The sequence below is a fragment of the Nipponia nippon genome, unplaced genomic scaffold (genome assembly GCF_047370975.1).
Source record: "Nipponia nippon isolate SJK-2023a ecotype South Korea unplaced genomic scaffold, ASM4737097v1 scaffold_6, whole genome shotgun sequence".
Lineage (NCBI taxonomy): Eukaryota > Metazoa > Chordata > Aves > Pelecaniformes > Threskiornithidae > Nipponia > Nipponia nippon.
The window spans coordinates 63,221,979-63,294,067 of NW_028262380.1; positions in this window are offsets into that span (position 1 = coordinate 63,221,979).

The window sequence follows — 72,089 nt, forward strand, 5'->3', positions numbered from 1 at the left end:
GTCCAATCAGATTAACTTTTCACCGTGTCAAGGAAAATTATGCTGATAAACTATGATGTTAAATGAAAGCTTGAAGAAATCTAGGCTCTCTAATCTTGACACTCTGCAGAATAGCATCTGAACTTTAGCAAGTAACATGGAGAAAAAGAAGGTCTAGTTGTGAAAAACTATTAAACTAAGGGTGATGTGAAACAAATCTGAGATGCTTCAGCCAGTTCTTCTGGAAACTGGAGGGTGGCATAACTCAGCAAATGCCTTTTAGTGAACATGAACTTGGAACAAAACCATTCTATATGGATTCTGCATATAGTAGAGGCAGTGTGAACAACGGCAGTGTTAGGTTTAGGGAAGAGATGCCTCCACCCCAGCTATTTATTTTTCTTTTGGATCTATTCAGATGCAGATAGATTTATTGGCATTTATCTGGGGTTTATGTATTTAGTTCTCAGGGTCAACGTTACAAATAGCAAAGGACAACTTATTTTCAGCTATTGTTGATTCATCTGCATCCTAAGCTTAATTTCTCTACTCCACTGATTACATTTTGCTTTTGTCAGGGCCAAAACACAGTGAACCCTCATCTCACTTTTAGGTAGTTCAAGCTTCTCTGCTTATAGTTTTCTGTTCTGGAAGGTCAATAATGATCCAAAAAACAAGCCGCTGATAACTTCAGTGAGTGAGAAGAGAAAGAAAAGGACATCTCAAAGATAATAAAAAGATCAGATTATAGAATAAATATCCTAAATTGTACTAGAGGGGATGATAATTTTTGTATACCTGTTTGCTGCTCAGTTATTGTTGTCATCTACTACATTTAGGAACCAAGCCTGGGACAGTATTGTTCCAGGTATTGTGAAAACATAGACTAAAAGACAGTTGCTACACAGAGATTTGTCAGGCTGCAAAGCTGGAGCAATCTTCTTGCCCAACAAGCTCCATTTCCCACAGAGAACTTGCAGAACTAAATCCTCTTCCACAGAGACCTTGGAACAGGCAGTGAGCATGTTTTTTTGCCAGAGATGCTTGTGTAGCTGTCACTGGAGATGTCAGAAGGGAAGAAGTGCTTTCAATAGAAACATATGACAATAGCATCTGGAAGTGAGATATGTTTTTTTCTGCCTGCGAATTCTCTAATCCTGCTAGAGGAAGGATGGTTGGATGGACTCTATGGCAAGGGAGCAGCCTCCTCCCACTTGACATTAAGGGATGTTATAAGGTCACCACCTCTGGTAGGCTCCAGGACTCGAGGATTCCTCTTGCCCAGCTGCTGGAGGCCAGCCCAGTGTGCCTGGAGACCCAGGGGTTTTTCTGTCACAGGTTGATGGATATGGCTGGTGTTTTCCTGTTTGCAAGTTCCACCAATAGCAAGGCTGAGCATGTATCCCAGAGATACACACACAGCCAGAGAGGGCACTGATGTGCCCCCCCCCCCCCCCAGTATAAAAAATCCTCAAGTTCATCTTGTTTCCCCCTTCTTAACAGTTACAAAGTCCATGTAGTTTCTTAATGGTCCATCAATTAGTGACCTGAGAGTTTGGGCCTTCACCATTGTCTCTGTTATCACTTATCCAACATGTATGTGTCTCTGTGTGCTTTGTTTATCACTTTCCCTGTTACTTATGACTCCCTTTGAACTGAAAAGTTTTTTCATGTGATAACATCAATGAAGCAGAAGCTCTTACATTTCACACACCCTTACAGTCATGGTACGAGTGTTGTCCGAACCCAGTGGGAAGATCCAAGACAGGAAAGGCAAGACGCATGCCTGCATCCAGGCACAGGCTGTGTGCAACTCCTGGGGTCAAGTATCTCTGGGTTTAGTTGTTGACAAAGCACCGCTCCACACTAACAGCTCATCCCTGTAGCAGGCCAGACTCTGACCAAGTTTGATATTTCTGTCTTTCTTGGATTGCTTTAGGAAGAGGTTCCTGCCAAATTTTCATGTTTGAAGGAACCTGAGGACAAAACATGCCATACAGGCAACTGATGCTAAAACTGTTTCACAAGTGATGGCATGAAAATGTCCTTCTTTGCAGGTGTGTTTTACTGAGGCACAAGATCCTATACCTAGCTCTTGTTCATTCTCCCACTGCTAATTAGCTTGAAACACTTCAAATTCTTACTTTTCCTACTGCAGTTTGAGTAGGATACTGTTAAACTAAGCAATTCATCCTCCACAAAAGAACAGTGTTTAAGCTGGTTCCTGTCTCTGTCCTAGCTGGGGCCAGAATCTCATCTTACCTTTACACTAAGATAAAAAAACATTACCACTGTTGACTTCCCTACCAATTATTCCAGTTACACTATAGTATAAGCTGAAGGAGATTGCTTTTTGACCATTCCAGATTTACGGATGCCAAGTAAATATTTTCCCTGCTTTTATTTATTAATTGCATTTCCTAATAGCAATTCCACACCCTAGACATGTAATATGCAACACTAAGTACGTATTACATTTCCAAGGTTATTAAATCCCTCAGCTTTGCTTTTTTAATACCACAACCCAAAGCACAGCAAGGCCTACTTTCCTACCAAGTGTCATTGCTGAGACATATATTCTAGTAAAATGCTGAAGTGCCCCTCTTAAACATCTTGCAGAATCTCTAATGTCTGGTTGTTGGAACTTTTCTGTGACTTAAGGACAGGTGCAGCCAAAGCACCATTCAGACTATCAAGTGTGACACAGAGAAGAGCTTTCACCATTCATTCACAGTTGTTATTAGAGGTTTGCAGCGGAATGTGAATGCAGGATGTGGGGGGCAACATCTTGATCAATCCTACCAGGCAAGAGCCAAGAATCCCTCTGGCTCCTAGGGAGGTAGTCTGGATGTACACCAGAATAGAAAAGAAAGCGGGGAATATTTTTTCTCAATAATTCTGCTTACAAAACATTATTCTATGCTACAGTTCATCCTCATTCCCCGTTTTCAAGGGCAGAATCATTGTTTCTTAAGGGTTCATCTGCTCCTGCTGTTTATTTCCCTACTTGAAGTCAATTTGCAAAATTGCAGTTAGTTGCGGTGGAAATAATTATGATGTCAAAAATACAGTATTATGACTTCAGTTATAGGCATAGGTAGCTGAAGCAGATGAACCCTTACGAATTAAAGACAGCCTTTTAATGCAAGCAGCCTAGAAAATATAAAGCAGGGGAAGAAGGAAGGAAGATAGAGAAGCAGAAGTGTTTAAAAATAAATGGATTTTAAAAGTTCAGTATGCAGCTATCATTTATCCTTTCATGCCTGACATTTTTGCTTCCAAGGAATAAAGATGCTTTTACAATGCAGACAAGCCTTATACCGTTCATTTCTATCCAACATTAAAACAACAGGGAGGAAATGAAAGATAAACAATAATAATTACTGTAGAATTGTTAAGCAATTGTAGCTGTTATGACATCCTCAGGTCTTTATTCTTTCACTCAATTTCCAGAGGAGAATGAATCCAAGGCCAAAATGTCTTAATCTGACCCAGGTGAGTACCATCTCTGTGCTGGATGTAGCTACTCACCTGAGAAAGGTAAACAGGATTAGAACGTTTCTCACTGGTAGCTCCCTGGGCGTTGCCACTCTGCTAATACTGTATTCCTGCTGATAACTCATAAAATTAAATCTCTGAGAATTTTACAGTACGTGGGGTGTGTAACTAGCCCTTACATGTTATTAAGCCTGACTCTGATAGCCTAATAAGCATTAGGGATAGCATATTTTAGCAATGAACTATCCCATTATTTATACAAGAAGATATTAATTCCGTGTACAGCATGGTAATAGCATTGAAATGTAAATCTTTATATAGTACTGACTATTTAACATTGTATATTGATTATACTCTAAAAGATACATTTCAGTTTCAAATTTTTTCTAGAGTGCCTGTAATAGGTTGCAACAACTTCATAGCACTTTCTGTTACTTACAACTGACTCTCGCTTCTCTAACTAATCATTAAAACAACAATCCATTTTTCAACTCATAGCCCACACTAACCATCTCATTGTTCTCCTCTTTTCAGGTAAGCTGTCAATTTAATATGACATTGCAATTCATGCATTGCCTGAAGGATCAGTGGCCTTCCCCAATACACTTGCTTTCTGCTCTTGTCCGCTACTTGAAACACTGCAAAGGTGGGACCTGGAGGAGGAGTGAAAGAACTGAGGCTTCTCTCGTAGCAGACTGCTGTGTCATCCAGTGGGATCCACTAGCAGCAGGTGTCAAGGAGTAGCCTTCATGCTGCCGTCCAAGGGAAAGATCCCACTGACAGCAGTAGTAACTGGTAAACCAAGTCACCCAGAGAATAACTATGTAATTAAAGGAATAAAGGAGATATGGTCTCCTCTGACTTTTGGAATGGCCTTAGATGAGTCATTTAAAGTTACCAGGTGAAACCTTGGTTCTGTTGAGTTAATATAAGTATCTTTGGCAACCTGAATAGCTCTTCTCTCCTCTGCAATACAGGAAATAATAACATTTCTCTGCCTGAGTTATCTGTTTAGTTCACAGGCCTTTTCAAAAAGGAATTATCAACCAAAGTACCTCACGGCACTTGCCTGGGGCCATCAGTGCTTTCGCAGCACATATAGCAGTAGTAGATGCAATAAATAATGAGGTCCTAGAAGAAAATCATAGTCCAACTAAACAGCCTTAGCACTCAGGGCATCTTCAAGGGCTTCTTGAGGCCATTTGACTGCAGATACAGGGTAGGTTTCTAATTACAGTGTTTTTCTGTATGCTCCAGAAGGGCACTGGGTGAACTTAAAAGTTGTCCCAGCAACACATTCCCTTGTCTTTCCAAAAATCCACTTTCTCAACACTGAGCATGAAGCTGCTTTTGTCACTTCTTGTGCTGTTTCTTGTCAATGCCATCCAAAAACATCTGAACATCTCCTCTTGCTCTCCTGACTGATCTACAGTGCTTGCCCACTCTAAAGGTAAATGTACATTAAAGGAACAGCTGGAACTCAATCTGTCCCTTCTTTAATATTTCATGTAGATTTATTATCTTCCAACCCATTAATTTGTCACTTCAATAAGTACCCGAGAAGTTAATTCATTAATAGGAGCGGCTTCTTCATTTATAAGCCAAGCAGCGACTCTAATTCAGGTAGCAATAAGGGACTGATGAAGAAAGAGTAAATGCCTGAATGGTACAGTAAATGTTATTGAACTAATTTCATCTATGAGTTTGAAGATAATTAATCTTGCGTTGTTAATAGCTGGAGATGGACTGATCAAGCCTTGTGTTCTTTGGACATTTCAACATGAGGCTATTTATACTTTGTCAATGTGTAAGGGCAATGCAAAGTTAGAATAATAAAAGTTTGTGAGGAAAATGAAAATGAATTGGGGATATTCAATCTATCAAAAAAACCCATAACCTACTTTTCTCCTTTCTGTCTCTCTTTCTTTTTAAGCAAAAACATGTAGTTCAGATGACAGGAAGAATCTCTGTGCGCTCTCTGTTCTTTAGTTAGAAAAAACTCATGGAAGAAGTCAAGATTTGAATTGGGTTTTGCACTTGAAACAAGGTATAGAACTCAAATACATGCTGAATTACACTGTGCTTCAAGGCAGGGGCAGGAGAGAGAGGAGAAAAAAAAAATACGTGTTTGGAAAAATGCTGTGAGTTCAAAAAGACCCTTGCAGGGACCCAGTCTCCTGTCATCCTACCTTCTCCTCTCCTGAAGTCAGACTGAGAGCTCCCTTTTCCTAAGTCCTTAGCATCTGCAGTCCAGAGATGACTTTTCAGAGCAGCTCAGCTACGAGGCAGTGCTCCTCTGAAGAGCCTTTCTCAGGACACCCTGGCTGCATGGACTCTCCTGGCTCAAGTTGGTGACCGAAGTAGTCTCTGTTTTCCCACCACTGCTTCCATCCTGCATCCTGCCCACCTGTGCCTTTAGCCCATGGGGCCTACAGCATCTGCTCTCCTCCTCACAGAGGCTGAAAAAACTCAAGCCTTCACAGTCCAGTCAAACCTTTGACTTTCACAAAGGCCTTCTTGGGGTCTGTTTTGATGTCTTGTTGTGGTTTAACCTGGCAGGCAGCTAAACACCACATAGCTGTTCACTCACTCCCCCCGCAGTGGGATGGGGAGAAAATCTGCACCTGGCAGAGCATGGGAAGCTGAAAAGTCCTTGACTAGTATAAACATTACTTAGCAACAACCAAAACATCAGTGTGTTATCAACATTATTCTCATCCTAAATGGAAAACACAGCACTATACCAGCTACTAGGAAGAAAATTAGCTCTATCTCAGCTGAAACCAGGACAGTATCCATCCCTTATTCCATACCAGCTACGTCATGTCCAGGTCCTACCCTTTCCAGTACATTCCAATTAATCACCACCACTTTTCCTGTCTTTTGATATATACACAGAGATATCATTCCCTAAGTCTATGGGCCATCCCTCTAAAATGTCCATTGAGTTCATTCAGTTCATGACTTTGGGCTCCATCTGTCATAACAGTCCTTCAGGGCAGGAGAGATGGGGTGTGTGGTGTTGGATTGTTGCATGCTGAAGCCAGTTCTGGTTCCATCACCGCTGCACTTTGCTTGGTTTCATCAAAATTCATTCTTCATTAGTTTGGGTGATTCTTAATGTAATACTGTTGATATGGCATATTGCAACCATAGTAGTGATGATATATAGTATTATATAGCAAGCAACACCATACAATTCAAATCATTGGCTATTCTCTCCCAAAATCAAATGCCCTTGAGGTACACGTAGGACTTCCCCATCCTTCCACATTATCCACCAAGTGCACCCAGGTCCTTCAGCAAAAGCAATCCCACAGATGGGTTTGCCTTTGCCCAAGGCCAGAATAACCCAGACTGTCTTCCCCAGCATGTTTTTTATGTGCACTACAGGGACTTCATCTGTTTCTACACTATGTAAAAATTTTGACTGGGCAGGGCCAGCTCGATTGGCAGATCCCCTAGTGTTAATTAACCAGGTGGCTTTTGCTAAATGTGTGTCCCAATGTTTGAATGTCCCACCACCCACTGCTCTCAGTGTAGTCTTTCAAAAAGACTCTTGTAGGGACCCAGTCTCCTGTCATCCTACCTTCTCTTCTCCTGAAGTCTTGGACTGAGAACTCCCTTTTCCTAAGTCCTTAGCATCTGCAGTCCAGAGATGACTTTTCAGAGCAGCTCAGCTCCTAGGCAGTGCGCCTCTGAAGAGTCTTTCTCAGAACACCCTGGCTAGTTCATTGTATCGTTCCATTTTCCAAAGTTTGGTGCATGATAGGGGATGTGATATACCCACTCAATACCATGCTTTTTGGCCCAGGTGTCTAGGAGGTTGTTTCAGAAATGAGTCCCGTTGTCTGACTCAGTTCTTTCTGGGGTGCCATGCTGCCATAAGACTTGCTTTTCAAGGCCCACCTTGGGGGGTTTGTGGGAGTGTGATATAATCAATCTGCCAGGCCTCCCCTTATTTGTATTTCAGTCATTGTTCCCCATACCAGAGAGGCTTTAACTGCTTGGCTTTCTTGATTGCAGCGCATGTTTTGCATTCATGGATAACCTGCACAATAGTGTCCATAGTCAAGTCCACCCCTTGATCGCAAGCACATCTATATGTTGCTCCTCTTCCCTGATGGCCTGAGGTGTCATTGGCCCACCGAGCTATAAATAATTCACCCTTATGTTGCCAGTCCAGATCCACCTGAGCCACTTCAGTCTTAGCAGCCTGATCCACCTGCTGGTTGTTTTGATGTTCATTCAGTGGCCCGACTCGGGCATGTGAGCATCTACGTGACGTACTTTTACAACCAGGTTCTCTCTCCAGACAGCAATCTTGTCACAATGCCGCAACCCAGATGGGTTTGCTTCTGCACTGCCAGTTGCTCTGCTTCCATTGCTGCAACCACTCCCACAGGGCATTTGCCACCATCCATGAGTCAGTACAGAGATAGAGCACTGGCCACTTTTCTCGGTCAGCAATGTCTAAAGCTAGCTGGATGGCCTTCACTTCTGCAAATTGGCTTGATTTAACTTCTCATTCAGCAGTTTCTGTGACTTGTATAGGACACCATGCAGCAACTTTCCACCTCCAATGCTTTCCTACAATACAACAGGACCCAGCAGTGAACAGGGCATATTGCTTCTCATTTTCTGGTAGTTTATTATACAGTAGGGCCTCTTCAGCATGTGTCACCTCCTCCTCTGTCAATATTCTGAAATCTTTGCCTTCTGGCCAGTCCATGATCACTTCCAAGATTCCTGGGCAACTGGGGTTTCCTATTCAAGCCCTTTGTGTGATTAGTGCGGACCCACTTCTTACTCCACGTAGCATCTGTTACATGGGGGGGGGAACCCTCCCTTTGAACATGCAGCCCAGCACCAGCAGTCAGGGTGCCAAGAGGAGCTGTGCTTCAGCACCAACCACTTCTAAGCAGCTCAAACCCCTTCATATGCTGCCAATATCTCTTTTTCAGTTGGAGTATAGCGGGCCTCGGATCCTCTGTATCCCCGACTCCAAAACCCCAGGGGTCGACCTCGAGTCTCCCCCGGTGCTTTCTGCCAGAGGCTCCAGGTAGGGCCCTTCTCCCTGGCTGCGGTGTAGAGCACATTTTTTACATCTTGTCCTGCCCGGACTGGCCCAAGGGCGACTGCATGAATTATCTCCCGTTTAATTTGTTCAAAGGCTTATCATTGCTCAGGGCGCCATTTGAAATCGTTTTCTTCTGGGTCACTTGATAGAGAGGGCTTCAAATCAGACTGTAATTTGGCATATGTATTCTCCAAAAACCCACAATGCCTAAGAAAGCTTGTGTTTCCTTTTTGCTAGTTGGTGGGGACATAGCTGTTATTTTGTTGATCACATCCATTGGTGTCTGACGATGTCCATCTTGCCATTTTATTCGTAAAAGCTGGATCTCCTGTGCCAGTCCCTTGACTTTACTTTATGGCAAAACTGGCTTTCAGAAGTATTTGGACTGTTTTCTTCCCTTTCTGAAAAAAACTCTTTTGCTGTTTTGCCCCATACAACAATGTCATCAAAGTATTGCAGGTGTTCCGGAGCCTCACCCTGTTCCAGTGCAGTCTGGATCAGTCCATGACAAATGGTTGGAATGTGTTTCCACCCCTGGGGCAGTTGATTCCAGGTGTACTGAATGCCCCTACAAGTGCAAGCAAACTGTGGCCTGCACTCCGCTGACAAAGGGATTGAGAAAAACTCATTAGCAATATCAGTCGTGGTATACCACTTGGCTGCCTTTGACTCCAGTTCATACTGACGTTCTAGCATGTCCGGCACAGCAGCACTCAGCGGCAGCCTAACTTCATTCAGGCCACAATAGTCTACTGTTAGCCTCTGCTCTCCATTAGACTTTTGCACTGGACATATAGGACCGTTAAAGGGTGAGCGAGTTGCTGATCACTCCTTGGCTCTCCAGTCAACGAATCAGCTTATGGATGGGAATCAGGGAGTCTCAGTTGGTGTGATATTGCCACTGGTGCAACTGTTGTGGTAGCGATTGGCACCTGTTCTTCAACGCTCAGCAACCCCACAACAGAAGGGTCCTTCAAAAGACTGAGCAAGGTGGACAGATGTTTAATTTCTTCCGTCTCCATGGCAGCTATACCAAAAGCCCACCGGTACCCTTTAGGGTCCTTCAAATGCCCTCTCCTGAGGTAGCATGGAGCCTCTGGGCCAGTCACAATGGGGTGCTTTTGCCACTGATTCCCAGCTAGGCTCGCTTCGGCCTCCAATAGACTTAGCTGTTGGGATCCCCCCGTCACTCCAGAAGTACAGATAGGTTCTGCCCCTTTATAGCTTGATGGCATTAAGGTACACTGTGCACTGGTGTCCACTAGAGCCTTTATACTCCTGTAGGTCTGATGTGCCAGGCCATCAAATCCACACACTCCAATAAACCTGGTTGTCTCCCTCCTCCACCTGGCTGGAGGCAGGGCCTCTCTAGTCCTGGTCATAGCATTTGTTACTCACTTCTTGTAAATATGAATCAGAAGTCCCTTTATTAAGATCAGAAGTAGGATCATCTCTTCTGCTCTGTCTGGGGAACTGCCCACTGGAGCATCGATTTTCCTGGAAGAACCCTCTTTTTTATTGTTTTTCCTTGTAACTCACACACCCGCACCTCTAGAGTCGAGGTAGGTTTTTCCATCCCACTTCCTCATGTCCTTGCCATGGTCACACAGGTAAAACCACAGGGTGGCTTGTGGTGTGTACCCACTATATGCTCTCAGAAGCAGAGGAATGCTTACTCCTAATAACTGAGATACTGTTCTGTACAGGTGGGGAGTACAGCATATCCTCTTTGAATTGCTGGAACTTCCTAGACAGTTTCTCCACAGCTAAGATGCAGGCTCAAATGGAGGAAGAGAGACCTCGTATTGCCGGAGTTGGCCAGCCAATTCATCCACCGTTTGTCCCTCTCCATCTTTCCAGGTCATTACTGCCAATGAGTTGGCATATGAAGATGGCATGCCCTGTACAAGCTTCTGCCACATGGGTTGTGTGCACTTGACTTCATCTGGATCTTTGGATAACTGCATGTTGTCCAGGTCATCATAAATCATCTCCAGCATGGCTAATTCCCTCAGGTACTGGATACCTCTCTCCATGGTGGTGCACTTGCCTGGGTGACATGTAACATCTTCCTTGAAGGGATACCTTTCCTTCACACCTGACTGTGGTGTGGTGTGAAGGCTGAGGGCTTGTGCGCCTTTTCCAATCACTTTGTCAATGCCCCCTTCCCTAGAAAGGGATCCCAGCCGCTTGGCTTCCCCATCCTTTAATTCCAGGCTACTGGCCCTGTTATCCCAGCATCAGAGCCTCCAGGTGACAACATTCTTGCCTGGACGATGACTGAAATCTTTTTGCATATCTTGCAGCTCACTCAGGGATAGGGATTGGGTGGTTACCGCCTTGTTTATGAGTTCTGCCTCTTCCTCCTCCTCTTCTCGTGGTGGCCCTGCTTTGGAGTAGCCTGCCTCATCCACTTCTTCTTCCTTCCGCTTCTTAGTAGGAGTTTCTTCCCTTACTAAATGAGCTAACTTTCGCATTCAATAGTTCTTCTTGTGTATAAGGGTGACTGATATTGGCATGGGTTGGTTCTCTGGTTCAGCTGCAGTGCCTGTCGCAAGGTTTGGAGTAGCCACAGTGCCTGTCATTTTGTCGTAAGATCCAGAGACCTTCTGTTCCCCTTGAAGGTACTGAATAGTCTTGAACAGGACTCAATAGACATGGGCCAGGCCCCAACATGTTGCAGTGATTTGTGTCTCTCTGGAATTGCCAGGGTGACAGCATACTTTTTCCAAATATTTTACTAGTTTTTCAGGATTTTGCACTTCTTCAGGGGTGAAGTTCCAAAACATTGGAGGTGCCCACTGTCCTAGGTACTTGCCCATACTATCCCACACACCCTGCCACTCATAACTATCCTCAGGGCAGATCTCTGGGTGGTATTGTGAAATACTTATTTAGCCTTAAACAAGACCTGAAACATAGGAGACATAGAAACAGGAACATGACGGTTTGAACATCCCAAGGGTATCCAAAATTCTCAAGAGCTATTGTAACTAGCCTGGGGGAGAAGGAGTAGAGGAAAGTGCCTCCCTTTGTCTCCCCCATAAGTTGGCTTTCCAAGGAGAAAAGGTAAAGATTGTAATTATCAATAGTTTCCGAGAGGTGGTTCCTGAAGTACAAAGATGATGGCAATGCTGAGTACAAATACCAGATTAGTCTCATGACCAGTAATTTTATCATATCATAAGCCAGTGTTACACAGTACAGCAAAATGATAACCTTAATCCAGTCCCCAGATGATAAACAGCAGAACAAGGAGCATATACAGCAAGTAAGGTCTTACAACTCTGAGAACAAGCACAACAGCTCTGAGAGCAAATAAATCAACATTGTGCCCAGCAATTATTAATCTAATAAAGAATGGTTATAACAAATTTGTTTTTACACACTCTGGTCAGATCTGTTGTCCCTTCGAGCCCCACATTGGGCAGCTAAACACCACACAGCCATTCGCTGTGGGATGGGGGAGAGAACTGGAAAAAATGTTAAACTTGTGGGTTGAGATAAAGACAATTTAATAGGATAGAGAAGGAAGAAAATAATAATAATAAGAATAATAATGATAAAAGAATATACAAAACAAGTGATGCGCAGTGCAACTGCTCACCACCTGCTGACCGGTGCCCAGCCAGTTCCTGAGCAGCAGATACATCCCCCTGGCCAACTCCCCCTAGTTTTTTGTTCAGCATGACATCATATGGTATGGAATAGCTCCTTGGCCAGTTTGGGTCAGCTGTCCTGGTTGTGTCCCCTCCCAGCTTCTTGTGCAGCTCCAGCCTCCTCACTGGCAGGGCAGTATGAGAAGCTAAAAAGTCCTTGACTGAATGTAAGCACTGCTCAGCAACAACTAAAACATCAGTGTTTTATCAATGTTATTCTCATCCTAAATCCAAAACACAGTACTACAGCAGCTACGAGGAAGAAAATTAACTCTACCCCAGCCAAAACCAGGACATGTATGTATTTTCTGCTCTTGATAATTTTATGCCTCTATCCTTGCCGCCACTGAAGTAGCAGCACATTCTATGTCTGGAGGTAATTAACCTCTGTCTTCTTCAGTTTCCTCACCCACAAAATAAGGACAGCATACCCTTCCAAAAAAGCCTTCAAACTTTGTCCAGACAGCCATACTACTAATAAAATGGTCTTTATATGACACCAAACACATTCTCTGATGCTGTGATTTGATGAAATGACAAATGAAGCTGCTTCTCCAGTCCTCTGCATTTTTTTTTTACTGCAGCTGGGGACTAAACTTAGCCTTTTGAAGTGCTTCCTATTTATTTTATTCCAGGAGTATATTATACTGAGCATGTCACTAAAAATCATTCTGAGTCACTTTTAATGCTTGGTAATTGTCAGAAGTGTCATCATAAGATAAAAGCAATGGCAAGAAGAGATTGTGTGCAACAAGTGTTAAACTCCAGCTTGATGAACATGAGGACATTCCTCAGCTTTCAGACTGCAGCCTCCATCCTTGTAAGACAAATATTACAGTTGTTCAAGCACCTGAACACATTTCCTGATGCAAATCTGTGTGCATCTGCACACACACTCACAAACACTGTGTTTTAAAGTGAAGGGAGTTGAATTTTCCTTGTAGTGTTGTCAAGCTTTACAGTACCTAGTATTGTCAGCTCTGTCTTTTTCAGTGGTTTGTTTTTTTTTTTTCTGCTGAGGTCAGATGTTTGCATGAGAATCTCAGGTTTCATTAAAAAAAGAAAAGAAAAAAAAATGTGGTGTTTCTCTGTGGATGTAGAAAAATGCTGAAATTGTGTCTTACAGGTTTAACAAAGACAAGTCTATCAAAAGAGGTCATATTTATTTGTGTGTATTTTTACAACTTGCTTGTTTTTAAGCATACCATGAGTCTTGGGATTGCAGTGTGTTGTGTTTGGGAAAACAAAGGTAAGCAATGCTAATGTACTTTGTAATGGCATTTGTCCAGCCTGCCTTGACACACTAACATTTGCACAGAAAACTTGTTCTACAGAACCCACAAGTCACTCAGTGTAGGCCCAGGCAGGTTGTTTAACTATATGACCACTTTGCAGAAATCATTTCTTTTTTGATAACTTTTTCATCTGAGAAACATGAAAACCTCCCTGTGGCTGTAAGTGGGTCTTGAGCTAACGTTCTCCTATACAAGAAAAGTCACTCTCCTGCCATGCCACACAGAGGAGAGACAGTCATGTCACTAAAAAAGCCCTCTTGCATGCACAGTTTCATTACAATACTCAGCAAACACAAAACCAGGGCTTTCCAGGTGTTTTTGAAATTGTTACCAAATTCAGGGAGAAATCACAAAAGAAGTAACTTTGCTGGACTGCTGAATTTATGTCACTGCACGCACAAGAAATCCACATGCCTCTTTCTTGCATGAATCCTGTGTTCTCAACTGTTGTTCACCTAGCCTGTCACTGCTGCTTCAGTGAGTTCACCTGATGTCAAGATGGAGAAAGGGCTTTTACTGTCACTTCATAAAAATGAAAACAATCTATTTTATTCATTCACTCAAACAGTGCCCCAAGATTCAGTTACTTTAGAGGTGAATTCATTTCCATCCTTAAGCCGCCAGTTAAATGAGCTGATAGAAGCCACATTCTGTACATGAGCCTCGCTATCCAAGCGGGAGGCTGTTTTGCACTTTTTGTTTTCTGTCATGCTCTGGGGACGGTTGTGTTGCAACACAACAAGACTTCATGGCTGTATGCTTGTCTCAGTCCATGGGTTGCTCTACCAAAGCAGGATCCAGAATGAGTTCCTGGTTTCTACTATCTTTGTCTCCTTCAGCAACAGCCTTAACACCCATAAGGCTTCTTATATGTCTCTCCCAGTGTCCTCCTGGTGTCTTCCCATTGCTACGTGGCTGTCCTGTATGTAGCATAGTGGAAGATAAATAACAATTCAGTACACTGTTCATATGTGGCAAGCTCCTTAAAGTTACCTCTGGCTGTGGTGGTGATAATCCTTCACATATATAATGTGATTACATAATTATACATGTAATCCTTCACATGCATAATTATGTTACATTTATATAAAATATTAATATAAAAGTATACATAAAGTATCTGGCAGCTTTCAGGCAAATGATGGTTCAAGGGTTTTCCTAGACTGGCAACAAACAATTCTGGGTATTCAGGGTGCCAAGTTCTCCAGTGGAGATGAGCCGATCGTTACACTTTGAAGCCTGAGCCACTAAAGCAATACCAGTGGTACACTTCCAGGTCCCCATGTCCACCATATGCCCTGCCATTACCCACACGTCTAGCCTCATCATCCGCACCAGAACTGATTTAGTTTCTGGGATGTGTATACATGATTCTCCTCAATCCATATGATCATCACCTGTGCTTTCCCTGTTCTCTTATTCACATTACTGAAGAGCATTATTTGTTTTATATGTGTTCAGCAGTCTAATTCAGCCTGACTTTTGCCTGTTCTCTGCTCTTCCTTATACTTCTTTACCTTTCAGCATTGTTTTCTGTGTCCTTTATTCTCTTCCTTCATAGGCTGCTTACTTATTTCTCATATCCTTTGAGGTTACTCATCAGATGAGGCTACAGCCTGTTCCTGCAAACATATTTTTTCACTTGGGATTTGATTTCCAAATAATCTTTGTGCTTTGCCTTAAAGAAATCAGTTCCATGCTTCCTTCATTTTCAGACCCTTGGGCTTCTCCAACTAGGTAACTTCACCTGGCTTCCTTCAACTATTCCATTTTACACATTTGAAAGCCAGAACTCCGTCCACAGATGAACTTTTGCTTATCTTTCCATTAAATTTCAAGTGGATCAATTCTTGGTCATTGATCCCAAGGTCTGAAAGAGCAGAAAGTTTTTATGTACATTAATTTAGGCTGCTAACATACTTAGACAAAACATAATCAGGTCTCCTTACAAATAGGGACTATAATATCTCTTCCTCACAGTTAAAAGCCCCAAACAACTTTTCTTATGGTCCTCTTTCCTCCATTGATCAGGAATCTCCAAACAGTTTATCTTTTTCCATTTGTCCCGATCCAATGTCGGGGGAGGTTTCGATACGATCCCAAGGACGAGATTAAGACGCTGGAATCGGTCAGATGTCATATAACCTTTTACTTTTATTTGAGGGGAGAAGAGAATGGAGGGAGGAGGGAGGGCAAGGGAGGAGGGGAAAAGAATAGGGGAGAGAGAGAGAGAGAAAGAGAAGGAGGAGTTTATCACCACCACTTCGAGTCCGATGATCTTCCGCTGGATCTTCGGTGGCCTCAGGCTTCATCGGGGACCGAAGGGAGGAGGGAGGCTTGAGGGTGCAGGAACAGAAGGAGTGGTCTCACGTGCCGCCACCGAGGGGCACCTGTGTTCCTTATATAGGGGCTTTCACGCATGCGCGAATCACAAATGTGTACGTGCGGTTCGCCACGGACATGCTGCCCCCGCCTCTGCTCTTTTCGCGCCTTTTTGTCCCCGCCTCGGCTCTTTTCGCGCCTTTAGCCCCTGCGCAGGCGCACGAGATTGTTTTTCTCAAAGCTGTGGAGAAGAGGGTTTTCTCGAAGCGCAACGCTGGATGGCGCTACAGCGGCAATGTCGAGACAAAACCGCATTTGGTACCGGTTCCCTACACCATTCCTTCCCACAGACCTATCTGCATGCAATAACATTTTCAAACAAAGAAAAAAAAAGGTTGTTTGCAACCAGTTTTAATGGCCAGACTGTTTAGGGTTAACTAGAAATTCATTATCAGGAAACAGGATGTACTTAATAGATAGACAGGTAGATTGTAGAAGTGTAGTCTGATAGATGTTGTTTGTGTATCGAAAGTTTAAATATAAAGAGGATGTCTTTTCAAATGTCGGTAATAACTGATTGTGGATGCTTTAATTTAAACCAGCCAAGGACACTATGGAAACAAGGGACAACATACTTGTCCTTTCTATGAACTATCCTCATTATAATACTAAAAATCACACCCCCTACTGTGGGACCCTCCTCTGGTTAATGGGACCCCTACTCTCTGAGCATGCTCTGTAAAGATGTACCTATCTTGTTACCAAATTAGGAATGTATATTAACGTATTCCAATCAGGTAGCAAAAAGGCTATAGAATGGATTATGTATGTTATGTTTGTACTGTATAAGAAAGGTTGTTGGCAGAAATCTCATGTGCTTGATTTGTGGGAAACCACCAAGGACCCAGACTTGCACAAACCTGAAATAAATAATCAATGTCTCTCCTGAGTGCATGATTATTGGCCTGTTGCACACCGGGCAAAGAATCTGTTTTTCAGACAAGACTATTAAAAAAGATGCGATAGTTATTTGCTTCTGGCCACAGATGCTGTCTTCGACTTCTGCCTCCCAGAGTGCAAGCCTCTGACAAAGACAACCTGGTCACAGTATCAGTCAATAGAAATGAGAGGGAGTTTTGAAGTTACAAACTTCAGGCAGACCATGACTTCGTGCTGTCTAGGGCCTGAACTGATCTGAGCTTTTCTGTTCTCACTGAAGACAGCTGGATTTAGGCAGCAGTGTTTGCAGTGTGAAATCAATCCTTCTGGACTAAGCAGCAGTGAGCTTTTGAAAATGTCATTTGGCACTGACAAGGTGGAGAAAAAAACATTCTGAAATACAGAAGTGAATACCAAAGTGCCCAGCCAAAAATCAGACCTGCCTCATCCCTGCTCAGACCCACAGAAAGGCAGAGTTTAACTGAGTTGCCATAGGGCACCGATCTAGAGGGCAGCCACACACTCTAGAGCTGAAGGCATCAACTGCAACTAGTCACCCTTCAAACAGCAGACAAAGGCGTTCCCGAGGCTTTACTTGCATGCTAATTCTGCATAGCTGGGGTTTTTGAAGAATTGTGATGATATAAAGGCATTTCACTTGCTCTCTATAGAAGTTACTACTATGTTTGATATACAATAATCATTTAAAAGTCCACAGGTTTTCAAAAAGTAAAACTAAACTCCTCTTTGAACTACAGAAAAGCAAAAAACAATGTTCTAGGAATGAAAAAATAATGAGTGTGAATTGCCGTCACTTATAATGGACTCTCACTTTTCCATCCCATAGTGAAGCTTCATGTGCCTGGATCCATGCAAGACGTGCTTGTGGCAAGTTAAAGATTTTGAGTAACTAAAGCATTGCATTGCTGCACTGAAATATCCTAGTGATAGGTCAAGGGCAGGGGACAGAAGTCAAATAACAGTTCTTGGGACAGGTCCTATTTTCAATGAGGTAGTTTTGGCCACCATAAAACCTTCCAGTCCAGTCCAGAGCAGTCCTGCTCTGCATATAGACAGACTTCCACATAAATTTCTGCTTACAGGACCAGTCATGTCACTATGACACTGACTGCAAGCACAGCAGTTGCATTCATCCTTGTTATGCACACTTAGCACTATGCATCTGTAATACCTTTCAGTCCCACGTTGGAATTTTCTTAATAATAAAATCTGCACATCAGCTATTTCAGTGTCCCAGATATTTCTTCTTCTAACTAAATTTATTCCTTTCCAGTATTTCCACTCATTGCACTGGGCTAAAACAAAGGCCAAACAAGATCTGGTCTTTCTACCGACACCTCTTTCCATCTCTTAATTGCATGAATATGAAGTCACTGAACCATTGTTAAGTCTACTCCCTCCAAGAAAATATCCCTGTGATGCAAAAATTCACGGATGCTTCTCCTCACAGTCTGAATCCCCCCAAGGGAGAAACGGAGTATTCAGAGAGTTCCTGAAATGAAACTCAATAGCAACGAAGTTACTATTAAGCAGGTATTCTTTATTGCAGCACTGGGCAGCACTGGGGATTCTCCACCATAAGTGCTCCATCGATTTGGTGGACTTTCAGAGATTATGTACTATAAAATCCTCCATATTCACAGGATTTCCGAGAAATCATTTACATAAGCATGAGATTTCCTGGAACTCATTAACATATGCAAATGTCCGATCCGCATGCACAGTCGTCTCCCGTGGTGGTCTTCAAGGTGGTCTTTGGGGGTCTTCAGATGAAGGCTCGCAGTCTTCTTCACTGTGTTCGCTGATTGACCTTTGCTTCTGCGCAAACTCAGTCCTAGGATCACGTAAACCGTGTCCTTCAAGGCTGTCGTCATTCTTTTGTGACCTCCTGTCTGCCATGTATTTGTTCTCCCAAGGCCCAGTTGTCTGAGATGGGATTATCCCGGAGCCCCCTTATCTTACAACCATTCTAACTACTCCCTAAATCACACAGGCCTTTCTTTTGTTTAGTTAAGTGACTGAGATATTTAAATATACTCCTTGCCCCTAGGCTTTTCAGGAGGCATTTTGATGCAGTGGCTTTGTCTATCTTATCTTTAACCCTTTCACTTCCATTGCATTATAAAATGGGCCCCTTATGTCTAAGCAGTTATTTATGGTTTGACAATGGTAAGCAACTCAAAGACAGTAGGGTTTGACAGGAGGAGAGTCACAGTGCTTAACACACAATGAAAGAGGTGTTCATTGCAGCCCTTCAGATGCATATTTTGTTGTACTTTGCCTGCTGGCTATCCCATCATGTTTGGTCGTTTGTACCTCTTGAAATTACATTCTTCACATCCACAGCAGTACCTTCAGATGTATCTCTGTAATAACCCCACCCTGCTCTGTCCATGTATGTGAACTGCCATGTATATAATGGTTAAAATCTGGTCATCTTCTACTGTGTATATTATTTTACATCATACACTAGAGAAAAGAGAGTTGCAGATTACAATGCAAAATAAGGATCTTTTCCATGTGAAGAAACTTTCAGTACATTGAGCAGACAGACTTAGGTGACTGAACGTTAATGACCATCAAAATAGTTAGAATGCAGCATGTCTGCAAAGTCTGACTGCTCTGTTCATAAATTCATTTCTTTGGAAGGTTTCTGGTTCTTTGTAGACTGAGTCAGCTATTTTGTGTTGATTGGAAATAATTAATTTGGGTATCTGTTTCATAACAAGAATCCTGACTTTTCATAAGAAAACTCTGACTTAAAGAGTGGAACATAGACAACCTGAATTCACCCCCACCCTATACACAGAGACAAATATCAGTCCATAGCTCATGTTATTATCTAGCAATATCCACTTCAAAGTACTGAACAATGCACCAGGCAGACAACTCAAATATCAAAATTCAGGACACCCACACCAAACACTGCCATCAGATACATGAATTGAAATGACTGATTTGAATTTGGTATAATTTTGAAGGTTTGTCTTTAAAAAAGCACATGTAATACTATCAAAACTTCTTAATGCTAACAAGCTTTTAATACAGAAAAAATTAATGCTAACAAGTTGCCCAAGGTGAACTGTATGATATCATAGCTTCAACTGAAAGGAATTCCTAAATTTGCTCACACTGCTAGAGAGCTTTAATTCCCTATTGATTTCACCTTTAGCTCTGCAGGGCAGTGCTCAAAGCTGAGTAGTATATTTTACTAAATCTGTCTGTGCACTGAAATAAGTGTATGACAGTTTTCACAAATTTGTAGAAAGCAGGAATGGAAAAGGTTGAAAGATATAATCCAGACAACCTGAAATCAGCATTCATAACAAGTGTTTGAAAAAACAGGAATGGTGTGGGACCAATTGACATCCAGTAAAGTCCTGGCACAGTGAAGCTGGCACTGTGAAAGCTGTTCCTTGAAATGAAGAGATGTTATTGCTGGTGTTCACCACTGAGGTTTACTGGAACAAATAGACAGACGGTGAAAATTGCTGGCTTCTTGGATGCAGTACTGGAGGAACTGCATGCAACTTTAAATGTGTGTTATGCACAATTTTGTGGTCCTTTCTGCTGTTCTGAGCTGTGAAGCTTGGCTAGTAACCAATAACATTTTCAAGCATGAGCAATCACTTTTTTAAGCATGCTAAGCGAGGTAATGCAGAAAGAAACCAGGCCTCATGAGCACATCGTCAGGATGCTACCCTATTTATGCTCCTGCCCAGTTGGCAAATGCCTTCCTGGAAATTCTCGAATTGCTGAAAGTGTCCATGTGGAAGCAATCTTCTTGCAGAGTTAGAGCTGGGCTATTATTAATAAACATGTCATGGTTTAACCCCAGAGGGCAACTAACAGCACACAGCCACCTGCTCGCTCCCCGCCAGTGGGATGCGGGAGAGAATCAGAAGAGTAAAAGTGAGAAAACTCACGGGTTGAGATAAAGACAGTTTAATACATAATGCAAAAGCCGCACGCACAAGCAAAGCAAGGAATTCATTCACTACTACCCATTGGCAGGCAGGTGTTCAGCCATCTCCAGGAAAGCAGGGCTCCATCATGCGTAACAGTTACTTGGGAAGACAAACGCCATCCCATCGAACGTCCCCCCCTTCCTCCTTCTTCCCCCAGCATTATACACTGAGCATGATGTCATATGGTATGGAATAGCCCTTTGGCCAGTCTGGGTCAGCTGTCCTGGCTGTGCCCCCTCTCAGCTTCTTGTGCACCTGGCAGAGCATGGGAAGCTGAAAAGTCCTTGACTAGTATAAACACTACTCAGCAACAAACAAAACATCAGTGTGTTATCAACATTATTCTCATCCTAAATCCAAAACACAGCACTCTACCAGCTACTAGGAAGAAAATTAACTCTATCCCAGCTGAAACCAGGACAACACACTTACTATGATGTTACAGAGAGGCAATTATATAGGTCATAAGCATTATGAGTTGTTTCCTATTCTGCTCTGTGTCGCTGATGAATTATGCTAAGTGAGAATACTGCAAAAGACTCCTTTTTATGCCAGTAGAGCTATAATATGACAATTATTGGCATCTGGTTGGGAAGGAAAGAGATCCACTGAAACTTCAGCACCTTGAAATCATAGAACCATTGAATCATAGAATCGTTTAGGTTGGAAAAGACCTTTAAGATCATTTAGTCCAACCGTTAACCTAACACTGCCAAGTCCACCACTAAACTATGTCCCTAAGTGCCATGTCTACACATCTTTTAAATAACTCCAGGGATGGGGACTCAACCACTTCCCTGGGCAGCTTGTTCCAGCGCCTGACTACCCTTTTGGTGAAGAAATTTTTCCTAATATCCAATCTAAACCTCTCCCAGCACAACTTGAGGCCCTTTCCTCTTGTCCTATCGCTTGTTGCTTGGGAGAAGAGACCAACACACACCTTGCTACAAATTCCTTTCAGGTACTTGTAGAGAGTGATAAGGTCTCCCCTGAGCCCCCTGTTTTCCAGGCTAAACAACCCCAGCTCCCTCAGCCGCTCCTCATATGACTTGTGCTTCACCAGCTTCATTGCCCTTCTTTGGACATGCTCCAGCACCTCAATGTCCTTCTTGTAGTGAGGGGCCCAAAACCGGACACAGTATTCCAGGCGCGGCTTCACCAGTGCTGTGTACAGGAGTACAATCACCTCCCTAGTCCTGCTGGCCACACTATTTCTGATACAAGCCAGGATGCTGTTGGCCTTCTTGGCCACCTGGGCACACTGCTGGCTCATATTCAGCCGGCTGTCGACCAGCATCCCCAGGTCCTTTTCTGCCAGGCAGCTTTCCAGCCACTTTTTCCCAAGCTACTAATACTTCTGATGTGTTGTCTTTTCATCTTCAGCATTTCCATTTTCAGACAAAGTTTCCACTTCAAAACCAGACAGTTTTTTCAACCATTCTGAAGAATGAAAGACAAAAATCTAACCTGGTCTTTCAAATGCTCTTTGCATTTATTCAAAGAGAAATGAAGTCCAAAAATGCCCTGGGCAGCTTCAGAAGCTGAATTTTCCACCCATTCTTCGGAAAGGACCAAATTTCTGAAGTGACATTTTGTATATGAAAACTTTGACCCAGTTCCAGCCCCAAGCCACAGAGTAATTGCTGTCCTGTGACTGGATTGTCATCTGGTGAATGGATCTGACCCTTAACTCTACTAATATAACTGAAAGCTTGCTTTGCCCTTCAGATTCCTTCCTGAAGAAGCTTTGAGTCACATTCTCCTAATTCCTCCTAGCCACTCTGAGCCAAGGGAAACATTTGAGGCCTGGCTCTGATCTAGTTTACCCTGTTTTTACACTGAAATAACTTCCAGGGATTCAGTATGCTACATGACAGCTGGAACCAATCTTTGATCTTGCAGCTTTCCCCAGGGGAGCTGATGTTTCTCTGAAAGCAGTCACAAAATCAAGCTGTCAAGTTTACCAGTTATGTCATGAAAGCTGAGGGCGTGCTCTAGATAATAAGTCAGACCCATTATTTAATTTAAACATGTAAGTGTTCTCTTAGCAGGGATCAACCTATTCTCAAACCTTGAGACAGGTCCCAAGGTGGAAAATGAGCCAGAAAAAATTAAATTACTTTGACAGTAGTTTACTTACTAACTACAGAGGAACATTTTCTAGCACTGTGTTATCAAATACCTATGTGTGTACATACCTAGTCATAAATATCCATTCCTGCAAGTGGTTTACTGTAAGTAAGATCGAGTTTACAGCTTCCCAGAAAGCTGAAGTTGAGGGTCTTTTTTAAAATAAAGGCATTCATATGCCTCCATTGTGTCAAACTCTACTCACAATCTACTTTCAACAAATCCAGTGTGTTGCTCATGGGTGCCACAGTTAGAATTTTACTCTGCTTTAACAGTAGCCAACCCAAACTAGAGTTGCACTCTTATATTGAAATACCCTCCCTTCTTGACTATCTATCTGCTGACCTTCACACGGTGGAGACATACCCTTTTGATTGCTGAAGAATGAGCAATTACTAAGACAGAGGATCAGTGTACTTATCTCAGTAAAAAATAACAGTTGTGGATACAGGAACAGGGCTTATTTCCTAACTCTTCATTATACTTGAAGTCCCGTGGTTTCCAACTGCACCTCAGTAAACTCACCTCAACAAGCTCGCTGGCTGAAGCAAATTCTTGTATCATGTCACAGCAAAGACATGCTTCAAAGACATTTCCCTTTGAAGGCCATGATAAAAGAAGAGTCAAAGAAAACTGAATCCATCATCAAATAACTTTAGAGTCCCTTTTCGAGAAAACCTCATCTCTTACTTACTGTAAATTATTTAAGAGAAATCCTGCTGATTTTGTTCTCTCTTCATTTCTTTTTCTCTACTTTGAGAGTATTTAATTCAGCTCCCTGTCTGTTTGACAAAGACACTGCAAATGTAGCTTGTCTTCCTTAAAATGGGGGAGAAGAGCCCTTGCTGCATTGCTCCATAGCAGACCCCCATTCTCAGAAGTTGTCTCACAGTCCAGACAGAAATGTACTGCTGAGTTTACATAATTTCATCACACTAAGGAATGAAGAACAGGAACAACTTCTTTGCCCTCCAAAAAAGAGTTATGGTTGAAACAAAGCAGTTTTAGTAGGGGGTGGAAAGGAGACCGAGTCCAAATGCCACATGAAGAAAATAGCTTTGTGTTATTTGTACTTATGGTCATTCTTCAAATGTATTGAGTAAAACTTCCAGGAGCAACTTTGTATTCAGAAGCAGAAGTCATGTTAGACGATACTGGATGTTTTTGAAACAAGAATGTTCTCACTAATTCCAAAACCTTATTCTCACTAGGGCTAATTGAAAAAAGAGTATTTCTGATGGAACTATTTCATTAAAATGAAGTTTTGCTGAAATAAATATGTTTATTAGGAATGTGGCTAGGAATCTTAAAATTATGTTTTGATTTCATTCTGACTCAGTTCTCATATGATCTTGTAACATTATTTTTGCATGTGTTGTTTTTCTGGTAGTAATAGATTGAGGATCCAGGATTGGAGTCTATCTGAACGAAACCTTCTTACTATTTAAAACTTCAGGATGTTTACATTAGTTATTTTGAACTCTACAAATTGGCATGTTTTTACATCCTCATTTTGCCATAAAACTTCTAAGCAACTTTTGAAAGATCAGTTCTTGTACTGAGGTCTGAAGAGATTACCGAATGCGTTCCCTTGTGTGAGGAAAGACCACAGGGTTTAACTATAATGCTACTAACTGAAGAGTACTAGTAGACTCTGCTCTAACACTGTAGTCCTTATTGCTACTGAACTTCACCAAAGCAAGGATAGTGTCAAACTTGCATTTTGTTTCTCTCTGTTTAAATATTGAAGGTATTTGAGCTGCTTTATAATTTATAATACTTTCATGACAGATAAATTCAGAAATGTAGTTTTAAAGTTACAATTGGCTCTGTGTGGTGCAAACATGCATAGCATGACTGATGCCCTTTTAGCAAGGGAAAGTGCTCTGCTTTCAAGCCCAGTTGAAATTGCAAATCTAACACTGATGCAGAGGAGATAAACATTTTCAAGTCCAAAAATTAGTGGTGTATATTATCACACGTTACAATACATTGCTATTCTTGCACGTTGATTTTGATTATGAAGACTGTGTTCTGCTCCTGATACCTTAGGTAGTTTCTATCCTGTTTAACATTTCTGACCTGTTCATGGCAAGAACAATTAATTACAAAAATGTGGCCATTTTTCTGATAAAATAAAAGATACATTTGTTCCTGACTAGCAAGGCTATTTGATGCAAGTTAGGCACTTAGATACCCGAATGGGAGCTTTGTGTGATTTAATTAGGTTCCTTGACTATGTTACTGGTAATACAGAATGATTCCAAGTGTCAGTAGTGTTTACACCAAGGTAAGATTTGGAGCAAAATTTCAAAAAGAGGACATTGACTATACTGTGCTTGCAAATCCACTGTGTTTGGGGAAGCTCTTCAGATGTCATTTCAGAGTAGCAGAGAGTGATCTTGATGCTTGATTTCCATGGAAAATGCAATGTGTATTCCTGCTCCTTAAGAAATAATCAAAGACATCTTAATACAGGCATCTTAATACTTAATCTTGATCAACTTTTGCCTCTTTATTTCAGCCCTTACCAGACCTTACTCTTCATTAGAAGGCTGCTTTCATTGGCTAGTGGGTCCAGTGATCATTCAATTTTGTATAACATTGTGCAACGTATCTGAAGAGAGGTAGTTTTACAAATTAATGGATACTATAAATAAATAACAATGGATTTTTTAAAAAATCCAACAGATTTTGAACATTCTGTACTATTCTTCTGCAGGGATGTCTCTTCTGTACCATACAGACAATACAATCAGTTAAAGTTGTATGCACTTTGTCCCCTTTTCTCCTTCAGGAAAGAAAAAAAACCTCATCTGCAAAATCCTGTACTCTAATCCATAAAATATGTCAGTGCCTACATGGTCTACTTGGGAGGTAGCATTCATGCACAATTTCCATGCTACCTTCTGCTTTCTTTGTACAATTCTAGCCCAGAAGCACATCTCTGGTTTCTTCAGTGGTGCAGAGCTCCAGAAAGGGAAGTCAAAGGTAATATCGTAGCTTCTAAAATCACTTCTGCCTGAAAAATGCCTGTGCTTCCTAGAAGCCACACTTTAAGGCACCGCACCAGAGGGCAAAGGTCCTTTCCAGAAACCTCCACAACCACTAAAGGATGTGCAACTGCAACTCATAGATGGCTCCGCAGGATGGAAAAGCATTTGAGTTTCCATGGTTGCTCCTGGTCTGGCATGGCACATGTCCATCAGAAGTGGATTTCATGTGAAGCTGGGATGGAAATTCTTCCAATGCATTTGGCTCTCAGCTATTAGTCAGATGTGTAATCAGCTGTGAATAATTGCAGATCTCTCTCCAGCAAAGGCCTGAGGGGACCAGTCAGAAAAAACAGCCACTTGATGAAAAGAACAATGAAATGAGAATCTAACAGCTCTCTGCTCTGTCATCCCCTGGCCTTAATTCATACACTAGTCCTTGCCTTATGAAAAGAGGAAAACTCTTCACCTCAGTAAGTGGAGGAGAGATGCTTTCACACAAAAAGAGTGTGTGTGTATATGTGAGGTGGGGATGAATTTCCCCAACGAATGCTATCAAGGCCTAAGCAATGAATAAAAACACAGTGGCTGTGTGGGGCAGACAACTCTGTCTAGGTGACTGCCAGGGCAGTAAACAAAGAAAATGTTAGCATTTTTTTTTTCTGCTCTTTGTACATCAGCAGATGGGCTTTAGTAACACTGAGTTTGGTAGTGGATAATGTTTGCTTCTGATTTAGGGGCTGACCAAGCTGGGCTGAGGCATAGACACCCCAACACACATGTGCACTCTAAGACCCTCTCCCTGCTGCATCGTGCTTGTTATTGTTCTGTAATTATAAACACAGAATAAAAGCAGCAGCTGCTCTTCAGCAGTCCCTTACAAAAATCCTGCTCTCAATGACCTTGAGTGGGTTGAAATTTTCCCTGGAGTTCATGTGTGTCAGAATGAATTGTGTCTTTAAAGCTCAGCCTCAGAGGCTGTGCCAGACATAGAGGGGTGGAATTCAGAGATTCTGCTTGCGCCTTGTCTCAGAGGAGCTGTAACATCTGTGTGCTTTCAAGTAGGTACCTGTAATTATGCAGGAGCAGAGGGGAAGGCTGTGGTGGATACAAGGCCTCTTTCCCCACCAGACTGGTATTCTACCTGGATTAACCATTTGTTCATTTAAAAATTAGAATGTCCTTCCACTCCACAGGGCAAGCCGCAGGGCTTTTAGAAGCCTACTGGGTACTAAGACATGTTGTGCCATTAAGCCTATTGTACTGCAACATGTCTATGTCCTACATGCACACATCTTTTTAAAAAAAAGTTTCTTACCTTGGAGCCCAGAATTCACAATCAGTTTTCTTCTTTCCAAGACATCTGAGCACATGGCAGCTGCTCTTATGTTTGTGATGGAAGTGCCATACCATCTTCCTTACTTTTTTCACAGATGTTCAAACTTTAATACTTCCTGCCTTCACTGAATTTGTGTCTTGTGACAGGAAGATGGGTATGTCTCAGTTAAAAGGCACTTGAACTTCTGAGATTGCGGTTATGCCTTGTGGTATGCCACTTAGATAGGGTTAATGAGTGATTAACAGATCTTTTAATAGAAGGCTAATCATTTATTAAAAATCAACAGCTCAATCAGCTATATATGACTATGGCCATTCCTAACACCATCTGCTGCTGTGCTAAAACCCAGAGCTCATACCCGTCCATCACACATCTAAAACAACTATTAATTATTAAAACTATTGACAAAGAGAAGGTTACATGTTACCCATTTTTGCTTTCATATCTTCAAAAGCTGTATTTTGCTTTGCAGACAGAACATGTTCCACGGTTGTATCCAACAGGGGGCCAAAGGCCTTTTCGCTATTGCTAGGTTCACAGCCAATCTCACCAAACAGTTTAGCATGTAACTATCTGAGAACCTGTTCTGGTGCCATATGACTCCAAGCCTTTGATTCTTGCTTTCATGGGAGTCTCTCTTACCTTTATAATATGCCTCCAAGAGCATAACCTAGAAGGCAAGAGCCTTTTCTTGCTCAGAGGCAGATTGTTCAGCAACTGGATCTCCCATCCAGCTCACATCTTGCATCTCATGTCTTACATCTCACATCTCGCATTTCACAACTCATACCCAGTTGTTCTTTCACGATCTCCCCCCACCAAGCTCCCTCCCTGTGGGGCAATGGGTGGCCAGGTTCTTCTACATGAGCAGCCTCAAGGTGAATGAGGTTGCACCTCACTGTCTTATGTGCCAGTGGCATGGCCCCACTCATGATCAGGATAAATTTAACACTGCCTAAAGCAGCATTATTTCTTTGACTCTCCTGTGACCAAAGCTTGAAGGAACTTTGCATTACACCACCAAGAACATCGTCTTCCAGGCGGATTTTAAAAAATACCTGTGAGCAGAAGACAGATCCTGGTCATCCTAAGTACTTTGTAATAACCCACTACAAATATGTTCATTACTGTAACATTCCCAGCTTGAAAGGATCTTTGTCCTAGCCAATAGATGGCCCTCCCTGAGGAGCAAGACTGGGTACTGCTTTCTGCATCTCATGAAAGATGTCAGGATTTGAACTAAGAGCAATTATTTGGGGCTCGTATTTTGGGCTCTGTTTGCAATCCCTGTCCTTTTCTGGGAGTGATGCTAGTCCCTGGCTGTTACCTGCCTTCCATTGCTAGCTTACTTGGGCAGTTAGGAGATGTTAATCAATGGGTTTAGTGACTGGTTATCTGAAGAGAAAACATAATATTGGCATAATTTCACCATCTGTCAGACCAAATTAGCCAGCACATAAAGAATCTTATTTAATTTCCTGAGAACATGGAAACAGTCTTCAAACCCTGCAAACCGTTATCCCACCAGGGAATGCTAAACTTCTCCATGAAATATTGCTGTAAGAGTTGTCTCCACTCACTGTTCTGTATCAACAAAATAAAACAAACCCCAAAGCCACACCTTCACTGAAACACAAGTAGCACAAAGCAAGCTTAATGCAAACTGAAAATTCACTACAAATTAAACAACATTAATTGCCATTAGTTCCTTCACCCATAGGGAAAACTATTGATATAATGGCATGTTTATTTTAGGAAGGATCATTAACATGACTGGTGGAGAGTGTAGAAAGGATTGTCTTGTATAGCATTTGAGAATTTACCTTGCCTCTTTGTAAATACAGATTTGATAGAAGTACTTATAGAAAACAGAACTAATATACAGCAACACTTATATCTGACGTACCCTATTAGAATAGCATGCATTGATTATGTGCTAGCTGCTCTTTACAGCTGACTCTGTAGAACTAACAGGTTTTGCTTATGGGTATGACTTTCACTAAAATATCTTTCTGTTCTTGAATATGAATTAATTCTTCTCTTGAGTGCACTTTGGAGAGTGCAGTCAGAAGTGTCTGGGCCCTGACTGCGATGATGGCCCTTAAAGTCCATAAGCAGCCTCACCTAGGGCCTCCATCCATTCCCTGCCTTTGAGCACAGCTGCTCCAGTCAGGGGCTCAGTCCTGGGCCCTCCCCCATGCCCTGAACTGTGTTTTAGCAGGGTGGGTCTCCAGGTCAGCCACAGCCATGCCTGTGCCAGGCCATGGACCCTGTTGATCTGGACCCTGAGCTGTGGACTGACATGCTGGCTTGATGTTGGACCTGTCTCATCACCACAAACTTGTCTCACAACCTGGATTCTGTTTCCTTTCAATTGGCTTAAAAAAAAAAACAACAACAAAAAAAAAACCCCAAAAAAACCACAAAAAAACTCCCACAGCAGGCTTTGGTTTCAACACCATGATTAAAAGCTGCTATGCAAATTTCAGACAACAGTTACAACCCATATGTTCCCCTACGTATTTTTATAGAGGAGGGAGTGCCATGTATGTTTTTAAAGTAGGTTGTATCTAAATCATCACTTTTGGGCAGTTTCCCATTAGTAAACTGACTGTAATATGAAGTACCCATTTACTGGTTTTCAGAACACATATAAATGGCTGTGAGATTAAAGAGAGTGAAGCTTACAAAATTCATATAAAGTCTAAACCACATTAAGAGAGCAGAATCAGAAAACTATCTATCTCCAATGTTTCCTCAGCATTCTTGTGACAAACACAACTGATGAAATAACATGAGAAAGAAATCCTCTCGGGCTCTAACAAAGTCATGTGCATGAGGTCTCAATGGCAATTACACTGAGACACCTGAGTGAATGCCTGGCTTGGGAAGTCCTTCAGAGCCTGACTGCTAGCTGTGGGAAGGATCTACCTGATTGTCTGGTTTCAGCTGGGATAGAGTTAATTTTCTTCCTAGTAGGTGGTATAGTGCTATGTTTTGGGATTAGGATGAGAACAATGTCGATGATATGCCGATGTTTTGTTTCTTGCTAAGTAGTGCTAAGCTGTTGCTAAATAGTTGCTAAGTGGTGCTCACACTGGTCAAGGACTTTTCAGCTTTCCCTGCTCTGCCGGGTGCAGGGGGCGGGGGGGGGGGGGAAGGGAGCACAGCCAGGGGCTGACCCAGGCTGACGCAAAGGGTTATTCCATACCATATGATGTCATGTTCAGTATATAAGCTGGGGGAAGAAGAGGGGGGGGGACGACACACGACATTGGGCGTGATGGCGTTTGTCTTCCCAAGTAACTGTTACGCGTGATGGAGCCCTGCTTTCCTGGAGATGGCCTGCCGATGGGAAGTATTGACTGAATTCCTTGTTTTGCTTTGTTTGTGTGCACGGTTTTTGCTTTGCCTATTTAACTGTTCTAATTTATTTTACTTCAGTTATTGAACTGTTCTTATCTCAACCCACGAGTTTTCTCCCTTTTACCCTTCTGATTCTCTCCCCCATCCCACCAAGGGGGGAGTGAACGAGCGGCTGCGTGGTGCTTAGTTGCCAGCTGGGGTGAAACTGAAGGGTTAAAGCCAAGATAGACAAAGCCACTGCATCAAAATGCCTCCTGAAAAGCCTAGGGGCAAGGAGTATATTTAAATATCTCAGTCACTTAACTAAACAAAAGAAAGGCCTGTGTGATTTAGGGAGTAGTTAGAATGGTTGTAAGATAAGGGGGCTCCGGGGATAATCCCATCTCAGACAACTGGGCCTTGGGAGAACAAATACATGGCAGACAGGAGGTCACAAAAGAATGACGACAGCCTTGAAGGACACGGTTTACGTGATCCTAGGACTGAGTTTGCGCAGAAGCAAAGGTCAATCAGCGAACACAGTGAAGAAGACTGCGAGCCTTCATCTGAAGACCCCCAAAGACCACCTTGAAGACCACCACGGGAGACGACTGTGCATGCGGATCGGACATTTGCATATGTTAATGAGTTCCAGGAAATCTCATGCTTATGTAAATGATTTCTCGGAAATCCTGTGAATATGGAGGATTTTATAGTACATAATCTCTGAAAGTCCACCAAATCGATGGAGCACTTATGGTGGAGAATCCCCAGTGCTGCCCAGTGCTGCAATAAAGAATACCTGCTTAATAGTAACTTCGTTGCTATTGAGTTTCATTTCAGGAACTCTCTGAATACTCCGTTTCTCCCTTGGGGGGATTCAGACTGTGAGGAGAAGCATCCGTGAATTTTTGTATCAAAACCACGACACTGATGTAATCTTCAGCAGTCTCTGCTGGGCGCTGGGCTGGAAAGACCTTCAGTCTGCCCCAGTATAGCTGGTTTAGCCTTTATCTTCAACTGGTGGCTGTGGGTGCTCATCTGTGCATCAGAACAGGGCCCTTCTGCTTGGTTTGATCCTTCAAACCATAATTAAAATACATATAATTCCACTCTCCCTACATAATGACTAGGGCACCTGTATTAATGACCGATAAAGATTCCCTTTCATGTTTTCTTGCTTAAATACCTTGCAGTGATTAAAGTGGAAAGAGCTCCTGATAGGCTCCCTACCATTTCATATCAATTTAAGAGCACTAATATACCCCATAAAGACAGATTAGATTAATTCCACAGCTCAGACTGCAATTCCATTTTGAGCAGCTTGCATTTGAAATTTATCCTCCTATGTATCAGAGAACATTGATTTAATTAGGCAGCGGGTACTGACAGGTAATACAGAAGGAATATTGCTATGCATTCTTCGTAATCTTCAGGCCCTCCACCTCCTTGCATGTGACCAGATCTCTTTTGTTGCATTGTCAAGAGATACTCTTTCTCTCTACCTGTTATATGCATTAATGTGGGGTAACCTGATATATGTGTCTCCACCTCTTTAGAAGCCCAGATCTGGGTAGTGTTAGGCTGAGCAAATTGTGACCTAAAGTAGTCTCTAGTGCTGGTAATGATATTTACTGGCCACTCATAATTCATTGCCAGTCCCTACTAAATTTCCTCCTGTCATTAGTTAAGTCTTTTTGGCTTTTGCTTGTCAGAACATTGGTGTTGGGTTGTTTCCAATAAGCAAAATTTTCATTAGGGATGTCTGCATTGTGGACTAACAGGAAGATTTTCTTCTCTGAGGGATCACTAAATTCAGATCTGGGTGTGTTTGGATCTGAGTAGCATTTATTGGGCGAACCCCAATACAAGTTAAGTCTGAAAGCTCTTTCTGTGTAACTGATTTCTTCCCACCCCACAATTTGGTATCCATTCCACTGTAACGGCAGTGCAGAGTGAGGGGTTGCTCACTGATACACTGTCCAAGGGAAAGGAACAGGACATGCTTTTTGCTGTGTGCCTCTTTGCTAACTTGGGAGGGGATCAAATTAAAACAATCCCCCGAGGCTCACTCTAGCTCTTGCATGGCTAGCCACTTCCATCGGGTCACACAGAGCTGAAATGTGAGACCCCCATTGCTTTCACCTCCTCCCTCTTCCCCGGCTCCCTGCAGGTTCTCTGCTTCTATGCAGGAGAAAAGCTCTGGTTAAGAGTGAGTTGCAAAAGCAGAGAGAGGCACAGAAAAGATTCCAGGTGAGATGTAAGCAGAAGCTTTGTTCTTTCTTTTGCCATTAGATAGTGCACTGTGAACCAGGGTGTTATGTCAAGGTATTGTGAGCAACTTCCATGGAAACAGCCTCTCAAGAAATCTTTTTAGCTCTTAATTACGGTAGCATAAAAGAAGATTTAATAAAAGGCAAAAAGATGCATAATATGAAAAGGAGTCAGAAGGGTTTCCACTTTTACTAATAGTTCTTTATCCTTTTTTTTAGCTGTAGAGAGATTTCATATGGTTCACTCCCATTTCACTCTTATCCATTCTCTTCCACTGGCATCCTCTTAGATAGTACCAAGGATGGCCCCATCTCTGTTTTAAAGGGGAAAGCAAATAAACAAGAGGTGGTCTGGAACATTTTTTATTTCTTCATATTAAGTCAAATTTTGTGTTTCTGAAGGCAAAATTGGACCAACTGACACAGGAAGAGAAGAGGAAAAGCACTGGCACAAAATAGATCTTATGTGCCTGCCCGACTGTTACTTGGACCCTTACTGCTGCAGGAAGACAAAGCAGGAGGAGACCCCGCTGACCTGTAGAATCACTGGCAGCATTCAAGTTGCCTCATTGGTCATGAGCTCATTATGACATTGCAGGATAAGGATCTGGGAAACAAGGAAAAGGACACCCATGTGAGAATGAAAGTAGGAATAGAGTCTGACAGCCAAAGAATCACTGCAGAGATGGCTGGAAGGGGTCTCCAGAGGTCTCTGGTCCCATCTCTCAGTATTGCCACCACCAGATCAGGGCAGGTGTGTCTTTGCCTAAATGAAGTCTGAAAACCATACCAATGCAGTCTCCATCTTTCTGGTAATCTGCTGTACCACCCTCCTCGGAAAGAAGCTTTCCTAAAGTCCAGCCTGAACAATCTCCCAAGCTGCACTTTGTGGCTATTGTCCTATGGTTCCTGCAGCACAGAGAGCATTAGAAGCAGGGGTGTTACACAGAAATTTAGTCTCCAGCCTTTCCAGGATTCAGCATTCCATAAAGAGGGCAGAAAGACAGCAGGTTTGAGTGCACCAGGCTGCAGGTGTCTTTTGACACACGGAGAGGACTTCAGAAAGAGCGTGTCTTTCTGTGTAAAGAGCTGTGCAGTGTAACTAGCAAAGGAAACAAGCTTCATTTGAGAGTAAGACAAGGGCTGAGTGAGAGTTTGAGAACCAAGTTGCCTTGAGTCTCATAAAAATCATGAAGTGGAGATCCCCTCAGACCAAGCACTGTCTGAAGTCTGAAGACAGAAGAATCTGGCTGCAGAGATGAAAAAAGAATGGGAAACTACAAGAAAAAATGGTAGGTACAATTTTATCTCAACTTTTTACTATAGAATAAATACTGACTATTAGGCACATCAAGTAGAACCAGTGAACATGACAGACAAGCAGACAGAGTGAGTGTGACCTGACACTGACGTCTCCATTATACGTATTTAGTTAATTGAGTTACAGATTTCAAAAATTAAATTAAGTTACTGCCACAATTAAAGCAGTTAGTGTTGTGGAAGCAATCCATCAGTGAGCGCAGGTACATATCCTAAAGAGTTCTTTACACTTTCTAGAATGAGTGAAGGAATGAATAAAAATAGCAGGAATTCCTGTAGGGTTTACTGCAACCTATGTCTGCTTAAGGAAAAAAAAAAAAAAAAAACAACTCAAGCTTTGAAACTTTTTTTGCTGTATAGAAATAGTAAAGTGGCTGCCACAGAAATGGCATTGTAGTATTATTCACAGTATATTTATAAGTCATCTGATTGTAACACTAAGTTAAACAACACAATTATCCAAGATTCACTGACGGCTAAAATGATGCAGCTTGGCAGCACTGCAAGCATGTGCACTGCCCACATGAGAAGGGATGTTAAGAAGATGGATGAAAGGGGCAGTTATCTACAGCTAGTCACACCACAAATTTTGGAAATACCAGAATGTTTCTGGGAATTGGATGGTAATACACAGTTAAAAGGGGAAGCAGCTATTATTCATTATTTTCAAGATTGTAATGAAAGTGCTTTGGGGAATATTCACACAATTTAAACGTATACAGTGATCTAAATGGTTTGGACTCTGATAGCATATCATTTGCACTGGAAATTATAACATTAGCATTGCTTTGTAATAGTCTGAAAATTAATAGAAAACAAGCAGGAATATTAGTTTCTAGTTTAATTCCTGGTCCACATTTTTCATTCTGCAGCTTTGTAGACCAATTACTAGAGAAAAACCAACAGATAATCTTGAAGATTGTGTATACATATAAAAAAAAAGAAGTTTTACATCACTTGTCTCCACTCTTAGAAGTGGCTCAGAATTAAAGGAGGTATTTTATTTTCTCGATCTTGGATACCTGGAAATGTTCATATCCTTTACCACATGATGATTATCTCTTAAAATGTCTTCCAGATATTAGAAATTATTTTACGACCTTAGCAAAGGAATGCCCAAGTTCAACTTTAAATTTAATTAGATATGGGTAAAAATGGGAAGAAAAAGAAGAGAAAAAAGAGAAAAAGCACGCTATGGCAAAAAGGAAGTAATAAAAATGGGTTTCATTTCATGGGATACACTAGGGTGTCGTGGTTTAACCCCAGCCAGCAACTAAGCACTACACAGCCGCTCACTCACTCCCCCCCAGTGGGATGGGGGAGAGAATCAGATGAGTAAAAGTGAGAAAACTCATGGGTTGAGATAAAGACAGTTTAATGGGTACAGCAAAAGCCGCGCGCACAAGCAAAGCAAAGCAAGGAATTCATTCACTACTTCCCATTGGCAGGCAGGTGTTCAGCCATCTCCAGGAAAGCAGGGCTCCATCATGTGTAACAGTTACTTGGGAAGACAAACGCCATCACGCCCAATGTTCCTCCCTTCCTCCTTCTTCCCCCAGCTTATATACTGAGCATGATGTCATATGGTATGGAATAGCCCTTTGGCCAGTCTGGGTCAGCTGTCCTGGGTATGCTCCCTCCCCACTTCTTATGCACCTTGCAGAGCACAAGAAGCTGAAAAGTCCTTGACTAGTGTAAACTCTGCTCAGCAGGAACCAAAACATCAGTGTGTTATCAACATTATTCTCAAACTAAATCCAAAACACAGCACTCTACCAGCTACTAAGAAGAAAATTAACTCTATCCCAGCTGAAACCAGGACAGTATCCACCCCTTATTCCATACCATTTACATCATGCTTAGGTCCCACATTATCCAATACATCCTCATTAACCACCACCCCACTTATTCTATGGACCACTCCTGTAAAATGTCTGTAAAATGTCCATAAACATCCGCAAATGTACACATAATGTCCACTGAGTTCATTTAGTCCGTGACTTTGGGCTCCATCTGTGATGGTGGTCACTCAGGACAGGAGAGGTGGTGTGTTGCGTGGAGTTATTGGGCACCAAAGCCAGCTCAGGTCGGGTCACTGCTGCACTTGCACTGCTTCTTGTAAGGCTTCTCCATCGGTTCAGGTGGTTCCTGCTATGGTAATTCCTATAGCACACAACTCAGACCATGGGTTACAACAATTTAAAGGTATTTCCATTACAATCTCCACCCCTGGCCCCTTTGGACCAGACCATTGGGCTTCACACTGCAATGGACTCCTCTCCTTGCCCCTGCTCCGGCTTGGACTTATCCACAGACTGCAGTCCCTTAGGGGTTTACCTGCTCCAAGTGGAGCCTTGTCTATGAGCCACAGTCTCTCCAGGGGTATACCTGCTGCGGCATAGATTTATCCACAGCCACAGTCACTTAGAGGTGCACCTGTTCCCGCATGGCCTTCTCCATGGGCCACAATGCTTTCAGAGATATACCTGCTCCAGCGTGGCCTTGCCTGCAGCCACAGTCTCTTCAGAAGTAAACTTGCTCCACCATGGCCCTACCCACAGCCACAGTCTCTTCAGAAGTAAACTTGCTCCACCATGGCCTTGCCCATGGCCACACGCTTTGAGGTGCTCCAACATGACTTCATGCACAGCCACTGATGCTTCAAGGTATACTTGCTGCAGCACGGACTTATCCACAGCCACAGATGCTTCAAGGTGTACCTTCTCCAGCGTGGACTTATCCTTGGGCCACAATCCCTTCAAGAGATATACCTGCTGTGGCACAGACATAACCATGGCCACAGATGCTTCGAGACATACCTGCTCTGGCACGGGCTTATGCACGTCCACAGACGCTTTGGGGTGTCCTGCTCCCGGATGGACTCATCCACAGGTCACAGTCCCTTTGACTCGAGTTCACACTGGAGTTCCAGCCTGTCCAGTACAGCAGCACAGAAACAGCAGCGATGCCCTGGCCATCTGCCAGCCCAGGCACAGGGCTGTTGTTGTTATCAAAATGTCCCCAGACACAGCAGAGTAAGATGATAAGCAGTTCAGCAAGCAGCAAAAGCAAAAAGCAGCCACTAACGAGCACTAGACTCTAATGTACAGTAAGGTAAGTAAGCCCCGTGGCAAGTACAGAAGCCTGCCGATTAATAGCTAAACAGCACTAACAGCTATAAATTCAACCTAGATTATTCCAAATAAATCTGTCATTATCTCGAACCCTTCGAGCCCCACGTTGGGTGCTGAAAAGGACTGTCGTGGTTTAACCCTAGCCAGCAACTAAGCACCACACAGCCCCTTGCTCACTCCTCCCCAGTGGGCTGGGGGGACGTTCGGAGTGATGGCATTTGTCTTCCCAAGTAACCATTACGCGTGATGGAGCTTTCCTGAGGATGGCTGAACACCTGCCTGCCAATGGGAAGTAGTGAATGAATTCCTTGCTTTGCTTTGCTTGCGCGCGCGGCTTTTGCTTTACCTATTAAACTGTCTTTATCTCAACCCATGAGTTTTCTCACTTTTACTCATCTGATTCTCTCCCCCATCCCACTGGGGGGGAGTGAGTGAGCGGCTGTGTGGTGCATAGTTTCTGGCTAGGGTTAAACCACGATGTCCCAATCCAATGTCAGGGGAGGTTTCGATATGATCCCAAGGATGAGATTAAGACGCTGGAATTGGTCAGATGTCATACAACCTTTTACTTTTATTTGAGGGGAGAAGAGAATGGAGGGAGGAGGGAGGGCAAGGGAGGAGAGGAAAAGAATAGGGGAGAGAGAGAGAGAGAGAGAAAGAGAAGGAGGATGATCTTCCGCTGGGTCTTCGGTGGCCTCAGACTTCGTCGGGGACCGGGGGGTGGATGGGGGTGGATGGGTGTGGGGGGGTGTGTGTGTGTGGATGTGGGGGGTGGGGTGGGTGGGTGTGGGAGTGGGGGTGGGGGGGGTGCAGGAACAGAACGAGTAGGATCGCACACCACCACCGCCCCCGCCGAGGCATGTGCTCCTTATATAGGGGCTTTCACGCATGCGCGGATCACAAATGTGTACGTGCGGTTCGCCACGGACATGCTGCCCCCGCCTCTGCTCTTTTCGCGCCTTTTTGTCCCCGCCTCGGCTCTTTTCGCGCCTTTAGTCCCTGCGCAGGCGCACGAGGTTGTTTTTCTCAAAGCTGTGGAGAAGAGGGTTTTCTCGAAGCGCAACGCTGGATGGCGCTACAGCGGCAATGTCGAGACAAAACCGCATTTGGTACTGGTTCTCGACACCACCCCGTGGCTCGACATTGCAGCTTGGTGGCATAAGGGAGAGAGAGAGAAAGAGAAAACAAGGGAGAAAGAAAGAAAACGCAGAATTGAGAGAGTTGGGGATAAGGATGGAGGAAAATTGTGGGAAGGAAAAAGGGAGTAACATTGTTTCGGGTGAAGGAATGTCTTAACATAGATTAACTGAGGTATTGCTCAATGCAAGCTCATTCTCGAACGACTCTAACAATTCTTCAACTTTGAAGGGTAAACATTAGAAATGGGGTTAAGAATAACTGGCAATATGCAATTTCTTCCTTCAGGAGGAATTGCGAATGGGTTTAAATGATTGGTACGGAGGTTGGCTGTGGCTAATGGATGGTACGGATTTTTGTTACACCATCAGGTGGAGCGCTAGGAACAAATTGCATATTTGACACAACATGTCGAATTAATTGAATAAAACATGGAATTAGGCAGGGTAGGAACAGTAAGGTGGCAGTTGCACATAGCAAATACAATATTAATTGTTTCACCCATGGTGCCCCTGGTAACCAGGACTACAAATCACCGTTCCAACCGCTCCAGGTTTGAACAGGGACATGGGCTATTTTCCTGATATCTTGGGTCAAGTGGAGAACTACTTCTCCCACATCATCTATTTCTAGGCAGCAGTTAGAGATATTTAATTTTCCACACACCCCTCCCTCCTCAGCCAATAAATCATCTAAAACCATACGGTGTTGAAGGATTGCCGTGCACATTTGTTGAGATTGTCGAGTTAATAGGTCTATGGCATCAGCAGTTTTGTTGGTGATAATTTCTAGGGCTGCTTGTAGTCTAATTATTCGATTTAGATTATAAATCGGTTCTCTTGCCCCTGCAATGGGCTCGTTACAATTCCAGGTTGCTGGCCCATAGTGTTCAATTATTCGCTCAGGGGGCCATTCGTCATTTCCCCATTTTTGTGTTCCACCTAAATTTATCTTGGTAGATTGCGTCTTACGGGCAATCCTTCTATCCCCGAGGTTATCATACACCTTTATGCCTAGTTGGGGTGCACCAGTTTCCAGCAAGAGGAAAAATAGCGGCCTTATCATCCCTATATAACAAACTCCTGACCACCCCGCGGGTAAGAATTTCTATGCCGTATTCCCACAGATCCAATAATGCCCTTTTTTGGCTTTATTTCCCTGAGTGAATGGCCCATCTTTCCCCGGTGGAAACTGAAAATAAGTTGTGCCTTTGTCACCCAGAGGGCTGAAAAAGGTGGTTGCCCCATCCCTTATTCGGCCGGTACAATACCAAGCCCCATGAGTAGTGAACATTCAATATTTACTTTTTGCAAAGAAAACTAAACAGTTACATTTTCTAAGCAAGTACAACATTTCATGTTACTTGGCTATTAAGTTTTCCCATATACAGGACTATTTAATGATGAAAATAGAGGAAGATCAAAAAAGTAAGAATTATGTATATAGTAAATCATAGGTTGAAATCCTTGAAATGTCTAACATAAATAGGTATCATTGGAAAGTTATTGGGTATTTTTTCTTAAATAAGCGCACACACATATATATGCTTAAACATGCAGCAGACAATTAGATGTCTTGGTACTATTGCAGAAAGACTGTAGTGCACTGAAACATCTAATATTTAGCCTGTTTGCCATAAATATTAAATCTTGAATTATTCATAGAGCTGCAATGAAGTACAAACATGTATGCACACATACGTACCACCAATTATAAAAACTGATATACACAGTGGAATATTCTAATGGGTTGGTGTCCCTGAGTTAAAATGATCCAAAGTAGCAGGTGCATCGTGGTCATATCGCCGCCCTTAAAGAACAGAAACAGGAACAAAACTCGCTCCTTGGGTTAGAAGGAGGGAATAATCCATTTGGTGTGGATTTTGTGGCTTCTCCCACTGGTATCTTTCACTTTCCATGTATATTTGTTTAGGGGGGGTATCTAACATGAGAGGCACAGCTCCCACGGTGGGAACCTTGACCAGAACCGGCTGGCCGGGGGAGTAAGATGATGCACTGGGGGAATTAGAGTTTTGAGAGATGGGTACCATGGTTGGGGCTTGTGGACAAAATGCTGCAATTTTCAGGCACCCGTTTGTACCCCAGCGATTACTGACATTGGCCACTGCCTCCCCCACCCGCTCAGCCCATCCCGGTTGGTGGGGTTCAGTAGGTCTCTATTATTGCAGGCGAGTTGTCTGATAAACATCCACCCCCCTGCCTCCCTCCTCACCCTGAGGGGGCGGAGGTTTTAGTTTCCCGCCACTCTTTTCGTCCTTCTTAAACCCTTCCTCCCTGTCCAATGCTGGCACAGAAGGTGGGTTCGGTTTGGGAGGGGGTCCTTGCCCAGACCACCTCCGCAGCAGGAGCTTCAACTTTTTGGTGGGGAGCCCAACCATTAGGTCTCGGGGCACACCCTTTTGCAGTCCCTTTTGCCACAATCCTTGTCGGACTGGGGGTTTCTCCCTTTTTGTTAGGTCGGGGCTTCCCCCCGAAAAAGCCAGCGATTTACTTGCCGGCCTCGCTGCCCGCACAGCCCTAGTTTCTACCTTTTGGTAAGTCCTGCCTACTGGCCCATATTTTCTCCCATAGTTTATCAGTTCCTGAGCTATCTCCCCGCAGGTCCACACCTTCCTCCCCCACTGCCGCTGTTCGGGGGCCACTGTTCCTTCCAGGGCAGCTGCGATTCGCTCTTCGCGAGGCACATTCTGAATTCTTCCCTGTAACTGGATCCCGATAGCTTTTAATGAGTCGGGGAGTCCTCTTATTAGCGGCACCAGCTGCTCAGGGTCTACCGGTAGCAACATCGGAGAGCTTAGATTTGGTTTAAGTTCCTGGTCATACATACATCATTTGCAGGCAAGCCGCCTTTTGTACGTTTTCTAGTAGTTGATCGACCGAACCAGTTATAGCTAAGGGATCCCCCCCTCTCTAATGGGTTCAGCCCCCCCGCCCAATATGCAGCCCTCTGGGTCAGAGACCATGGGGCTTGGCGATTGCCTGTTGTGAGGAAGACACCAGGGCCCCAATACCCCTCTGCTTCCTTTTCCGATAGCATGATCCCGTCCCCGTCCCCCCGACAGGGATACCCTCCACACGTATTCCGTTTCGGACTCCCTTGCTGTTCTAGCAAAGTCCTTTTGGAGTTTAGCCAATTCGGTCGTGGTAAAAGGGATTTCTTTGGTTACAACTTGGGGAAGGTTGTCACTATTGTCCTCATATATGTATTCTGTCTTTACCAGTGGGCACATATGGGGGCGGTTATCCACAGTCTCCCTTAGCCGCTTTAAATCTTTCTGGGGATAAATTTGGCATACCCCTTTCTCCTCCAGCATTACCTCCGCCTCAGCGGGGGTGCCTGCCTCCCTCAGGAGCTGAACCCTCAGCTCCTCCTTCAAAATCATATTCTGGCGCTTCTCCTCCTCTAGCGCCCATTTGGTCTCTAGTAGTTGCTCTCGCAGCGGTGTTATCGCCGCTTGCAACGAAGCGGCCACAGCCTCCGATTGGCAGGGCGCTCGTTTCTTATCCTCCAGCGCTGCTGCCAGACACGCTCCTAACACAGCACATATGATGGCTTTCCCTTTCCCCTTCTTCGCTCTAGCTTCTTTATGCAAGACCGCTATTCAGTCCATAACACTTTGCAGTTGGAACCAGTGGTCCCATGCCCAATCTCATCCCGGGGGTGAGGGGCAAGAGCGGTACGTTTCTAAAACTCATATAATCTCTCCGTCTCTTCACAAAAATCGCCTGCCTTTTGAGCGGCCATGTCCTACAAAGGGGAATTCGTCCCAGGAGGGTCAAACCTTAGAAAAACCGAGTTTCCCCTATACGCTCCCAGGAGGCCGATCCGCACACTACTACAAGACAAAGACAAGCCTACAAAGGGGATATCGTCCTGAGGGGGTCACACCGTAAAATTCAAGCTTCCCCTATACTCCCCCAGGAGGCCAGACCATAAACTAGTATGAGACAAAGAAGAGCCTACAAAGGGGATATCATCCTGAGGGGGTTCACAGCATAAAATGCAAGTTTCCCCATCCTCCCTCAGGAGCTCAAATCACAAACTAGTATGCGCATTTCAGTGCAAAGGTCTCAACACCCACTCCTTCCTTACGCTTCGTTCGTCTCCAGCTGCTTCCCTCGCGGGAGAGCAGAATCGCAGATCGGAACTCCACACTCGCTTCATACTTATTTGTACGTCTCGCTCACACACAGTCACTCAGCACACCATAAGGTTGTATGACACTCTCGTCTCAAGGGATCCTGTCCGTGACGCCAATTAAATGTCCCGATCTAATGTCGGGGGAGGTTTCGATACGATCCCAAGAATGAGATTAAGACGCTGGAATCGGTCAGATGTCATACAACCTTTTACTTTTGAGGGGAGAAGAGAATGGAGGGAGGAGGGAGGGCAAGGGAGGAGAGGAAAAGAATAGGGGAGAGAGAGAGAAAGTGAAGGAGGAGTTCATCACCAGCACTTCGAGTCTGGTGATCTTCCGCTGGGTTTTTGGTGGCCTCAGAGGGAGGGGAGGGGAGGGGAGGGGAGGGGGGGGGAGGGGAGGGGAGGGGAGGGGAGGGGAGGGGAGGGGAGGGGAGGGGAGGGGGCACGCAGCACCACCACCCCCGCCGAGGCGTGTGCTCCTTATATAGGGGCTCACGCATGCGCGGATCACAAATGTGTACGTGCGGTTCGCCACGGACATGCTGCCCCCGCCTCTGCTCTTTTCGCGCCTTTAGCCCCTGCGCAGGCGCACGAGGTTGTTTTTCTCAAAGCTGTGGAGAAGAGGGTTTTCTCGAAGCGCGACGCTGGATGGCGCTGCAGCGGCAATGTCGAGACAAAACCGCATTTGGTACCGGTTCTCTACACGCGACATAGGGTCAAACACCTGGTTTCATATTTTGATTTCAGCAAACATTTTAATCTGACTCTACCACTTCTCTTAAACAAAATGTTGACTCCTCAGGAAATTGGGAGCTTAATTGAGAAGCTTAAATGTGACGAAAGGTCACATACGGATTATTTTTTTGTTTACTGAGAAATTTGTTGGAATGTGTAGACATACCAAAGAATTTTATATCAGAAAATGCTCTAATATTTTAACTTCAACTAGTTATGTTTTTTTAATTTCCTGAAGATTATGGGACTTATGTCAATTTCCATTCAGCTGTTGTAAAGGAAGAAGATATTTTTCTTGTTTAAATAGACTTGGACAAACTGAGGAAACTTGCTAACTACTGATTATGTTAAAGCAATGCTTCCAAATATAGATTTTATTTCAGTTGTACAGGAAAAGAGTTCTTTAACTGATTTCTAAAACCGGGGTGTGATGAAATGCATCAAAAATATTATTAAGTACCCACATGAACAATTCCCTGAAACGTGATCACTGAATGGCATGGTTGAAATGTACCTTTGGGAGAAAAGGATGTGATTTTCTGTAGGAATTCCCTGAAACAGCCTTTAAAGTAAAGCAGTCTATTTTTCAAGTGGTTGTGTCTTATTTCTACATCAGAAGTTGTGGGAGCTCTTAACTCAGTAACACAGCTGTGTCAGCTTTACCACAGTTTCAATGAGAAGATCAGTTATTAGTGGCATGAAATACAGCCATTTCAGCCATGGATGCCATCTAGTTATGTAGTAAAGATAAGGGCTGGCGACCGGAAGATCACGCGCTGTACGGAAAGAGTTAAGGGTCGACCCTCCCTTGTCTCCGCTCCTTATAACATGACACGCCTACTGCTGGGGGTATAAAGCCCGGGTCGGCTGGAGATCTAGTTGGATAACCTTGATGTGTAGTGTTCGCTACACAGTGGTGACCCTGATGTGATCAGGCAACAGCGATGGAGCTTGCGGAACTCATAAAGGTACTAAACTCGGTAACGACAAGGGTGCTTAAGAGGGGGTTTGCGGCAAGGCGGCGCCGGCCTGCTGCACGTGGTGCGCTGATGGGGCATGAATCTCCTGGGAACGAAAAGCCAACAAGTTTAGTTTCGGAGGGGACACAGGCTGGCTGGGAAGGAGTGGCCTGTGGGACACAGACGGAACCGTTGTTACTGGGGGCTGAGCCAACGGAGGAAGGGGAGGTGCAGGGAGACTATGGCGCAGTGGGAACAAAGGAGTCGGGAAAGGTGTTCCCGATACAAGTGGGGAGTTTAGAGCGGCCGCCGACGGAACCTTCGGCATCTCCTGCACCGGTGGATCTGCCACTTCCTCAATACCCCTGGGGCGAGTTGCAACAATGTGTGGAAAGGGAGCTGACTGATAGGTTGCTGGATTGGGTCCCGGGGGCCGATGTGGGATCCCAGCGGTATCGCAAACTACGTGAAGGAAGATGGCGGGAAGGAGAAAAAGAAGGCAAAACACCTGAGGACGCCCCGTTGTATCCCAGTGATCGATGAGTGCTGGACACACAGAGAGCGGAGCGCAGGACATCGGGGGGGGGGGTGGTAGGGCTCCCCCGGCACTGCCAGTGATACCTGAGCCACCAGAGGGAACCCCTATCCCTGGGGCAATGGGAAATCAAACTGGTATTCCCTCACAGTGGAGGGAGCCTGTATACGATTACCCCATGAGCTCTGATAGCAGTGAGGGTGAAGGGGGTGACGAGGGATCCTCAATTGTTGCTCATCCGATCCCGCTTCCGAGACGGACTAATGAGGTTTCCAGGGAACTCGAGGCATTGATCAGCCGATTGAGAGGGGTGGTGACAAATGCGGAAAGTCTTATGCCAGGGGGAATGCCGAAAGAGAGGGCAAATGGGACGGATTGGCGGATGATTGCAAAAAATTGTGTCTTGGAAGGAGTGCGATTCCAGGCCCCTCCGATTCAAGCATTTCCTATCCGAGCAGCCCCAGGTGGAGGATATGAGTGGCAACCGTTAGATGCGAAGTTGGTGAAAGAATTGGTCACAACGGTGAAAAGTCATGGATTAAATTCCCCAGAAACCCAAGTCCTACTAGACTGTGTTTTTGCAACGCCGCTTGCACCTTTTGATATCATTCAGTTGATGCGGGCCGTATTGACCCCCTCGATGATGGCATTGTTTAGGGAGGAGGGGAGGAATCAGTGCACCCAAGTTGTTATCGAGGCGCAACAGGCCAACCATCCCATGGCAGGAGTGACTTTAGAGCAGTTGATGGGTGAAGGGCAGTTCGCAACTCCTCAGGCACAGGCTCAGCGAATGCGGGGGCGCGATTTTGCTGCATCTTCGAAAGCTGCCCAGGAAGCTATATGCATCATCGCGGCTCTTGATAAAAGGGAGCCTCCATGGGTCCAAATACGACAATCGTTAAGTGAGCCCTTCACAAAGTTTTTAGACCGGCTGCAAGCGGCGCTCCAGGTTGCTCAACTTCCTGAGCAGGCTAAGGAGGCGATATTGCTTGACTGTGCACGTACACAAGCAAACCCACAAACTGCAGTGTTGCTAAGAACAGGAACAGGTGCAAAGTATGCAACCTGTAGTGGCTGCGGTCCATGCGGCCTGCCGCGGCGCACGACTTACGTGCCATAAGTGTGGGGGGCAAGGACACATGGCGTGACAAGGCCCTTCAAAAATAAACACCCCCGGAACAGGGGAAGGAGAGAGAGACCTACGATGCTGGCGCTGCGGGCGACTAGGCCACAGAGCTCGACAGTGCAAGGCGGGGAATCAGCAAAGGAGACCGGGCTGGGGAAACGAGAAGAGGGGATGGCCGAGGGCCGTGCCATCCCCACCTGCCCCAGTGATGAGCTCAACAGGCCCGACGACAGCAGCGCAATGTATGGCACAGGGAGTCTCTCCTTCCCCGGGACCAGCACAGTCGCCTGCGGTTCCAATGATGCAATATCCAACTCAGCTGCCTTGGGGAGATGGGAGCGTGCAATAGAGGAGGCTGGGGAAAGAGCCTCACCGTATGTGGCACTCACCCTAAACATGACCACACGACCAGAAGTAGATATTATAGTTACTCCATGGCTCCCAGAGTTGGGGGGAACACCACACTTCGTATTAAGAGCCCTTTTGGATACAGGAGCGGACGTTACAGTAATCCCATCACATCTATGGCCAGATGATTGGCCACTCGAACCGAGAGGTTCGCTGCAAGGCGTGGGAGGCATGCAGACCTCGCATCAAAGCAGGAACCCAATGCAAATTATGTTGAAGGATCCGGAATCCAGACAAGCTAGGATAGCATGGTGTAACCCCGTCATTGCTGAGTTACCCATTGTCATCTTGGGACAATGTTGCTTGCAGAAGATGAATATAGTGCTGCGTACAAATTTATCATAATGGCCACTGCCTGTGTCCACCCATTAAAACTCACCTGGTTGACAGATAAACCAGTGTGGGTAGAGCAGTGGCCATTGACAGAGGAAAAGAGGGCGGCTGTTCGACAATTGGTACAACGAGAACTTGACGCAGGACACATCGAACCCTCTACAAGTCCCTGGAACACCCCCATTTTCGTGATAAAGAAAAGATCGGGAGCGTGGCGACTGCTACATGATCTACGCGCAGTTAATGCATGTATACAAGACATGGGCCCGCTACAAGCGGGCCTCCCTTCTCCGGCCATGATTCCACCTGACTATCAAATAGTGGTTATAGATATTAGAGATTGCTTTTTTAGTGTTCCCTTGCATGAAGAAGATAGAGTACACTTTGCCTTTACTGTTCCTGAGCCTAACAATCAACACCCGTGCGCCAGCTATCAATGGAAGGTGTTACCCCAGGGCATGAAAAACTCACCAGTCTTGTGTCAAATTGCTGTAGCTGCTGCGATACGCCCTAATCGAGAAAATTTCCCTACGGTCATCATTTTCCATTACATGGATGACATGTTATTGGCGTCCAACCAAGAGGAGTTACTGGAAAAGGCGCGCGTGCAGCTGATAGTCAGTTTGGAGCGACATGGGTTACACATTGAGCCTCGGAAAACACAGGTAGGGCATGCAGTAAAGTATCTAGGTACTCAACTGAGGCCACGAAGCGTGACAGCACAATCATTTGAAATTCGGACTACAGTGACAACACTCCATGAGGCGCAAAAATTAATTGGACAACTATTGTGGCTTAGAAACTTTATTCCAATATCTGAGGCAGAAATGACTACGTTATATCAACTCCTGAAAGGAGGAGATTCCCCCCCCTAGCTCCAAGGACTCTTTCAAGAAACCATCAGGAGATTCTTAGGACAATGATGGAGCGGGCCCAGCATTGGGGTCTCGCTCGATTTACACCTGAACAACCGGTCACTGCCCTGATTTACATAACCGATACCGCTGGCCATGGTTTACTAATTCAAAATAATGGTGAAGAAGGCTGGCCCTTTGCTTGGTTGTATCAAGGCAAACCAAAGACGGCTTTAATTTCTTGGCCAACATTATTATCCCAGCTTATTCTCCGCTGTCGGAGGCAAACTCAACACTTAACAGGGAAGGACCCGGAGGTCATCGCATTACCCTGTTCTTTGGCACAGTGGGAGTTGGTACTTCCACAAGTGGGGCTCCTGCAAGCGGCGATAGCTGAATTTACGGGTCGTATTGAAGGTCTAAGACCACACCCCTGTGGGGAGATAATCCAGGTACTCCATTTTTTGCCAGCTAGTGCCATAGTTGAACAACCCACCGGAGGCCGCACGGTTTTTACCGACACGTCATCGATTACTGGGAAAGCTGTCGTTACATGGCAGGAGGATGGTCAGTGGACCCACATTAGTTATCAAGGTCAAGGGCAATCCGTGCAGTATCTTGAGGCCAAAGCGGTATGGATGGCTCTCACTCAATGGCCTGAAGAGGCCTTGGATCTAATCACAGACTCTTGCTATGTATATAAGTTACTGAAGAAGTGGGCACTTGGGGCAACGTCAGAGATTGCAGGGATGTTGCTCACCGCACTGCAAATGAGAACCGCTCCTGTCTGTCCTATCCATGTTAATAGTCATAGTTCCATACCGAGTTTTCTTTCTGCCGGGAATGAAGTACCGGACAGCTTAGCAAAGAGCGTACTGGCGGTTGAAGAAACTTCTAACCTAAGGCGAGCTTTCCGCCTGCATGAGCTGCTCCACTGTGGAGCTCACGGTTTAGCTAGGCTCGCTGGCATTACGTTGCAAGATGCTCGCTCTGTGATTGCTGCTTGTCCTGTGTGTTCCAAAGGTCCCCTCTGGGAGGCAGGGGTAAACCCTCGAGGGTTGCAGCCCAACCAAATATGGCAGTCTGATGTTACGATTTATGAACCCTTTAATCCACGTAAGTATCTGCATGTCACAGTTGATACCTGCAATGGAGTTATTTTAGCGACTATGCATGCTAAACAAAATGCTCTCACAGTTATTTTACATTGGCAGGACTGTATGGCGCAACTTGGCATCCCACAAAAAATTAAAACAGATAATGGAGCGGCATATGTCAGCAAGAAGACAAAGGACTTTTGCGCGTGCTGGGATATTCAGTTGAGTCATGGCATTCCCTACAACAGTACGGGCCAAAGCATTGTAGAACGCGCACACTGCACATTAAAAGAGTTACTCGACCGACTTAGGGAGGGGGAAAAGATAAGCCCAGGAACAGGGGTTCCCCCTCCCCTTGGCCTCCCTTATTTCAGGCACAGCGTCTGTTGACGACGGCACTAATTACCTTAAATCATACCATTCGAGGGAACACCTATAAAACCCAGACTGCAACCCAGGCACATTTCTGGCTCGATGAGAACGAAGGGCCTTACCCTTTGGTTCAAGTACGGGACCTGCAAACCCGTGAATGGGGGGGGGGCCTTATTCCCTCTGTTGCCTGGGACGTGGGTATGCATGTGTGCAAACCGAGAAAGGGACGCTAGAATGGGTACCAAGTCGAAATATTCGACCGTATAGACATTAATCAATCTATTGAGTCTTAGCTTGACAGGTTACCATTTCCCTATGCATCCTGATGGTGTGGGGGAGTAATGAGGGAGCCGCGACGAACTACTGGCTGGACTGGGCAAAATCCATGAACGTAACGGATGCATGTCTGTATAAGTCTTACCATATATCGATTATTTTACACGCAGCTTCCCCAGCAAGATCCAGAACTACTGGAGCTAAGGGAGGGGGAAACATAGTAAAGATAAGGGCTGGCGACCGGAAGATCACGCGCTGTACGGAAAGAGTTAAGGGTCGACCCTCCCTTGTCTCCGCCCCTTATAACATGACACGCCTACTGCTGGGGGTATAAAGCCCGGGTCGGCTGGAGATCTGGTGGGATAACCTTGATGTGTAGTGTTTGCTACAGTAGGTCTCAGAAGAATGAATGTTAAAAGTAGGATGGTGTGATTTCTTGTTTGTCTCTTTGACTTTCTGAACAAATGCAGGTACCTTTTCTCTAAACTGGGACGTCTACATGCACAGTTTGAGGTCTGAAAGGTCAGGCTTGCTTCTTGCTCCCTTAGGCATTGTGTTCAGGAGCAGATGTTCTGCAATAACACTAAAGTAGCTTCTTATCTTTCCATAAGTTTGCATATGAGTGACTACGTAGAGACGTGCTCGATGGATCATGAGATCCATTGTTTTTTTCATTCCCAAGCAGAATGGATTCAACTATTAAAATGCACAAGTACCAACATCAGAGCAGTTGTATAAAGAGATGCTATGTTATGCTGCTGCATTGAGTTTCAATTCACAGTTATTTTTACTAACGGCTTGAAAAGCTAGCTTGGTTTTTTTTTTTTTTGTGCTGTTCCCATGAAACCCAAATTATTGGATGGAAGATGGAATTATCTATCAGGCTCTCCTCCCACCTGTTCAAGTAACACCATCTCATGCAGAAGCCTGGGCAAATTGTCTTCGGTATCTCCACTTCTGGGAGGAGAGCGCTAATGTGAGTTTTCTCTGTATTATTCATTTTATTTTCCTGTCATTTCACAGCATTGCATCTTGAAGAAATAACATCTTGGTGTAGCTTTTCCTTCCCAGTGTTGGGAAATTCATGGGAGCGGGGAGTCAGGGAGTGCTGTCTCTGTCAAGACTGTCCCTCTGTACAGACTTGTCCTATTCAACCTACACCTCCATTAAATTACTGGGAACAAACATATAACTGTGTAGCGAACACTACACATCAAGGTTATCCCGCCAGATCTCCAGCTGACCCGGGCTTTATACCCCCAGCAGTAGGTGTGTCATGTTATAAGGGGCGGAGACAAGGGAGGGTCGAACCTTAACTCTTTCCGTACAGCACGCGGTCTTCCGGTCGCCAGCCCTTATCTTTACTACAACCTACATGTTCATTCCTTTTAATTTTAAAAATCTTTCTTTTCCTGTTCTGCTCTTTCAAATGTTCCTTTCTGTCACACTGGAACAAAAGCCATGTAACACTGAATATAACCAGCTGTCACCTGACCTGGCACTCTGCCTCTGACATTATTCTTCAGAGGAAGATATACATGGCTCCTAGCAGAGATTTATTCAGGCTTTGGACTATAAGCTTGTATTGTCCATCCTCAAGCTCTGTTCAGAACCTCTTACAGCTCCAGCTCTTCCTGTTACCCATATACACTACACAAACTGTGCAGCCTTGCTAAATTCTTGTCTTTCATTTCCACCACAGACACTACCAGCTCCTTTAGTTCCATCACAGACATTTGACTACCTTGATTGACTCCCTACAGGCACAGTTTGTGAAAGAAAGCTAAATATTAGCCACCTGTAGAGCTTGAAGGTAACCCAGTATTCAGCAGAAGGGATTTAGGATCACATCACAAAGTATATCATGGGCCAAACAGTCTTCTGGGATTAAGTTAGGGAAAAAAGGCACCATTGTGCAGAAAAATGTGGAGCAAAACCAACTTTCAGAGAAAATAACCACAGGTCTTTGCGCTCTAGAGTGCCCCATCGATTTGATGTGTCCAACTGATGTTTATTATTTTGGGATGAAGAGCAGTTAAGTGTAATTTATTTGCTGCTCCAAGCATATTTGGAGCATGATGAGGTTCAATCTGACTGGCTAAAATTCTTCACTCATACTGACACCATTAACTTATTTCTTAAGTTAATATATAAGAAGATATTTGCTGCTTGCACCATATTTCCAGTTAAGATCCATTTATGCCCACTGTATCACAGTTTTGTGGGACTGATATTCACAACTTGGAGCATTTCCAGAATACGTTCTAAAAAAGTTACATTATTGACTTGAAGAGCTTACATGGTACATATGCTGTGCATAATGCTTTCTGTCACATGTAAATAACAGATACATTCCTGAAATCAATTTGAATCCAAACATACACAGTGCCTTTTACATTCTATTTAATTTCTCAGTCACCTTCTGATTATATCCTCCATTGCAGCCCCCGTGCAGGAAAGTATGAATAACACTTCTGTTTATTGACTGATACAGAATGGAGGCATATTTCCCTGCAGAAGATTTATGATGCATGAGCCCATTACATTTGGATTGTAGATAGCAGATTAGTTTGCAATTTGTCTCATTCAGAAAGCATTGACAACGGCGATTCATCACAATAATTTCACTAAAGGGTTTTAGCAATGTTTCATGCCACAAGCAGGTGCTCAATGTCCATCCATTAAGAAAGTCATATGAATGGAGACACCACAATAAAAATGTAAGCATTCTTATTTATTTAGGATGAGAGAAAAGTGTACATGTCAGAGACATTTATTGCTTTGTTTACTTGTGGAGTTGGAACTTTTCTGGGAAAAAGCCTTTCAAGCTGTTAAAAGTCATGAATTGAGCAGATATCAGACCTTCAAGTTTCTGTGTTGCTCCTTATAATGGAAAGATGAATCATCTTCCATGTTCTGCCTCATTATAATCCCTAAGAGGACTTGAGTATGACCTTTAATGGAAAGGAATGTGGAAATTCAGTAGACATTGGCCCAAACTGTCAAAAGGGGAGCTTACTCTTGCAGTTAGTAACTATATTTAAGCTCCTAAATATGTGACCTGAGATGAAGAACTGGAAGAACTCCAGTACAAAAGCATGGAGACCTACCAGGCAAATAAGCCCCTCCAAAATTCAAACGCCTTGTCCAAGTGCCTGTTTAGGAAGGTGGCAAAAAACTCACCTTTGGTCTTCAGAATGGAGCACCTCCCAGTTCCGAATGCTTGTCCTGTCTCACCAGCAAAGAATAGCAGGCATGGAATGGAGACAAATGCCTTAAAATGAATGCCTAAGAAAGGTCAGATGACATCTGAAGAGGCCCATAGAAGACATCAATAGTGATGCTGCAAAGCCCATGTTAGATGTGCATCCCTAACAGTCATCATATTGCACTTTAATGCTGGCAGTCAGTGCTGTAAGAATGTCTCCATGCTGTGGCATTTTCTTCATTATCTTTAAGCATTCATTACTTCATACCCTGAATTCATAATCTTGAGCTAGGAAAACAAATCCTTAATCATGTAGGTATTCTGTGAAAGGCAATTAGGAATGTATGTGGCAGAACAGAGTGATTGTATAATCAGAATGGTCCCTAGTAGCTAAAAAGGAGCTCATAATAAATGAAGACTGTAGCATCCAGCAGAATTTGTGAATGCTTCCTCTCTCCATGTAGTGTATGAAACAGTGGGGGGCAAAGCAGGCAGAGAAGTGTTTGGTCCATCCATTCAGCTATATGTGTGTAATGTGACCCACAACATGCATGCTGTCGCACTCTGCTGCAAGGAGACCCACAGCTGCTTAACATTCTGCTGTATGTCCATCTTAAATGCTCACATAACTTCCAAAGCAGGCACCAGGAAACAGAGCAAACAGCACCATTCATCCTGGAGCAGGACTCATTGCTCAGCATCTGTTTCTCCACACTGAGAGATGATACGGGCTTTATTTCCATTCCTAGTTTTGCATGGTACTTGGTTTCTTCATGCCAGACAAGCCTTCACTTCTCAATCTGTAATGAGCAAGTTTTCCCCAACAATCTGATGTGGTGCATTACCAAAGATTTTTTTGAGTGTCTAAATATGTATTTTTCCCTTACATTGTTCTTTTCTTTTCAGAAAGCTAATGAGAGAGAAAGAAGTGTGCTGTTGTCCAAATCTGTGCCCTCATGTCCCTCTTGCTCGTATAAACCTACCAGTAATGATTTCTGCAGCAAGCACTGTGTTTCCTACCAGTGGTACAGGCCTAATTATCAAAAAGACTTTTTTTTTTTAAATTAAAAGACATTTTTCTACAGATTGTCCTCTTTCTGGAGAGAGTTTCATTATTCTTTGAATAATGGCAAACGCAGCTCCTCCTCAGAACTGTTGTTTGTCCACATTATCCATTAAGGGGAGGTCTGCACTGTTCTAAGGGACCACAGTTCAGGACACTAAGAGGAGAGGCCATGAGGTACTGTGGCAGATGCAGTCCAGCTGAAAAACCCAGACCACCAGTGAAAGAGGTGACAGAAATGACAAACTTAGAGTCCCAGAAGCACCTCTACTTCTTCTTTTTTATTTTTGGGCTCAAATCCTTTGGCTTTTTATTTAAGGTACAAAAAAAAAAGTTATTTTGAAAATTCACTTATTTCCCTTGACATTTTAGAGGAAAAAACCCAACACTTCATTTGCATTCCATTCATTGACAGACATTATGTGTCAAAACTGTCTGTAGTAATTTTTTAATAAGGAGCTAATTATATTATTAAATACCTGTCAACAGTCCATCTAATGACAGCAGATACTTGATATTATGGATTATTTTGATTTTAGATTTCAGATGCTGAAGGAAAAGAGTGCTGCCTCCTTTCTTTTCATCTTTTACTTCTTAATATTGGTCAAACATGCTCCAGAAGGACCCTCCAAGGCTCAAGCTGCTCAGATGCCCTGAAGAATTCTGCTGTACCACTGCTGCATACCCCTGCTGTGGTCCTACCACTGCAGACCAGCAAACATAAGAGTAATGTTATTGGATCTGCTCATATGCTTGGACATAGAGTTGGGTACTATGTTGATTCAGGGCCCTAATACATTAGTTTCCATTAACTGCATTCTGATGAAAGGATTATTCAACTCATTTAGCTGTACGGGCCTTCACACCTACCTGCCCTTTAATTTGTTATGCATCACCTTTATAAGTGAGCTTTAGTGAGCTCAGGTATGCCCTGCTAAAGGGGAGCGGTGGGTATTGCACAGAAGGCTCCTTCCCTGGAAATTAAGGCAACTCTGACAATTGCATCACTAATTTCCCAGCATAATGCTTGCTTTTAAAGCAATTTTATGCAGTTTACTCCCAAACCCTGTTCTGCAGACTTGGTGCCTCACTATTGTTTTACATTGTTTACCTGTGCAGTTAATTATACTGTCCTGAGAACAGACCTTGCATTGTCTTTTATGACTAGTATCTTGTTTTCTGTCCTCTGAGAAGCTCAGTACTGTCTGTAGACTCAGCCCTCCTGAGGATCCTCAGGACTCAGTATTATGTCCGTGCTGCTTATAACCAAACCGATCCTCCACAGATCCTTTTGCAGCTCACAGGTCTGCAGAGGTATATGAAGAAGCAGGCTGTGCTGCTTTGGATTCCCTTCAGGATACTTTTCTAGCCGAGTTTTAAGGGTTTTGTACACGGAAGGAATAGATTTGCCTTCATGTAAATGATTCACCTTAAATTAGTTTTTGCTCACAACAGGTTATGATTAAAACAAATGCAAACTGCTCAACGCCAAAATCAGCAGAGTTATAAAGCTTTAGAAGGTGCCAGAAAGGAAAAGAAAGCATGCAGCTATTTATTTGTTCTTCCTATTGCACTCAAGTCTTCATCTTTTGCAGCCTGGCCCAGTGGACAGACCATTCAATATTTATGGACTTCGGGCTAACAAGATGTTTCTTAAACATCTCAAGTCATAGGACAAGCAGAACCATCTAAGGAATCACCAGTGTGACCTCTCAGATCCAAAATGCAGATGAAATGATTAAAGGGGCCTGAGAGATCCCAGAAGTATCACATTTGTGTAGGGATCCAAATATAATGTACCATTTCTTCTCTCTCTTAAACACTGGAACAGATGGCTTGTTGGTTTAGTGGAAACTCTCCATACTTCCAGCAGCTCTGCTGAGAAATAACTGAATAATATCCTATCACACTCTGAAGTGGGCATTTAAAAGTGTGTGCATGTTCATAAGTGCAGCTCATATTCCTGTGATTGTTTGTTGTCCTGAATGTTTGCCATGCATTTTGTTGTAATTTGTCGCACTGAAGAATACAGCTCTGAAGAGCTTTATAAGTCTTGCTGAAGTGAATAATTTCCCTTGTGTAGATGTCACCTTTTGGAAAGAAATCTGCAAAGTTTTCTGGCAGTACATCTTTTGCAGTATTAAGACAAGACACTAATTGTCATAAAACAAGCACTCTTCCACATAATGAAATTCAATAGCTATATTACCAACCACAGGGAATAACAAAGTCAATGAGAACAGAGAACCTTTCGAAAGCCAGGGTTGGTTGTTTATCTTCAGGCAGAAAAAGATTATGTTAATTTTCATGAGAACTAAAGGCAGGATATATAAGTGCATATTAGCACAGCACACAGAGAGTTCACCATACTCTATGTTCATTGCTTTTAAAGGAACATGCCAAACAAGATGAGTGGATCTCCAAAGGCTGAGAGCTCAAGTTTGCTTCCAATAAAAACTCAAAAGCTTTGAGGTTTTACATGAAACGTATTTTGGCATTCATTTCTCTTGGGTATATTTAACACCACAGTTTTGGGTGCAGAGATCAAGGATAGTGTCTTTAGCTATTAATAGCCCCTGTTACTGAGTAGAGAAATCTCTATATTTAGCCACAGAAGGGAGGTTTCTCTGCACAACCATTTCTTATAGCACAGTGTCAAAGTTTCATGGGCACATACTGCTATGGACAGGAAAAGATGCATTTCACAAATGTGCAGCTATCAATTCAATTTTCTTTCTCAAAGGTCTTTCCTTCAGCATAAACGCCTGTACCCACTGGAACTAAGCCAGAAATCCCACAGCAAGGCTATGCCCTGACACTGGGAGCACAAACGGTCTCATCTGTTTTGGTGAGCCATGTGTAACAGTACACTGGAGTCAGTGACCTCCCAGAGGCTTCTGCCTTCAACCAGGTTAGGGACGCCTAACTACTGCCAGCACAGGTCCCTTGTCATTAGACCGTCAAGCTTACTATTGCCAAGGCCAGCAAAATTAACAACTTGTGGTCTGTCTCCAGTGCAATTTTCAGGACCTCACAGATCATGGCACAATACAGCTTTTTGCACAGAGACCTCTCCCTGCCTGGAGCCAAAAGATGTGTCTATATGGAAGCCAGAAATACGACAGAGGAAAATGCAGATTTATATCAAGTAAGGGAGAAATTCAGATGTGACACAGCTGTGATGGCTGGTTTGTCTTGGCCAGCTTGGTCCCTCCAAGCTGTTCACTACAGAACACATATAGGACCAGTAAGACAGTAAAAAGGCGATACAAGGGCGAAAGTATGTCTGATTCTGGGCACAGGAAACGCTCTGTAACAGGAGTCAATGGGTGAGAGAAGGAATTGGTTCAGGATCCTGCAGCAGTAGAGAGAAAATAGAAATAGAAAATTACTATTTTATACCTATGTGGACATGTAATTAGAATGAAAATAAGAGTTGTTAAAAATAGTTTTTTGTAATTCTTAGGTAATGTCTACACATGTAGCATTTAAGACACCACACACAAAAATAGAGTGTATTATTCTCCTAAATGCTTTGAGTATAAGACACTGGCTGTAATAGCTGTCATTAAAGACCATAAATACAACTGTTACATAAAGCTATGGGATGTTCTGTTTGGGGCAATGTTTTCCCTGCCTTTAGCAGTTATCAGTGCAGCATAGACATTCAGACCATAGCTGCTGACAAATTTCTTCACTGAAAAATAATTGGAAGACCCAATACACACAAGACAATCTTGTGCTCATTTTCCAGCTGCATTTTCCAGTCCTGGTGTGGGCTGGACTGACAAAGGGTGCCGGCTGAAATGACAGAGAAGGAGTGGCTTGAGCCAGTAACAGGAATAAATGTCATCTTCCCTTGTGCGTAGGTGAGTGAAAAGATAAGTGAAAACTCCTTCTGAGGATGAGGTGGAGACATGCATTTCTGTATGCGGAAGGTTGACTTTTTTCACCTGAAAAATTTCAGACACGTTGTCAGAAAAGGCAGCAATTAAAAGTCAAAAAGATAAGCTAAAAAAATTCCATAGAATCACGGACAGATTTAGGTGGGAACAGACCTCTGGAGGTCTCTGTCCAACTCCCTGCTCCAAGCATGTCCACCATCATAACTAGATTGAGTAGCTCAGAGCCAGATAAGGGTTAAAGATCTTTGTTGGAGATGCTACCACCTCTCTGGGCCACATTCCACAGCTGTGCCACTCTCCTGGGGAAGAATTAGTTCTTCCTAGCCCATCAGAGTTTCCTGTGTTACAGCGATGCCTGTTGGCTTCCCTGAGAGGGGCAGTGCTCTCTCTTTGTCATGTCCTTTTTGAAGAGGAAGATGCAGTTAGATGTCCCTCAACTTTCTCTTTGCCAGGTTGAATAAAGCCTGCTCCCTCAGCCTTTCCTTGTACACACTGTGATCCAGCTCCCAGTATGCACTTGGCCTTTATCTCTGTGAGGGTGCACTGCTGTCTCATGCTCAACTTGTTGTTGACTGGGACCCCCAGTCTCTGCAGAGCTGCTTCCCAGCCAGTTCCCAGCCTGTCCTGGCCCAGGGGCTGGCTCTGTCCCAGGTACAGGCTCTGCATTTTTCCCTGTTGACTGTCATGAAGTTCATGCTGCTCCAGCTCACATCCCTAGAATCTAACCAGGTATGAAGTGAGGGTTGTACAGCCTCGACAACACCACTGTCTAAGTTTCTCATTACATTTGCATTGACTCCAGGCAAAGCTCCTAGCAAGCTGAACCCTATCCATCAGAAAAGGAGCTTTAAGTTGTTAATATTCTCCTAATGTATAATTTGTAAAGTTGTACCACTGTGTTTTCAGAAGGCTGTAAGCAAGAATAGCAGCCTGGAACCAAGAAATTGCTAATTAAGGTATAAGCCAGAAATGCTAGTGGTGTAACATGAGGAAAAAAGGGAAAGCAGCAGCTCTGGCCAGCCTTTAAGAATGATGACACAAAAGCTTCACAGACTAGTTTGAGCAGTTTCAGTAAGACAGAGATCTGAGAAGTGTCTTCCAGGAGGCAAAATGCAGCAGGAGAGCAGGAAACCCACTTCAGCTGTGAGGGTTCCCAGAAGGCATGACAAAAAGCAAGAGACAAGTATATATGCCCCTTTCAGTCCTTTGTCCATGCACCCCTTTGTGCACCCCCACTCCATCCTTACTCAATCATCTGCTTTACCTATCAGTTGTGCTTGTCTGGATAAGTCCATAAGCCTCTCCTTTGCTTGCTGTAACTGAGACTCTGAAATGTATTCCTTCAGAAATCTGGCTTTTGAACTTTTTTATTTGAGCTAGGAAAAATGTGTACTTTTAAGTAGGTCATTGAATTTCTTTACAACACAAGTCCTTTGACAGAGGCTTATTATTTTTCTGTCTGCATTTCAATAGGAAAACACATGATTTCAGAGTCGACTGGCATGTTTTTATTTTCAAATATGGAGTTTCCTCTTTTGCGGCTTGTGGAGTTGCATATTATTATAAATTGAGCTCCTAGATCTTTTGCTGTGCTGACACTTCTCTTGCCCATGTGCCGCTCCCTTTTTCTCCTGTCACAGTTTATTAGGATTAGTTTTTCAGTTGGAAATTCCAGTATTTCGTGACAAGTCTTTTCATCTTTCTCTTTACTGTCCTTTTCTTTGTAACCACTTCCTCCTGTGTTTTTACTAGACCCTTGCTCACTCACCTTCTCTGCTTTTGCCAGGCTTCCCCGTTCTCTTCCTTCACATTCAAATGCTCACAGTTTCTAAGTGCCTTAATTAAATCCCCTGCTTGAACAACTTACAAGCAGAGTCCAGATGCTTCCTGGTTTTTAGAGAAAATGTGCAACAGAGCTTGTGGAACCTGTCCATATATTAACATAATTCTTGCTTTTACAAACATTATGACCTGATTCTTTTCTGTCTCGTTTACATGCTGTAAAACATCTGTATAGCATTACATTTAAAGAAAAATATGGTCAAATGAGAACAGCTCGACTTTACAGTCTCTTTTCCTTCACAATATTATGCCATGAGCTCTCAGCAGAAAAATCAAAGGACAGTTTTTAGAAGTCAAATTTTGAAACTTTTAGTTATGTTCCACACATAAATCTCTTCAGTCAGCTTCTGTGCGGGTTTATTGTTGAAGGACAAATACATTTTCAGTCAGCTTCTGGCTTTGGACAAAGATGTTCAGGACTTCAGTAGACTTAGTGCTTTTGTGTTCATCTGCTGAGCAACCTGCCCTGTGCTCCTTGAAAATAAAAGGGGAAATCAGCTGGAAAGACAAGAAAACTTCTGCTGAAAAAGGAAAGGGAGTATTTGGCTGAATTGGTGTTTATTTTTAAAGGATTAGTAGCTACTTGAAAACAGAATTTTTGATCAACTAAATAAATACAACATTCTTCGTCAGCATGTGTATTAAGACATCTAGTTGAAAAGAAATGTGTGTGTGCATGTGTATGTAAGGAAGTATCTGACTTTTCAGTCTGATTCCAGAACCGGCTATTTTCACTGCTCTGGGGAATGGCAAACACTTCTGATATTAGCCATTTTTCAGCAGGAAGAGAATATACCAGCGTCATCTGAAATGGCTGTCCTGATCTCACGTTTTGTAAAGTTATGAGACTTTTCACAACAAATTGTCTCCTTCAAAAATCACACATATCTCTCTTTGCGTTTGTTCCAGCTCATTTAACTGAGATCAGCTTTCTAATCATGTTCCCCAAGATGACTAATTGATGCCAAGAAAACTAATGATTCAACCTGTCAACAGATTTTATAAACTTTTGGTCATAGATCCCTTCACTACAGAGAAAGCTAAACTCATCCATGTCTTAGCTATAAAGAAATTAAAGGATGTCTGAAAGACCTCAGTCTGTTATATTCAAACATTCATTTAAAGCTTTACTAAAAACAATTGCCAATGCTGTACACATTTCTGGCTTAGCTCCTAAATGGATATTAAAATATTGTTTTTTTAAATAATGAAATTATACTTACTTACCAGGAAGTACAATAGCTTTCCTATTAAATCTAAATTAAAACAATATTTTAGACTCTCATTTGAAATTGTTCCTGATAAGTCTTTAATTACTACCACATTCTTGACTGGAATAGCAACAATTCCCCAAGAGCCTTCACTTGCTTGTCCGCATTACATTATCTATGAATTTTGCTTAATAATTGCCCTTTGCTTTGTTGCTTTGGACTCATATTAGGCAGCCCAAAAAGAGAACATCCTCACTGCTATTGACAGTCTGCTCAGACTTGACAGGGAACTTGAGGTAATGTCTCGCTTATAACCACAGAGAAGGACTTTATGCCTTTTATTTTTGGCTATTGGCAAAAGCTGGATTATACATTTGCCATCAAACCCCATTGTGCTAATTGATATCCAGCTTGTAGAGAGAGATTTTGGTAAAGGGAAAGGCAGTTCTTTCTTGTCACTTTTTTGCTAAGGTCACTCACTCAGTAAGGCCCCAAGTGGGCAGAGACTGTGTTCAATTTTATGCACTGTGAAAGTTTCACTCAAGTAAAAGTTCACAAAATTATAAAAGTAAGATATGTAGCTAGATCTTCCCATGGCTGGGGACCAGCTTACAATGGACTTTGAGGGACTTGTGACACTTGTCTGATGTATCTAAATGAGAAGTATAAAAAAAAAAAATAAAAGCAAACCAGAAAGTAGGAAGTGCTGCTGACATAGGGTGCCCTGTGCAGCAACATGCCTCCCTTTACATAAGTCTCTATTGTCCCAATCCAGAGCCACTAAAAGCCAACAAAATAATTCCTAGACAGGATTATTTCCAGTGCCAGAACAGCCCAAGCATGGACACGAGCCTATTAACCCAGGTGGAGAGCTAAAATCACTTTTGTTCTGAAGAGTTTAATGTTTATCAGAAACAAATTACAGGAGTGAAGACAAAAGCTATGCATGACTCAGAGTCCATGTTTGGAGGGGGACACATGTCAGCCCATGGGAATTACCATGGGAGGTTTGGGCAATGAGCCACAGAGGCTTTGACAGATGCCAGTATCTGACAGGCATATATCTGCCAACATAGGATATTTTCTGCAGGGAACTACTCTGCTAGAAAGTCTCTTCTAGGTTTTGCATGTCCTATAAAACCCAAGAAATTGTCTCACTCAAACATTTCTTTTGACACTAGAGTAACTTCAGACAGTCTTACTATTCAAATAAATGTCTAATCCTTTGCTGGATCCTGCTACTCTTACTGTAGTAAGACTGGCGACCGGAAGATCACGCGCTGTACAGAAAGAGTGAAAGGTCGACCCTCCTTTGTCCCCGCCCCTTATAACATGACACGCCTACTGTTGGGAGTATAAAGGTAAACTACTGCGCAATAAACAGGGGAGTTGAACACCCACACTGCGTGTGCTGACTGTTCCTTCCCCAGCCCAGGTCGGCTGGAGATCCGTCGGTATAACCTTGATATGTAACGAACGCTACATAGTGGTGACCCCGACGTGATCGGCTGCAGGTAGCAGCGATGGAGCTCGCAGAACTCGTAAAGGTACTAAAGTCGGTAGCGACGGAGGTGGGCGAGGATGGGGCGATAAGGAAAAGGCCCACGGGCGACTGCATCCAATGGATGCTACGCCGGGGAGTGCTCGGCGCTCCCACAGAAGTTTTTGGACACCCCAAATTGGGGGAAAATACGGAACGAGCTGACAGAAGTGATCATAAGCAATGTTGGAGGAGCCAGTGACCGGCTTCGCGCCTGGGGAACAGTAGAAAGGGTGCTCAAAAAGGGGTTTGCGGCAAAGCGGTGCTGGCTTGCCGCACGTAGCGCGCTGATGGGGCATGAAGTTCCTGGGAACGAAAAGCCAACGGGTTTAGTCTCGGAGGGGACACAGGCTGGCTGGGAGGGAGCACAGCCAGGGGGGGCTGACCCAGACTAGCCAAAGGGCTGTTCCATACCATATGACATCATGCTCAGCATATAAAGCTGGGGGAAGAAAAAGGAAGGGGGGGACACTGGGCGTGATGGCGTTTGTCTTCCCAAGTAACCGTTACGCATGATGGAGCCCTGCTTTCCTGAGGATAGCTGAACACCTGCTTGCCTATGGGAAGTAGTGAATGAATTCCTTGCTTTGCTTTGCTTGCGCGTGCGGCTTCTGCTTTACCCATTAAACTGTCTTTATCTCAACCCATGAGTTTTCTCACTTTTACTCTTCCGATTCTCTCCCCCATCCCACCAGGGGGGAGTGAGCTTCTTGACAGAAGCACAGAGGAAGCCAGCTAGCAAAGATGCCCTCCTACATTTGTTATCTGTGAATAGAGAAGGACTCATGGGAGATGTGATGGTAGGTGGCCATCTTGACCACAGTGATCATGGAATGGTTGAGTTTAAAATTTTCAGTGTAATGAGAAAAAAAGGACAGCAGAGTTGCTACGTTGAATTTCAAGAGAGCAAACTTTAAGCTATTCAGGAACTAATTTAGCAGAGTACCCTGGGAATCTGCTTTTGAGGTCTTAGGAGTCCATGAGTGCTGGTCAGTTTTTAAGAACCACCTCTTAAAAGCACAGGAGCAGGCAATTCCACTGTGTCGTAAGTCAAGCAAGCAGGGCAGAAGAGCAGCTTGGCTGAACAGGGAACTCTTATTGAAACTGAAGAGGAAGAAGAAATTGTATGATCTCTGGAAGCAATGTCAGGCTTCACAGGAAGGTTACAGAGCCATGGTTTGCATAGGCAGGGAGAAGACATGAAAGGCGAAAGCTCAACTAGAGCTGAAACTGGCCAGTGTTGTGTCAGACAACAAAAAAAGCTTTTTTACATATGTGAATAGCAAGAGGAGGTCCAAGGAAAACATTGGACCAATACTTGTTGAAGATGGTCACCTGACAAATAGGGATGAAGAAAAAGCAGAGGCACTCAATGCTTTTTTTGCCTCAGTCTTTAATAATATTGATAGACCTTGGGCTGCCCGGTCCCCTGAGTCAGAAGACCATGACTGTGGGAGCAGTGACTTTCCATTTATGGGCACTGAAATTATAAGGGACCAGCTGTATCAGCTGAATGTTCATAAGTCCACAGGGCCTGATGGGATTCATCCCAGAGTACTGAAGGAGCTAGTACCAAAGTTCTTGGTAGTCTGGAGAGGTTCCTGCTGACTGGAAGCTAGACAACATTATTACAATTTACAAGAAGGATGTGAAGGAAGACTCAGGAAACTACAGACCTGTTAGTCTAACCTTAGTTCCTGGAAAAAGGACAATGCAATCATCAGGCAGTCAACATGGGTTCACAAAAGGAAAGTCCTGTTTAACTAATTCGGTATCCTTCTATCATAAGATCACCCACCTAGTGGATGAAGAGAAGGTGGGGGATGTAATTTTTTCTGGATTTTAGTAGGACTTTTGATACTGTCCCTCACAGCATCCTTTGGGACAAGTTGTCCAACTGTGAGATGAGCAGGTACATGGCGAGCTGGCTGAAGAACTGGCTGAATGGCAGGGCTCAAAGTGTTTTAGTGAATGGGGCTACAACTGGCTGGTGACAGGTCACAAGTGGTGTTCCTCATGGCTCAATTTTAGGGCTGTTTCTGTTCAATATTTTTATCAATGTTTTGGATGCAGGAGTAGAATGCACCATTAGCAAGCTTGATGATGATACTAAACTGGGAGGTGCTGTTGACTCTCTCAAGGGATGAGAGGCCTTGCAGAGGGGTTTGGATAGATTGGCGCATTGGGCAATTGTCAACGGCATGAAATTTAACAGGACCAACTCCTGGATTCTGCACCTGGGGCAGAGTAGCACCGGGCACAAGTATAAACTGGGAGATGAGGGGCTGGAGAGCAGCCCTGCAGAACGAGATCTGAGGGTGCTGATTGACAGCAGGCTCAATATGAGTCAGCAGTGTGCCCTGGCAGACAAGAGGGCAAACTGGATCCTGGGATGCATCAGACTAGCTGGTCAAAAGAGGTTATTTTGCCATTGTGTTTAGCATTGGTGCAGCTTCACCTTCAGTACAGTGTGCAGTTCTGGGCCCCAAAATTTAAGAAGGATGTTAAGCTACTTGAATGTGTCCAGAGGAGGGCAAAAAAGCTGGTGAAAGGGCTGGAAGATGCTGTCCTATGAGGAGCAGATGAGGACTTTGGGTTTGTCTAGTTTGGAGAAAAGGAGGCTGAGGGGTGATCTCATTGCTCTCTACAGCTTCCTGAGAACGGGAAGTGGAGAGGGAGGTGCTGATCTCTTCTCCCTGGTATCCAGTGATAGGACGTATGGGAATGATTCAAACCTGCATCAGAGGAGGTTCAGACCTGACATGAGGAAACACTTCTTTACCAACAGGGTGGTCAAACACTGGAACAGGCTTCCTAGACAGGTGGTCAATGCCCCATCCCTGTCAGTGTTTAAGAGGCTTTTGGGCAATGCCCATAATAATATACTTTAACTTTTGGTCACCTCTGAAGTGGTCAGGCAGTTGGACTAGATGATCACTGTAGGTCCTTTCCAACTGAAATATTCTATTCTATTCTATTCTATTCTATTCTATTCTATTCTATTCTATTCTATTCTAGCCTAGCCTAGCCTAGCCTAGCCTAGCCTAGCCTATCCTATCCTATCCTATTCTATCCTATTTTATTCTATTCCATACTATTAGTCTAGTCTAGTCTAGTCTATTCAGTCTTGGGTGGCCTACAAGTCTCAAGCAGGCCCCTTAGCCAAGATAAGAGCTTGGCGGAAACAAAGATAAAGCTTAAAGGTGAGAATGAAGATTTCAAGTGGAAAAAAAAAATAGGCAAAACCCAACCACATGTCTCTTGGGCTGGTCCTGGGGCATATCTTAAAATGGCTGCACAGATGGGTAGCATCATTTTAGCCACATATTTAATTTCTTTGGCTTCATCAACTTTCTGTATATAACCTCAAAAACCAAATAGCCAGACTAATAGGCTTTGTCATTAAAAGCAACGTTCTTACTGGGATCAGCCATGTGAATAATCAACTGGATTGCAAGGACTTAAACTCCAGTCAGTGTCTCATGCCTGTTTTTATTTAACTAGAGATTCTTAGACTCAGCACTTCCAGTACAAGCATTTTTTGCCCTTCACTCGAGTACACAAAATGTTTTAGATGACTCTTTCCTGACGCTTCGAGGCACACGCGAACGTCATCTGATAAAAGATGTCTTTGATTTTCATTCAGTGAAGTAATTCAACAACAACTGCACCTTGCTGCTTCTATCCCTCTGCTACTCCCTTGCAAAAAAATCTAAGTGGCCCTCCAGTCTCACTTCTTGTGCACAGTGAGATGCACATAAATATTTTTCATTGACTAGAGCTTGACAATGGTAGCAAAAGGGTCAAGTGTTTATGGGTAAGAATCAGGGGGAAGGCCAACAAGTCAGATATTCTGGTGGGAGTCTGTTACAGACCACCCAACTAGGATGAAGAGGCAGGTGAAGTATTCTATAAGCAGCTGGGAGAAGTCTCACCATCGCTAGCCCTTGTTCTCATGGGGGCTTCAACTTACCAGATGTCTGCTGGAAAGACAATACAGGAGAGGACACAGTCTAGGAGATTCCTGAAGTGTGTGTGGAACTTCCTGACACAGCTGGTGAGTGAGCCAACTAGGGAAGGAGAGCGCCTCACTGGACCTGTTGTTTGCAAAGAGAGAAGGACTGGTGGGTGACGTGATAGCTGGAGGCCATCTTGTGCATAGTGATCATGAAATGATAGAGTTTTCGATTCTTGGAGAAGGAAGGAGGCGGAGGTCAGCAGAACTGCTACCTTGGACTTCCAGAGGGCAGACTTTGGCCTGTTTAGGAGCCTGGTTGACAGAGTCCCTTGGGAGGCAGTCCTGAAGGGCAAAGGAGTCCAGGAAGGCTAGACATTCTTCAAGAAGGAAATCTTAAAGGTGCAGGAGCAGACCGTCCCTACACGCAAAAGACGAGCCAGTGGGGAAGAAGAATGACCTGGCTGAACAGGGAGCTTTGGCTGGAACTCAGGAAAAAAAGGAGAGTTTATGACATTTGGAAGAAGGAGCAGGCCACTCAGGAGGACTACAGGGACGTCGTGAGTTTATGTGGGGAGAAAATTAGAAGGGTCAAAGCCCAACTAGGACTTAATCTGGCTATTGTGGTAAAAGACAATAAAAAAATGTTTCTATAAATCCATGAGCAACAAAAGGAGGGCTAAGGAGCATGTCCATTGTTTATTGGATGTGGGGGGAAACATAGTAACAAAGGATGAGGAAAAGGCTGATGTACTTAACGCCTTCTTTGCCTCAGTCTTTAATAGTAAGACCAGTTGTTCTTGGGGTACCCAGCCCCCTGTGCTGGAAGACAGGGACCTGGAGCAGAATGAAGCCCCCATAATCCAAGGGGAAATGGTTAGTGACCTGCAACACCATTTAGACACGCACAAGTCTGTGGGGCCAAATGGAACCCACCCAAGCGTACTGAGGGAGCTGGCAGAAGTGCTCACCAAGCCACTTTCAATCATCTATCAGCAGTCCTGGCTAACTGGGGAGGTCCCAGTTGACTGGAGGTTAGCAAATGTGATGCCCATCTACAAGAAGGGCCAGAAGGAGGATCCGGGGAACTACAAGCATCTGACCTCAGTGCCGGGGAAGGTTATGGAGCAGATCATCCTGAGTGCCATCATGTGGCACATACAGGTGATCAGGCCCGGTCAGCATGGGTTTATGAAAGGCAGGTCCTGCTTGACTAACCTCATCTCCTTCAATGACAAGGTGACCCGCTTAGTGGATGAGGGAAAGGCTGTGGATGTTGTTTACCTGGACTTTAGTAAAGCCTTTGACACCATTTCCTGCAGCATTCTCCTGGAGAAACTAGCTGCTCATGGCTTGGACAGGCATACACTTCACTGGGTAAAATATTGGTTGGATAGGCGAGCCCAAAGAGTTGTGGTGAACAGAGTTAAATCACAAGTGGTGTTCCCCAGGGCTCGGTATTGGGGCCGGTTTTGTTTAATATTCTTATCAATGATCTGGATGAGGGGATCACGTGCACCGTCAGTAAGTCTGCAGATGAAACCAAGTTGGGTGGGAGTGTTGATCTGCTGGAGGGTAGAAAGGCTCTACAGAGGGATCTGGACAGGCCGAGGCCAGCTGTCTGAGATTCAACAAAGCTCAGTGCCAGGTCCTACACTTGGGTCACAAGAACCCCATGCAATGCTACAAGCTTGGGGAAGAGTGGCTGGAGAGCTGCCTGGCAGAAAAGGACCTGGGGGTGTTGGTCGACAGCTGGCTGAATATGAGCCACCAGTGTGCCCAGGTGGCCAAGAAGGCCAATAGCATCCTGGCTTGCATCAGAAATAGTGTGTCCAGCAGGACTAGGGAAGTGATTGTCCCATTGTACCCAACACTGGTGAGGCCACACCTCTAATACTGTGTTCGGTTTTGGGCCCCTCACTACAAGAGGCACATTGGGGTGCTGGAGTGTGTCCAAAGAAGGGCAAGGCATCTGGTGAAGGGTCTAGAGCACAAGTCCTATGGGGAGCAGCTGAGGGAACTGGGGTTGTTTAGCCTGGAGAACAAGAGGCTCAGGAGAGACCTTATCTCTCTCTACAACTACCTGAAAGGAGTTTGTAGCAAGGTGGGCATTGGTCTCTTCTCCCAAGTAGCAAGTGATAGGACAAGAGGAAAGGCTAGATCTTCTCTAACAGGTCTATGTGTTTCTCATGCTCAGGGCCCCAGAACTGGACACTGTACTCCAGGAGAGGTCTCACCAGAGCAGAGGGGAAGAATCACCTCCCTCCACCTTCTGGCCATGCTTCTTTTGATTCAGCCCAGGATACAGTTGGCTTTTGGGGTGTAAGTGCACGTTGCTGGCTCACATCCAATTTTTCATCCACCAGGTATCCCCAAGTCTTTCTTCACTGGCTACTTTCAAAGCATTCATGCCCCAGCCTGTATTGCTACTGGTGATTGCCCCAACCCAGGTGCAGGACCTTGCACTTGTCCTTGTTGAACTTCATGATGTTCACATGGGCACACTTCTCCAGCCTGCCAAGGTGCCCCTGGATGGCATCCTTTCCCTCGAGCATATCAAGTGCACCACTCAGCTTGGTGTCCTCTGCAAACTTGCTGATGGTGTGCTCAATCCCACTGTCTATGTCTTTAATAAAGATACTGAACAGTACCCGTCCCAATACGGACCCCTGAGGGACACCACTTGTTACTGATCTCCATTTGAACATTGAGCTGTTGACTGCACCTCTTTAGATGCAGCCTTCCAGCCAATTCCTTATCCATCAAATAGTCCATCCATCAGGTCCATATCTCTCCAATTTAGCACCAAGGACTTTGTGTGAGACCATATCAAAGGCCTTAAAGAAGTCAAGGTAGATGACATCACTTGTTCTTCCCTTGTCCACTGATGCAGTCACTCCACTGTAGAAGGCCACTGGATTAATCAGGCATGATTTGCCTTTTGTGAAGCCATGTTGACTGTCTCTAATCACCTCCGTGTCATTCATATGCCTTGACATAGTTTCCAGGAGGATCTGTTCTATGATCTCACCGGGCACACAGGTGAGGCCAATTGGTTGGTAGTTCCCAGGGGCCTTCTTTTTAGCCTCTTTAAAAATGGGTGTGATGTTTCCCTTTTTTCCAGTCACTGGGAACTATGCCTGACTGCCATATTTTTCTGATATGATTGAGAATGGCATGGCAAATACATCAGCCAATTCCTTCACGACCCTAGGATGCAGCTTGTTGTGTCCCGTGGACTTGCCTATGTTCAGGTTCCTCAAATGGTCTTGAACCTGATTTTCTCCTGTGATGGGAAAATCTTCAATCTCCCATCCTATAACCAACTTAATGTCTGCAAGGAGAAAAGGCTTCCTGTGCCTATAAAACATGTTAGAGTTAGTAATGACTTATTCATCCAGAATACATGGTCTACTTACTGTTTGTTGGGAGCATTACCCCAGTAATGACAAATCATGCACCCTGAACAAGAGGAATATGCCCAGAAACACCTTGTTTTGCAAGACAGTGTGTCTCCTGTAAGAGTGGATCCCAGAACGCTAGACTGAGAAAAATGCTTTCCATCTGTTGGTTTTGTTGAACACTCAGGTAGAGTGACTGAGTTGATGCTTCAGGAAGGACACTGGGTGGTTACAGAAGGCATCAAGAACCACACGAGAGAATAGGCTCCCCCAGTGAGACAATAATTTGGCATGATGGGGATGAATTGTGAACTCTTTTGCCACAGGCATGAACAGAGTTGTGGAAGGGTGCAGTTTGGAGGCATGGGAAAGAGGGTTTGCATATTTGCATGCAAAGAATCTCTGAATAACAGGAAAAAAAAAAAAAATCAAACACCATTTGAGTGATCATAATTTCACCTGTAGAGCGTCCAGGACCCCATTTCTCAAGAGTTTAGAGTCTATTCAAATACTGCTTTTCCTCTCTCTGTGAAGATGCTCTTGGACGTACCCTGAATAATGTAAAATGGTCACACTCCAGAGGCATCCAAAATATTTTGCTTCATTGCAGAAAGAGCACTGCCAGGCTTACATAAAACAATAAATGGGTGAGGATTCAAGCTCTTGTTTAAATCACACTCAGAATCATTTTATGTTACAAAAACCTTCCCCCTGCAATGGCTTCAGTGACAGTAACTGGAATTACCTGGTTTCTATTAGCTCTATTACCTATTTTAGTTGTCCATTTTTTCAGTAGGAAGCCAAGTCTAGCAACAAGCTCAAGGTTTTTAAACACTTTTGCATCCCACAGAACCTATATTTACACAGACATTGACTAGAGAACATGCCTCTTTCTGGGCCTGCAGATTGTCTTGGCACCTAAAACATAACCCACCTTACGAGCCATTAGTTCCATGCTCTTTGAAACACTATTTTTAATGGCTAAACCTCTTGTGGGGACATCGCAAGACATTATGATCACTAGCGTATATGAACTATCAGAAAAATTCTGATCTCTCGAGATGGGATACACAATAAATGCACGGTGGATCATCTATGGATATCACAATCTGAAAAGCCCCAGTTTCAGTAAGGCAAGTCATCTCCTTTTTCTCCCAAAGCATTTAAGCTTTGCAAATGTTACAGTTCCTGAACTAACTGGTGTGCATTACTTATAAATTTAACTTCATAGGCCTTTCATTTTGTCTGATTAATCATTGATTTTATGAGACACTTGCACTTCATAAACATTATAGTGCTCTCAAAGTTTACTTGACTACATTATCAGTGTGCCTGAAAGGGGTTTTTATTTATGTCTTCACTGGGAACCGGGGGAAAAGTTTGAAATTGCAACTTTGTTCTTATATGTCACATTTAATGATAACAATAACTGTGAGCCATCTCTATAATTCCTTTCTGACACCATGAGACTGCACCATTTAAAATGCTGATAAATTTGTTATGATATTATCATAGTGATTGGGTAATTAACCAGCACTTGGTGGAGATTTGAGCTGGAGCATAAACATCAAAGCAATTTGAGGTGACACAAATATCAGGTGAGTGAACCCTGGCTGACAATCTTAGCAGCTTTTAATATCTTACTGTGTGTGCCCAGGGAATAATGCAAATAAGAACTGTAAGGGTTTTTTTTTAGAATACTTATTCATGCCATTGCCAGTCATTATGCTTAGGAATTTTTAAAGGTTAAGCATAAACAGTGATTTGCATGAACTTAATAAAAGAAAAGAAAAAGGCCCATTAGCAAGCAGAGGAGCAAACTTGCTAAGACAGAAAAAAAAAGCTGTCAGAGTGAGATGGCTGGAGTGGTTGAGGGAAGCAGGGTTTGGCAGACCTCTCCACTTTCATTTGGTTGCAAGGGAGACTTTGAGCAAATCCCTTCATTTTTTGCTGTGCCTCAGTTCCCTGCCTGTGAAGCAGAGGTGACTCTTCACCGTATCAGAGAGTCTCCAAGGCTTGAGAGCATCTCTGACTAGAAAGTGTTCAGATACATCTGGACAGCAGGAAAAGCAAGCAGCTGGATGGACTCAGCTCTGAGGAGCAAGCAAAAAGCTTGTGCTTAGAATCATAGAATCATAGAATCATAGAATCATAGAATCAAAGAATCATTTAGGTTGGAAAAGACCTTTAAGATCATTTAGTCCAACTGTTAACCTAGCACTACCAAGTCCACCACTAAACCATGTCCCTAAGCACCACATCTACACGACTTTTAAACACCTCCAAGGATGGGGACCAAACAATTTCCTGGGCAGCCTGTTCCAGTGTTTGATAACGCTTTCAGTGAAGAAATTTTTCCCAATATCCAGGCTAAACTTCCCCTGTCACAACTTGAGGCCATTTCCTCTTGTCCTATCACTTGCTACTTGGGAGAAGAGACCAATGCCCACCTTGCTACAAACTCCTTTCAGGTAGTTGTAGAGAGAGATAAGGTCTCTCCTGAGCCTCTTGTTCTCCAGGCTAAACAACCCCAGTTCCCTCAGCTGCTCCCCATAGGACTTGTGCTCTAGACCCTTCACCAGATGCCTTGCCCTTCTTTGGACACACTCCAGCACCCCAATGTGCCTCTTGTAGTGAGGGGCCCAAAACCGAACACAGTATTAGAGGTGTGGCCTC